Below are 72,089 nucleotides of genomic sequence, written 5' to 3'. Positions count from 1 at the left end.
CGGTACAGGTACGACTGAAACACCTGCTTCATGAGGTCCATGAATACTATCGGTGCATTTGTGAGTCCAAACGACATCACAAGAAATTCATAGTGCCCAAAACTGGTTCTGAATGCCATATTCTATATGTCTTCATCCCTGACGCGTAACTAATGGTATCCATACTGTAAGTCAATCTTCGAAAAATATTTTGCCCCTTTCAACTGGTCAAACAGATCATCTATCCTGGGCAAGGGATACTTATTCTTCACTGTCACTTGGTTCAACCTGCAATAATCAATACACAATCGCAACGATCAGTCCTTCTTAATAAACAAAACTAGTGCTCCCCAAGAAGATACGCTAGGCCATATGAAACCTGAATCCAACAAATCATCGATCTGTCTTCTCAATTCCTCCATTTCACATGGAGGCATGCGATACGTCGGTAGAGAAATGGGTGTCGCACTAGGCATAAGGTCGATAGTAAAGTCGATCTCGCACCGAGGAGGTAGTCCAGGGATCGTCTTAAACACTTTCTAGAAGTCTTGGACCACAGGTGTGTTTCTAAGTGTCAGACCATTATGATCTTTCAATAGGGAAGCATAACAAAGAACCCAGAAAGGGCAACTGACCTGAATGGGGAAAGTGAAGGTCGTGTTTTTTAGCCTGTGTGCCATCACCAGTCGGGTTTCACCGTCGATCTTGGCCTTCATTTCAGTAAACCAATCCATGCCGAGGATGACGTCGTAATGGTATATCGTCATGACGATCAGGTCAACAGACACCACCCTGCTTCCTAAGTTTATCAAGCAACCCTTACAAAGCTTAGTGGCATCTGTGAAGGTTCCTACAGCTGCAATGACTCTCACCCCAACCATAGAGATAGTATTCAACCCTAAATGCTTGATCATAGAGTATGATACCATCAAAATAGTGGACCCGGTGTCCACCAATAGAAAAACTGGTATACCTTGCATGTGGGTAGTGACTTCGAAGGCTAAAGGCACTGTAGCTGCTAACTTAGATGCTTCAGCTGCAAGTGCATGCACACGCACTTGTTGAGGATGATTCGGTTATGCTGCCATAGGTCTTGAGGTGGCCTACTTCGAGGTACATTCGATTTGTAAAAAGGTTGTGCTGGCAGTGCTGATCGTAGAGGTGGAGTTCAAATGGCTTGAGGTAACTGACGGTTAATCTTCTGAGGCGGTGTAAAGCCGTTATCCCTCATCTTGGTAAAGTAATAAGTATTAATATGGCCCATCCTCTTACAGTAGGTGCACCAAAAATCTAATCACCTCGGCTGGGTCGATGGAGCAGTAAGCCTAGGAGGCGAATCGGCACGTGGCCTCTTACCGAGGAACGGTCGGTTCGGCAAGTCTGGTCGAGGCCTCGGGCCTATGGGCATACACGTACGGGACAGTCTGTCCCCATACTATTCAGCTCATAGGGACATGTTCACTAACTCAGCATAATTGAGAATACTAGCGCAACACCTCTTGGTGCGGATTTCAGGCCACAGGCCCTCAGAAAATTGTCACATCTTCATCGGCTCATCTGCTAATATCAAAGGAGCATATCTGGCTAGCTCTGTGAATTTGTTCTCGTACTCTAACATAGACATTCCTCCCTGTCGGAGGCAAAGGAACTCACCCTCCTTTTCGTAACGATAAGTGAGGGGGAAGTATTTTTCATGGAAGCGGGTCTCAATGCGTCCCATGTCCATATGTATCCAGGGGCAACTGTTTGTAGGATGTTGTCCCACCAGAGACTAGCCTCCTTCTCGAACATATAAGCAACTTGCTCTACCTGCTCTGCCTTAGTGCAGTGCAACAGCTTCAACATCTTGGAGATACAGTCGACCCAGTATTCGGCTTCCTCGGGCCTGTGAGTGCCCGCGAAGGTAGGAGGTCGGAAATGCTGAAAGCGCTCAAATAAACTGCTGGCATTCATATTTCCAGCAGGATGCACAGGTGGTGCAGGCGGGACCATATTCATGTTTTGGGCAAGGGCCCCCGCAATTATGGTCCAAATTTGTTGCTGCTGCTGCATTAGGAGCATCATCTGCTCTAACCTATCAGGAGGAGGGATCGCCTGAGGCATGCGTGGCGTCGAGGTAAACACACGGTTCTGTTCTAGAACCGGTCGTGCACTAGGTGTTGGCCCATTGGTGGGGCCAGTGGTCAGTTGTGAATCCGACATGGTGTCACTATCAGGGCCCAAACTGGGGTCCGTGTGGCTATCGCTTAGGGGAGGTGCCCCGTCAAACAATCTGCCAAGTGCGAGACGTGCAGTGCTCCGAGTGCTCTTAGGTAGCATTCCCTATATACAACATAGGGTGCAACACGTGTAAGATTTTAAATGATAACATTCAATTTTTCTAAGCATTCTACACATTCTAAATCAAAAGAAGCTTCATGCATTTCATTTAACCAAAATTGTCACAATACATGAGATGTAGTCTTACCTGGATCATGACAGAAGATGCATGTGAGCTAACCTAACAAAAGCTTTAAAACTAACTACTAATATCCAACTAAGCCAACAAGGGTTATTACATAGAAAGCAAGGAACAAAATAACCCAAAAGACAACTACAACATATGACTAGTCATCCAACTCTGGTGAAAGCGGAGGAGCACCCTTGTCCTGCATACAGCATAGGAAAGCCTTCAAGGTGCAAGACATGTAAGACCCGTATCTTAGTCTGTACTGTTCCGTCGACTCCCGCGATCCTTCCTGGCAAATTTCAACAACCTGCGACGTATAATCAACATTTGCGCGTGACCCTAGGTCGTATCCTGTAGAATTGAGTCAGCTTAATTCGAGACTTGTACCATTGCGACCACACCGTCGCCACGGTTCTGATGTCATGTCTCACGCACTGACCCGATAACCTGGCTAAGAGATGTGAGCCGGCGTTTATTTTGAAAAAAATACCGCGCGTTTGCAATCCCAAGAGAATCTTTATGAAATGTCCCATCAATTAATTACTCAAATTAATCAATCAATCAATGCTTTCTTTCTCCTTAAGTCAAGCAACTCCAAAGTCAACTCTTTCTCACCCTCTCTCTTACACACGCATGCTAGTCAAGTACACCATCACCTCACATCTATCAACCATCACTTCTCTTACAACAACCCTCTCTCTCTCTCTCTTTCTCTTCACACATTTCCAAGCAACAAAGGAGAGAAAAATATGGATGTCCAAGCATCTCAAGTGTGAGAGAAAAGTGATTTTGTGTGGCCCACTTTCCCATCCCAAAATCCTTCACCTAGCCATCCATTTCTTATCCTCTTCATCAAAGTGAAGCATAAGGAGACCGGTGTTCCAACGGACCGAGAAGATCGAATGGTGGGTGCTTTATAGGCTAGATTTTCATGTTTTGATGATGGGTCAAGTGAGGCCTACCGATCGATGGTATGGATCTCATTTTGGACCCTAAGTGTGGTCGATGGCCCACTTTGATTCTCACGATCATTCCATGATGGGGCCATTCTCCATGGACCCCATCATAATGTTTATTTTCTTTGCATGGCTAGAGGTCATCTAGACCTTCCATTTTGGTGGAGAAGGAATCTCCACTGTTGATCTTTGATTTGATGGGCCCACTTGTTATGAGACCCACTTGATGTATGATTGGTTACAAAGGAGGGCCTATAGTGTCGGGGTCCCTCCATCACACGCGTGTCTCTCTCTCTTTCTCTCTCTCTCTCTCTCTCTCCTTTTTTTATGTGATGATATGGCTATGTAGCCCACTTAGATGGACCCCACCATGAAGCATGTATTTGCCCCAAGCCATTTGTAGGTGGGGCCCACTTGATATATGTGTATGATCCACACCACCCAACCATGTGGTGGCCCACCTAAGCAGGGCCCACCTTAAACATATTTGCATGCCCAAAATAGTCCAGCATCTGGACGTGAACTGGGAAAAACACAAAATATTAGCCTTGGTTCAAGGCTATTTGGGTGGGCCACTTGTGTAGGCCCCACCTTGATGTATGCACACAATCCACGCCGTCCATTTCATTCCCCAGCCCATTTTAGGCGTTAAGCTGAAATGTGAAGCCAATCTGATTCCCAGGTGGGCCATACCACAAATGCTAAGGGGTTGGGCTACCCACGTCATTTCTTACTTTTTGCATGAGAGGTTTAAAGTGAGTTTTCACTCATGGGACCTATATTGATGTATTTCTTAGATCCACACTATACGTCCATTTTTTGACACATTTTAGCCGTGGAGCCTAGAAATCTACTCGATCCAACCATCAGGTGGACCACACCATAATCGACGGTGGTAGTGGGAGCACGCCTCACGTCAACCATGCAGACGTGGGGTGGGGGCATCCCAACCATGGACCCCACCTTAATGTATTTGTTTAATCCATGCCATCCACCACCTTCCCCATGTAGTTTTAGGCTATGAGTTGAAAAATGAGACAAATCTTAGTTCTTAGTGGACCGCACCGAGGGAAACAAAGTCCCACTGTTGGAACCTTATAATACCTACTGTTGTGTGTATAAGTGGTGGACCTATCCATCATTAGACTCCTTTGGTCCATAGAGAGCTGGTCGATATAATAGACGGAATGGATTATCCACTAGTGGGCCCCATATGGTAGAATAAAATAAAAATAAAGGAAGAAAGAGAAGAAAAAAAAAGTAAGTCCCTGGACGTTTTTGTCCAGTGACGGTGAAGGTGGAAGCATTACTGGGCTGCCACCACACGTGGACCCCACCATGATGAAATTGTTTAATCCACACCATCCACCATCTTCTCCTTATAATTTTAGGCCATGTGCCAAATTTTGAGGCAAATATGAGTCTCGAATGGGCCGTACTAAGGGTATTAATGCTCATCTGTTGAAACACTCTAGGACCCTCTTTGGAGTCCCTTGTCACCCAAACCAGTCTTAGTCAGAGTCTATTTAACCTCATTCGAGGTGGCCAAGACGGTGAATGGATTAGATTATTCACTTGGGGCGTCCCACCATGGATTGTATTGCGAGGCCCAAGATGGTGTATGTGTTGTATATTCACGCTGCCTAGCCTCGTCAGACACCATGATATATATTTTACCCCTATTGCCCACCCTTCTGGCAGATGTGTGGGGACCCACCCCACACGTGTTGCACGTGTGGGATGGACCCACCTTGATGTATGTAATCTATATGCACACTGTCCATTTGCCCCTGGATGGTGGGGCCCCCTATTGTGTATGTGTTTTATACACGCCGTCCGTCAGCGTGTGGGGTGCACCATGATGAATGTGTTTCATCCACGCTGTCCATTCGTTTTCTGGGATGAGGCCCACTTTGATGTGTTTGTGGCCCATCCATGGGGCCCACCTTTGATGTGTTTATGGCCCATCCACGAGGCCCACCTTGATGTATTTTGTGGCCATCTGTGAGGCCCACCTTGATGTACTTTGTGGCCCATCTTGATTTATTTTTGTCTGTCCATTGAAGCCCACCTTGATATATATATGAGGCCCATGTGATTAGGCCCGTTATTGGGGCCCACCGTGATGTGTATGAGGACCATGTGATGAGGCCCATTTGATGTATTTGAGGCCCATGGTGATGTATTTTGAGTCCATGGGTTAAGGCCCATTGTGATGTATTAGGGCCCATGGGTTGGGCCCATTGTGATGTATTTGGGGCCCATGGGTTGAGACCCATTGTGATGTATTCAAGGCTCGTTATTGAGGCCCACCTTGATGTGTATGAGGCCAGTTATTAAGGCCCACCGTGATGTGTATGAGGCCCGTTGTCAAGGCCCACCTTGACATATATAAGGACCATATGATGAGGCTCATTTGATGTATTTGAGGCCCATGGGTCGAGGTCCATTGGGATGTATACAAGGTCTATTGCATTGTGTGATTCCACCATGGGTTATGTAATGACATTTATGGCAGGCCATGCCTTAGGAGCAATGTTGGTTTGATGTCCACATTGTAAGATTAATGTTGGTTAAATGTCTGCATTATAACTCTCCTTAGCGCCCATTGATAGGCCCATACTTGTTATGTGTTGGCCGTCTAGGCCCATTTGCATTGTAAGGATAGTTCATTACTTTACAACATGCTTAGTATAATTTCATGACTCATGCCATACGCATCATATGTATGCTTGATATGAGTAGTGACTGATCATTGCATACGCCATTAGGTAGACTATTTACATGACTCCTTATGAGACGGAGTGCCCACATTATCGCACCGTACGCGTAGGATTGCTGCATGACTGGATAGTGAGACTCATGCATCTCGCATATATGTGACTTGATCATTGTACGCCCTAGCGACATCAGTGTTGTGGCCTCCACAGACACATCGTGGTTGGCCAGATGAGACACCGAAAATATTTGGTTCTAGCACTATAGGATGTCCTTGGGTGAAAATCTCAGAACCTCCGAGGCCAGGAGTAGCCCCAACGTCTAGACCGAGTGGAACATGAGCGCCCGAGTGCCGAATACCAGTAGGCCGCGTCTCCCACTGTGTCGTGGTCGGTTAGGAGGGGGTGTGGCCTTATCCGCCCAAGTGAGGGGGCTACAAGCTAGGCTGAGTATGACTAGCTCGTAAATGAGTCCGATATCGACGAGCTGGGTAGGTATTGACAGACTACTGGTCAGGCAGATAGTGAGGTCTATTCCGCTCGCTGGGCTGTGCAGCTAGGGAGGAGGCAGTCGGTGTCGAGTGTAATAGACCCTGGTGATTTTTTCAGAGAGTAAACATACTGATATGTGGACTTATTAAGCAGGAATTGCATATCCATTCATTTATTCATTCACTATCCACTCGGGCTGGTGGTGCGTAACTATTTGTTACGTGTACCTTCGCATGGCTAGGATTTTGGTTAGGCGTGCGACTAACCTGAGATCAGGAGTTTACCACATTGAGTCAGACTATCCAAATTTAAGTATGGGACTAGTTTGGATAGAAGTCCCTTGTGGTGTACCCCGTAGCCTGCGATACTACGTACTATCATCCCGACTTCACATTCTAGCATGGTCATTTCATTTCGCACAGCATATTACATTGCATTCGCAGTACTTAGCATTTTGGGTTACTATATTTTTGTACTTATATGGCCTAGATAAGGTTGATGGTATTCGTGGCTCGTTAGGATTTGCATATTGTATTGGATCCTCATCATCTGTTATTGTCTTATTATGTTTTGCATCGCATAGCCTTGGTACGGCTAATAGCACTTATGGACTTACCAGTATATTTTCGCTTACTCGGATATCGTATGATTCATATCTTATCAGTATTTTCGCTTATTCTGATGATATATGATTTATGGGCTTTATGGTATACTTGACACTTATCTTATGCACACACTTTCACCACCCTCTAAGCTTTTGTAAGCTTATGCACGATAGATGCGTGTAGGTGGCATTAGGTTACAGTAGTGTTGAGCTTGGAGCGTGCAGCTATCCTCTGGAGCTTTGATTTCGATATATATTTATTTCTCTTTCTACATTGTATCCAAATGATTATATTAGTGGATATGTGATGATGATGATGTTGCCTTTATGATTTGGGTATACTTATGGTTATGCTTCTCATGAGACAAATGTATGTTGGAAAATCCTCCTTGTAGGATCCCAGGATCGGAACCTGGTGTATGTACACTGAGGGCCGAGAATGGGGTACTACGGAGGCTGTCGGCACCAGGTTCGGCGATCGGGATTCGTGTGAATCCGATTTCCGAGTTTGGGGTGTGACAAGACATCTTCTTAAAATTTTGTTTCATATAAGCCTGATTCTCTTCAAGCTTTTGCTTCAGTTCGGCCTGGGTCTCCTTGACCTCCTTTCTCAGGGCGGCCTGGTTCTCCTCAATCTAAACTATGCGGGCTTTTAAGGCGGCTTGATCATGGCGGTGCTCATGTGTAGCAGTAGGAGGTCCCCCATCAGAGCCTTAGGCCTCCTCCTCATCCTTACTGCTTTCCTCATCATTTCCCTCCTTAGAACCTTCCTCTTCACTACCGTCTTCCCCTTCACTCTCTTCTTCCTTTTCACTCTCTTCCTTTATCTCATCTCCACATTCATCAAGACGGGCTTGTCGTTGTTGCGGACCGATTCCCTTGTTGTTGAGTGTAGTGTCAATAATGAAATGGATCGGCGCAAGCTCATCCATGTTTAGTTTGTAGCCGAACTTTTAAGTAATCTTGCATATAAGTCGGCCAAATGGGAGTGAAACATCTCTCCTAATAGTGCGTGCGGTCTGGATTATCTGTAGTAGGGCGAACGTAGGCAGACACAACTTGTCTCCCTGCCCAGCTCTGTACAGGAAGTCCACCATCAAACGAGTGCATTCGGTACGGTTGCTCCACCTAGGATACACATTGTTCGTGAAGATGTGGTATAGGCAAAAGTCTACCATTAGCTTGGTTGATGGGAGGCAATTGCCTCGCTTCCAGTGAGCCAGTCGGCCACAAAGAAACCGCGTGTGGCGATCTCTTTCTCGCACACTCTTAAGACGAGATTCACTAGCATGTACCTCACCACATGCAATTTTCATGATTCGTGCCATCACATTTACATCGACTATGGCCTCCCGCCTTCCCACGGGAATAGTGAACTGTAGAGGCTTTAGTAGTGGATCCCGTATGTGGGTATAGAAGACTCGAACAATGCTTTTGCACGCATGAGACTTGCCTTCAAATATGGGACCCCACCTGGATTCCAACAGGAGGTCCATCACTGTATATAGCCCAAACAACCTTTCGTCAACTTGGCTTCAAACACAACTTTACAGCCACGAAACTTACCAGTCCAATATCTAGTGGTAGAAATCTTTCGAGTGGAATCTGGGGATCGAGATCCCGCTTCGTCCTTTGCTCTCGCCCGGCGCTTGTGCTTGCTTCAGCATTTGTTTTCTTCCTTGGACGGGTTGGGCGGCTAGGCCCGACTTCATCTGTGGATGCCCTTCTCTTTCCCATAAGGGAAAGGAGTGTGGAGAGAGAGAAGATTATACCAACTAGCTCAAAAAGAGCCATGGGGTTAAGAAAGCTTGAAGAATGGGATGGGTTGGTGGTTTTGGGTTTTATGAGACACAAAGATGGATTTGTATGCTTAAATGAGAGGAATAAGGGAGATGGAAGGTGGTAGGAGATGGGTTTTGAGGAAAATGGTGGAGGGTGTGTGTGTAATGAAGAAGAAGAAGAAGATTTGAGTATGGAATGAAGATTTAAGAGAGAAAATGAGATTTGGAGAGGTTTGGAGGGTTTAGAAGCTAGGTGGGGAAGGGGGTGAAATGAAGTAAAAGGGGAGAAATAGAGTGGTCCCACACGTTAGGGGGAACTATACGCATGTGCGGAGGGCGGCAGGCCACCGGACTCGTAGGCCCATTGCGGACCACTGGAGATAGGCGCGGTGGCACCACAATCCGCTGGACCATGGGCAATGGCTCTGCCCTGGGGGCGGTGGCCTCCCCCTCCTGGGTTGCCAGAAATATGCGGGGGACCCCCTAGGTCCCACCGTTTCTTGTGGTTTGGGCCTTCGTGTCCATTTGAGGTGGTTTTGGGTTCCAACAAGTGCGTATTCACGCTTTCTGGGTCATTTGAGTGTGGGATTTGCTGAATTATTGTCCAAACCCGTCAATTGATGGTTTAGAAAGGAATTGGGATCATTTCCCATGATCACAGATGCATATAGGTCACATTTCAATGGTCAGTTTCGCCTGTCGGTGAAACTCGGCATCCTATGATCATTTATACATTTTATCGCCCCACCTAAGTCAAAGTACGTCAGTGTGTGTCGTGTTACCATAACCCAGGTCTAGTTTAATCCAAATCATGCTCTGATACTAACTTGTAACGCCCTAAAAATTGGAGATCGAGCAAAGCTTAACTCTCAAGTTCTAACGCATCACTTATGCAACATAGATAATGATGATTAAATGTTGTTAATATTAGTGCATTAAACATGAGTGGGATTACACCAAAATAGCATACCATACTCCAGAGTTACTTAAATTGAGCGAGTAGAAGACTGATATGAATATATAGAGTATGTAAGTGTTTATCAATCCCCAAAGTATGAGTATGTTACCAAGCTAAATAAATACATGTATGGTTCCAAAATTTACAAAATATCAAGTGTAAAGGTTTAACTAATCCATAGTCCCGTAATCCCGGCGACACAACTCTAGGTCTACACAGACCCGCCTGAGAGTTGTATGTAGGAGAACTCCTCCTCCTCGTCGAAGAAGTCCGACTCTATCGCATGAGCCTCGCCATAATCTGCATCTAAAACAGAGTCTGGTTAGTGTTTTAAAACACTATCCCAAAGTGGGAGTGAGTGATCAACTTAATGGTACAATAAAACAAAGGTTAACATGTTATCAATTTAGTCAAGCAGTAATGATAAAGCAATACAACAATCATATCATAAGTACTCTTATTAATGCAGGAATGGTATGCTGTAATGATGCATGCCCTTGCCTGCACTCTCTCAGCGACTTCATCTCACGGTCGCACAAGGCAAATTCCCTAAACGTGTGCTTCCTTGCCAAAGCACATGCAATGTGGTGCATGATCGTGTTAGCCAAGTAATTTATTAGGCTTATTCATACAGCAGATTTGGGAAGCTAAGGTACCTCCCTTTAATCATTAACCCAAACAGGGATCCATCTAGGGTCGTCAATCCTAGTTAATCACATACGATAGGCAAGTTGTAGTGCATCACCCCTAATGAAAGCAGTGGCTAGGTAGGTTCACGAGTTTACACTCGAGGTCACTACGGAGAAGCTCATCACCTCAGCATAGACCTAGTTTATACTCGAGGTCACTGCGGGAGGCTTGTCACCTGAACGTAGGTCGACAGCTCGAATACAGTATCCCATACCACCGTATTCGGTTCACGAGTTTAGGTTGCTCACTGGTCACTACGGGGAGGCTCGTCACCCCAGCGTAGGTCGATAGCTCGACTACAGTGTCCCATACCATCATGCCCAGCTCATGAGTCTTAGCGGATCTTGGTACCATGGTTGAAACGGGCTTTACATTGGTAAGCGGTACCTTAGATTCAAACAGTAGCGTCCATATATGGTAAACACACAATAGGGTAATCGGGTTATTTGACAAGTATGATTGGTACGAGCGTACGTTGAATTAATCGACATGAAGTGCGTAAGCACTCTGTGTGGCCTAACTACTGTCGACAATCAGCGTACGGCTCGGATTCATCGAACGTATCTAATGTGACAAAGCTAGTTCGGCCACTCAATCAGGAGCCATTACTGATTGCCTGGACTACATGGTAGTCCCAAACATACTCAATTGCAATGGGTAGTCACATATGTTGAACATAGCAGCAATTAACAATCAAACCAAACATAATTCTCATTTGAGCATTTTAACAAACACATTGAACCGTTATTATACACATGCAATTCATCCGTAAATCTCATAGTAGCAATTTATATCACATGAAGGAAATTATAGATATGGATACGGTAGTTGAGAATCCTATCTCAACACCCTTATTAAAAGCAATTTAGCAAACAATTTCTCATTCAAACATTTTATCAAACACTCAAACTACACATTACTTACATAATGACATGAATTAGTTATAACATATGTTATGGCAAATCCTTTCACAAAGGAGTTTTCATACATACAACAAACATGTATTATAGGTTAATTGTCATGACCAGTACAAATCATAATTGCAAATTCATCCAAATATTTCAACAAACACATGAAATGCATTTTATATTGACATAGTTCACACACATGTATAATTTGCTGAATCCATCGTAACTAAGATTGTATGATAGTAATCAAGTCAGACATAAATCATTACTGACACTGAAAGCCTTGAAAACCATAACCTAAACGTTTATAGTCCACACCTTTCGTCGGTACGCCCGTTACGAACTCGGTTTGTACACTACGTCCTCGTCTACAGCACAACGACTACCTAAATCATGAAATAAGTTAGCTATTTCATCGATTCCTCTATTTGGATTCCTAAAACAAGATTAGGGTTAGGATTTCTTACCCAAGTCAAAGCTAGAATTGATGGTGTAGCAATGGTGTGGTGGAGATTCGGTACGTGGAGTAGTGGGAGTGAATCCCAGTAATGATCTCTCTATCTCACTCTCTTCTCCTCACTCTTTCCTCCTCTTTTCTCTCTCCTAGGGTTAGAGAAATTCGTACGGAAGACAGTGGTGGTAAATAGGCCCAGAACTACTTCAAATGGTGCAAGGGCCATGATATACTTAGGTTATAGCCAAAGGGTGTCTATTTCGAGCAAACGGGACTCATTTGGAGGCTCATTACTCACCTGCGTCATGGAGTAAGTTCCCTGACCATGGATTTAAGCCAGGTAATGATCTCGGTCCGATCGGATTTATGGATCGTCCGTGGAGGACCTGTATCAGTTCAACAGTCATCGTCACTTAATCAGGGCCACAAGTATACTGACATGTGCAGGAAAATTTTCCTGATCCAGGGGTAAAGTTTGGTCAGAAACTAACGGTCTAAAAGCTTCAGTTTCACCGGCAAGCGAATGGTCTAATTTACTTAAGTTTCAGTTCATTTTCTAAAGATATTCGCGTTTCTCACACACTTCGCTCCAGGCTCAAGTTGTGCGTTTTTGGATACCATTTGGGCTCGATTCTCGCGATGGTTGCCAAGCCCAATAAGGCGGTCATAACCTTATAGTTTCACGGTCATTGGACTTTCGATGCACAGTCCAGGTCCAATATGGAGTTTCAATGTGCTCCCGAGAGCAACTAGGTTTTGAGATTGCTCATAGGTTTTTAGGTAATGTTGAGTTAGCGATTCTAATGGTCTTGGGTCTTGCAGTTCGTATAGATAGTGGTCCAAGCTAATTCCACTGATTATTTAGTTTAGTACTTAATTAATTTTTGACTAATTTCTACAGAATTCGATCCTTAGTAATTTTTGCCTGAGGTGACACTCGGATCTATGTACAAATTTTTTTAAGACGTTACAGAGATCGTCATCATCTCCATTATCTTCTAAGGAAGAAGATGAGGATTTCGTCTCTTGTACATCTACTTCTACCGGTCGGACATCTTCTTCTTGCGGCTCAGGTGAAGAAGGTGAATCGGATGCTAGCACAGAAGGAGTTGAGGTTATAGAAGAAATGGAAGAAGGGGAAGTAGATATTGGCGAGGATGACAGAGTCAGATTGACTACTGGGATTAACGAGGAGCTTCCCCATGTAAGAATTCATCAGGTCATTATTGGAGATGCTAATGAGGGAGAAGAACCCCTGGACTACGGAGATTATGAGGATATAGCTGGAGCCGACTTAACTATATCTTTCAGCAATAATTATTCTCCCCTTCCACGTGTAGTGCCTTCCAATCCTCCGACTGATATTATGGCATCTCTAGAGATTCTTCCGGCTCCTATTGTAAGCCCCGTATCCTAGATCGTACCGTTCCGTAGGCTTCCGCGATCTTCCCAGTTGAATTTTGGCAACCTTCGACCTTTATCCAATGTTTACGCGCGATCCTAAACCGAGTCCTATCAATCCGAGTCAGCTCAATCCGAGACTTGTACCCTAGCGACCGCGCCATCGTCGCGGTTCCGATGCCGCGTCTCGCTCGCCCAGGCGATACCCAGGCCAAGAGATGTGGGCCGGCGAACAGTTCGAGAAAAAACGCCGCGCGTTGCAAATTCTGAGAAAAAGTCTCATCAATCACATCAAATGTCACATTAATCCATCAATCAAAGTCAAGTACAAACAACCCATACCTTAGCTTACCTTTCTCTTACACAAGTACCATAAAGTCAACAACTACCTTACCTCTCATGTCACTCCACCATCTCTCTCTCTCTCTCCCATCATTTGTCTCTCTTTCATTCTCTCTCTCATTTTTTTATCTCAAGCAACTCACGTCCAAGCTCCCCATGAGAGAATTAGTGTGGCCCACCTTCCTACCTCCCATCTCCACCATTCAAAGTCCATCTCAACCGTCGGAATCGTTTCCTTGGGGCTCTAGAGACTATAGGTGGAAGAAGGAAGAGAAGATCAAAGGTGGGTGCTTTTCTCTCTCTCTTTCTCATTTTTTTTATGTGATGTGTGGCCCACTTAGATGAACCCCACCTTGAGGTATGTTTTATCCAAACCTCCAACTCATGTGGACCCTACCTTATAGAGGTGGAAACACACAAATATCAGATTGATTTAAGTACGGTGGGCCACGTTCATGTGGGACCCACCCTGTTGACACATGGGCCACCTACACGTGGGACCCACCATGATGATTGTGTTATATCCATGTTGTCCAACGTCCATGGGACGCTGGACAGGGAGCGGCTAACGTAGAGTGCGTGTACTGACATGGTGGTGTACTAACAAGCTAAAAAAAAAAGAGGAAGAAGAATAGTGCTTTGGGGTGGGCCGCTCATGCAGGCCCCACCTTGATGTATGTATAAAATCCACGCCGTCCATTTCACTTCTCAGCCCATTTTAGACGTTGAGCCAAAAGATGAGGCTGATCTGACAATCAAGCGGGCCATACCATAGGAAATAGCGATTTCACCCTTGAAACCCACCTAGATCCTTCTATTCGCTAAAAACAAGCCATATATTAGACTCATCTAGTCGGTCTTGGACCGTGGAATCTAATGGCTGGAGTGGATCTGCCCAATGCGGGCCCCACCTATGAAAACCTATAGAAAATCAGTTTTTTTTTTTTAAAAGAAAGAAAAGGAAGAAGCAGCACTGACGCTGTTGTCAGAATGCCGCAGACAGCGCGCAGCCGCTAGCGGACGGGCGGTTTGGGCTGGCCCTGATGGCCCAGCCGTGGACCCCACCATGATATATGTCTATGATCTACACCGTCCATTTTGTGGGTCCCTTATGGCCGAGGACCATCCTCAAAAATCAACTTATAGGGCACTCAGGTGGGCCACACCATTTAAAATCATGTAAAGACATGCCAAAACATATAAAATCACTTGGTGGGCCCTACCTGAAATTTGGATGCCGCTGAAAATTGGTCAGAACCGTTAGTCCAGTGGGACACACATAATGGGTGGACTGGATTTGGGGACCACATTCCAATGGGCTCCCTATCCACGTGATTAAAGAAAAATAGTAATAATAATAAAAAAATAAAAACAAAAATATCACCGTGGGCCCCTGTCCGTTTGGATGGCAAACAAATATCACCATGGGCCCCTATCCATTTGGATGGCAAACAAATATCACTGTGGGCCCAGGGTCCACGTGACCCGTGAACAGCTTGGATGGTAAACAAACATCACTGTGGGCCCTACCCTCCTCTGGTTGACCTTATGAATAGATTAGATGATAAATAAATATTACAATGGGCCCTACCCAGGCACACGTGACCTTATAAACATGTTGTATGGCAAGTAAATATTGCAGTGGGTCCCATGATCGTGTGACCCTATCAATAGGTTGGGAGAAAAATAAATGTTGTAGTGGGCTCCAGGTCTATATGGCCTTATCAACAGGTTGGATGCAAATAAATATTACAGTGAGCCCTAGGCCCATGTGACCCTATGACTAGTTTGGATGGAAAATAAATATCATGTTGACCCCAGTTTGGATGGACAGTATGTTAGGCCCTAGGTTGGGAGGAAAATAAACATTTTGGTGGGTCTTACTTAAGACCCATTTATGTATGTGTTGTGTCCACAATTGTGGACCTCCATCACGGAATATGTGACTTATCTATACCTTCCATCCCTATGGGACCCACCATGATGCATGTGTTTCATCCAACCGTCCAACCATTTTTGGAAAATGATTTTTAGGTTTGGGACGAAAATAAGACAGATTTATTTATCAAGTGGACCATAGTGCACGGTGGGGATTGAACGGCTATCTTTGAAATCCTTGAGATCTTATGATTAGATTGGATGGGGAATAAATGTTATCGCGGGCCTTGGAAATTTTAGTAGTGGAAATCATTATCACCACTTATATTTGAGTGTGGCTCATTTGATATACACGTGGCCATGTGGTGTGGCCCACTTACCATATTTATGGCCCATTGTTAAGGCCCACCTTGTTATATATGAGGTCCCTGTGATGTGGCCCATTAGATGTATTTGGGGCCCATGGGTCGAGGCCCAATATGATGTATATAAGGCCCCTTTCAATGTGTGATTCTGCCATGATAAATGTATTGTATATCTGCACCATTTAGCCGCTGGATGGTGGGACCCCCCCCCCCCCCCCGATGTATGTATTTTATATCCGCACCGTCTACCCGTCTTGATGGCGCAGGGCCCGCCTACACTGTACAGGCCCACCATGCTGTGTACTTCACCCACACCGTCCACTTGTGCGGCCTGCTTAAATGTACGTATTTTGTATCCACATCATCCATAATGTTGGGACAATGCTGGGCAATGTTTGGTTGGCGCCGATTTACATGGATATGTTTGGACAGTGCTGATCATCATACGTGGGCCATGGGTGTAATAATACACATGTTATACCTACAACTATTGAAATGATTTTTGGTGCAGCCCATAAAATGAGGCCCACCTTGATGTATTAGTGTGGCCCATTGTGATGTATGTAGCCCATTATGATGTGTATGAGGCCCATTGATGTGGTTCACTTATTGTATTCGAGGCCAACGAGTTGCGGCCCATTATGATGTAATGGGGCTCATGAGTCATGGCCCATTGAGATGTATACTCGGCCCATATGTTGTGGCCCATTGTGATGTGTTTTCGACTCATTTAGTGAGACTATTGTGATATATTCCTGCTCATATGATGAGGAGCATTGAGATGTATTTCCGGCCCATGTGAGGCGGCCCATAACGATGTGCATTGGGCCCATGTGATGCGATCCGCTTGATTTATGAGATCATTGTGTGAGGCCATGGGCCCATTGTATGTTTGGCCTTATGTGGGTCACTCGTTGGGAACAATGTTGGTTAGATGTCCACATTGTTGGGCAATGACGGTTAGATGTCCACATTGTGACCTTCCCTTAGGCCTTGTTAGGCCCGTTCTCTTCGTGGGTTAACCCAAATAAGTGGGGCCCATTCGTCGTAGACGGATGGCTCCGTGCTCTCGGAGTTGATATAACCACGGCCGAGTACCGATCCTCATACTATGGTTGATCGGCTAATCGTTTATGGACCCCGCTTTGTTTATCTGTTGTCATTGTGGTGACCGATTTGCCAATTCCGATTATTGACCGATCCCAACTGTCGTGGTAGATTGCCGAATATCGATCGAGGGTGATTATCGATCGAGGCCAATTACCGATTCTGATTTGTCTTAGCCGATTACTGAATATCGATCGAGACTGATTATCGATCGAGGCCGATTACCGATTCTGATCTATCTTGGCCGATTGCCGAATATCGATCGAGGCTGATTATCAATCGAGGCCGATTACCAATTCCGATTGTCGAGCCCGATTTGATTGCCGAGGCCGATTGTCGAGACCTATATGATGATATGCGAACCATAGTTAAGGCCCATTGTGATGCATTGGAGGGTCAGGCGATGGAGTCCATTGTGATGTATGTTAGGCCCATGTGAAAGGTCCATCGTGGTGTGTATTACGCTATTGAGAGGGACACATGGTGTTGTATGTCTGGCCTTAGGGTAAGGCCATGGGTCCACCATTCCTTGGGGGACAATGTTGGTTAAATGCCCACATTATTGTGATTAATGGTCAATGCCGGTTATTGATACTGATTATGAGTATGTGACAGCATAACATCATGATACATGCCCATACGCATCATCTGCATGTTGGTTATGAGATGTGATTGATCATTGCATATGTCATCGAGCATGTTGTTATGAGACTCCCTGATAGGCGGAGGTTATCTCACTTGAGCACGCGGTATGCGCAGGATTGATGCATGACTGGATTGTATGACTCATGCATCTCACATTATGATTACTGTACGCCCTAGCAACATCAGGGCCATAGCCTCCGCAGGCATATCGTGGATGGCCAAATGGGACACCGAAAATGTTTGGTTCTAGCATACGGGCGCCATAGATGTCCCTGGGTGAAAATCCCTAAACCTCCGTGGCCAGGAGACGCCCCAACGTCGAGACCGAGTGGATATATGAGCGCATGAGGGCCGTATACCAGTAGGCCGCGTCTCCCACTGTGTCGTGGTCGGTTGGGAAGGGGTGTGACCTTACCCGCCTGAGTGAGGGGGCAATGTCTAGGTTGAGTTTGACCAGCTTGAGGAATGGATCTGCTATTGACGAGCCAGGCCCGATATTGACAGACGGATAGTGAGGTCTCTTCCACTTTCCCAGTTGTGCGCTCGGATAGGGGCGGCAAGTTGGTGTAGAGTGTAATAGACCCCGGTGATGATCCCAGAGATGAACTGTACTGATATGTGGATTTAGCGAGCAGGAGTTGCATACTCATTCATGCATTCATTCATTCACTATCCACTCGGGTTGGTGGTGCGTAACTATTTGTTACGTGTGCCTTCGCAATGGCCAGGATTTCGGTTAGGGCGCGCGACTAACCTGAGATCAAGAGTTTACCACATTGAGTTTGACTATCCAAATTAGGTATGGGACTAGTTTGGATAGGAGTCCATTGTGATAGACCCCCATAGCCTGCGATACTACGTACTACTATCCTGACTTCACACTCCAGCATGGTCATTTCATTCGCACTACACGTTGCATTACATCCGCGGCATATGGTATGACTGACGCTGTTTATTTTATTTATCAGGAATGTATATTGCATTGCATCCTCTGCATATGACATTTGGCTCTCTACGACTCTTCATTTGCATAACTGATTTGTATTGCGTATTTTAATATTGTGTGATTTATGACTTTGTCAGTATTTCTGCTTACTCTGATAATTCATGATCTTGTTCGTATATCTTTTTATTCTGATATTGTATGATTTATGGATCACCAGTATTTTCGGTATTGTATGATGATGGCATTGTATTGAATACTTAGCACATACCTTGTGTACACACTTACACCACCCTCTAAGCTTTCTATAAGCTTATGCACGATAGATGCGTGTAGGTGATGTTAGGTTACAGAAATGTTGAGCTTGGAGCGTGCGGCGATCGTCTGGAGCTTGATTTTTATTTATGTATTTCCTTATAGCATTGTACTCAACTGATTATATTAGTGGATATGTGATGATGATGTTGCCTTTGTGAATTGGGTAATCTTGTGGTTATGCTTATTGCGAGTTAAATAAAAAAATAATATTCCTCCTTGTAGGATCCCAGGATCGGAATCTGGCGTATGGACGCTGGGAGCTAAGAATGGGGTACTACGGAGGCTGTTGGCACCAGATTCGGTGATCGGGATTCCTGTGAATCCGATTTCCGGGTTTGGGGCGTGACACCTATGGATATGGTTCAAGTTACTCTTCTCACTTCTGGCTCCGATAAGCGTTCTGCTAAAAAGAAGAGAGAACCTCCCAAACTTCCCATCAAGACTAGCAGAGCAGTTCGTGGCATAACTTTCCAAACAAAGTCTGCTACTGTTATGACCCCAACTACTGTAGCATCCAGTACTAAACTTAGAGCTCCATCTTTTGCTAACATGGCTTCGAACTTACCCGAACCTCTCTTGGAGGAAAGGCCATCCATAGAAGCGGCGACTCTAGCTCCATGTACTTCAGTAATTGCTAGTATACTTCACTTTATTTCCCTGCTTCATATTAACTTCCTTGCAATACACATATATATCCTTTAACTTATGCATTTCACCTGTATTTCGCAGTTCATGCTGTCTCGAGTGGCTCTACAAGCTCAAATTCTATTGCCACTGTATCAAATACCATATCTTTGGAAAAGATTTCTCCCCCAACGTTATCTTTATTAAGAACCTCCATATTAGAAGCCATTTACATCTTTAAAGATCCATCTCAATGGTCTGACTTAGAGATAGTGCTATCTTCTCTGGAAAATGCCACACGAATTGCGAGGTTCAATATTTCTCCTTTGCCCGAGTCTTAGTCCCATTTTTGCAAGACTTTCCGTAACTCAGTGGATGTCTGCAATATGACTATTGCACCTGAAATTCTTGCTCAGCAATAGGAATTATTACAGCTAAAAGAAAAGGTTTCAAAAGCGGCAGCAACAGTTTCTATTTATGATAAGGAGTTTTATTCTTTGGAGGAGCAAGTAAAGGTTGTCAAGTATTCCTTGGTGATAATAACAGAAAAATTGCAAACCTCAAGCAACAAATCCTGGATTTGGAGACTTAACAATGCGAAATGAATTCAAAGACGAGTCAGCTTGAGGCTGATATTGAAATTAACAGGCGGATGCCGATTTGGAATAGTTGGAAGTTTCAAAGGAGGCGATAAATTCCTTGGAGTAGGAGCTGATTAATGCTCCAAACCAGGTCAGGCTTATCATTGAGGCTGAAGTTGAAAGTGTAACTGCCAAAGTTCAACTAAGAGACAATCTGCGTCATTACATGCTTGCTCTAGGAATTTCAGATGATATATGAACTTTCTTTTTAATATTTATCATAGTTTGTTTTCACATTTGCCATCTCTTTTTCTTTGACATCATAAACAAACTTTGATGAATCATGCATGCTTATCATAAAAAAAATATCATGTTTGAACATAATGGCTAAATATCATGCTAATTAGTCAATTTTCTTATGTTGCATTTTATTATTAATCACACAGTTTTGTCTATATGGTGTTATTTCATATGGGCGGCACTAAGTTTTGGTTCCAGTTAGTAGCACACACAGTTTAAGCTCATAAGTAGTTGGAGCTACAACAATTTAGACTCATAAGTAGTTGGAGTTGGTCTTATGCGAATGGCCGCTGTAACTCTCTAGAGTTCGTGGGGCTTATCGCGGCCGGGGAGTTCACAAACCGCGATCCATCAGAGGGGCACAATGAAGCTACCGGGGTCATGAACTCGATAGGATTTACGCACAAGGTTGGCCACAGTAACTCTCTAGAATTCGCGGGGCGCATAAGGCTACTGTGGGGTACCAGGTCCAAGGCCGCCAGTCCATCAGTGGAGGGTCTCCTGTTTCAGGACTTGCCCCTATGAGTTACTACTGAAATCCAACTAGGGATCTGGGGAGTCATCCTGCTTCGGAAACTCGCTTTTCCTTTGCCTGCAAGGTCAGACCCATTCACAAGGGGTGCTCTCTAGCCATCCTCGTGATGCTGCCTGAAGCTGTACAGATGGCATGGGTCTTACATGACTGCTTCGTCAATTGCCCACATGGGTGCACATGAAGCTCTCTACGGGCTTTTTAGGGCCACAGACTTCACTGCTACCCGAATAATATATATGTTGCCGATGATGGTAGGTCTTAAGCATAGTTGGTCGTATAGGGCTTGGCTAGGCTGCCTTAAATGATAAGTTGTCATCACTGTCGTCAACTTTATATGTGGTTGGCCATATAGTCTTATTCCACTGCCAAAGATGGTGAATCAAAATTAATATTTCTCCATTGCTGATAATGCTCCACCAGCATTCGTACTATTTCTAAAATAATATATATCAGTCTGGCGATGATAACAATTTTGATAAGATAGGTTTGCATAAGCGATTAATGATGACAGTGATAATCATCAGCGTAATCATTGGCGTAATCATTGGTGCAATCACTGACGTATGTAATCATTGGCGTGCGTAATCATTAGCGTAATATTGCATAATCGTTGGCATAATCATTGCATTCATTATTTTTCATTACCTACTCTGCCCCCCTTTTGGGTTTGAAAGGTATATCATCAATGCCTTTTGTAACCAAAATCATCGTCACTCTACAGGCTATCTTGTCATTGACAAATCGGACATGAGCGTCTTCGCAGAAAATGCTCCGCACCTTCCTCCTAGTTTCTCCCCTTTTTTACTGGGGTATTCAAGCTGCAATACTCCATCTTTCCATTATCAGGCATTTCAAACATAGATGCCCCCAGGCTTTCCCTCTAATTAATAAACTGCCTTATTGATTTGTTGCTTCGGCCACTGATAGAAAACAGTTTTCTAAATCAATCTTCCTAACCGACATCACCGACGATCTTCTCACAATAGTCAGATTTGTTGTCACCCTCTGTCGTCTTTCATTGTCCTTTCTCAAGACAATTTCCCCTCTCCTTATTATTCTTTGTAGTAACTTTTCAGTGTGAAGCAATCTTCTGTTTGATGTCTCAAATAGCGATGATAACGACAATAATTCCTTTCCTTTGTCATTGCAGCTTCTTCCAGGTATCTTGGTGAGGGCAATCTGATAGTTCCAATGGCCAATAATTGTTCCATCATCGGCAATATATCCTCTGTTTCGAACACATACTCTTCACGCAAATCATACGGCCATGGTCGTTTATCGTTCTTATAAACTCTACGCCGGTCTGCCCCTTGTTTTCCTTTTATTTCCTTCTTATCGCAGAATGTACTTTTCCTTTTCTCCTAATCGACATCATTTACCATCGCCTTATTCGGCCCTCTCTTTTCATTTCTAGCTTGAAATGCGGGTATCTTTTAGTCAACAACTCCAACGCATGTGCTTTGGTGGCCAAATCTCAAAATGTCTTTATATTGGCACTGGTAAGTCCAAACGTGATCCCCGCATCCATGGAACTCAAGCACATTTTTACATGTTCCCTCTCTTCAGGCAACTGACGACATGCTGCTCCTAAAGTCTTTCATCTGCCGATGAATTTCTCCACGGATTCATTTTCCCTTTGTCTTACGGATGCTAATTTTGCTATGCTAACATCGCAATCTGACGAGAAGAAATTTGATATAAACGCATCCTGCATTTATTCCCACGTTTGTATTGACTCCAGAGTTATACTTGAATACCAGCGAACTGCTTTGCCCGTCAAGGAAATTCCGAATAGACGCAGAAGGTATTGGGGAACAACAGAGAAATTTCCCATAGATGTGATGAAATGCATCAGATGTTCATCAGGTGATCCATCTCCATTGAATTTCTGAAACTCGGGGTGTTTAAAATTAGCTGGAAAGGGTACATCCTCTACTTCTTTTGGATATGGCGTTCGATACCGAAACCGTCCTGTGCTATCATGCTCTCTCACAGCTTCCGCAATCACTTGTTGCACTTCTTCTTGTGTTATAACTCTCGTCGCAGGAATGGACCCATGAGACCCCACTCGAGGCAGTTAGGAGCCTTTAAGTTGTTCTTCCCGTTCATTCGTAGTAGCCATCATCGGAAGTGATATTATTTAGACTACATCGTGTGCGAGAGTGGCTAGAGCTTCCCAAAGATTCTTACATTCATCCATCAATGCTTTTTGCGCTCGAGCCATTTCAACTAATTTATCCTCAGCAGTGGGTAGAGGATCTTCATTTGTCCCAGCCATACATACTATGGCTTCTCCATTTCCTAGTGAAACTGCTACCGGGGTAGAGCGAGAATAGGATGGTGTGAAAGGACTTATCAACAAAGACGTTCTACTTGACCCTGTTGTGCTTTTGTATAATCCAATTGACTGCGGCGAAAGACTTCGTTGTGATGCGCAGATTGGCGAATCCTCCATACATGATTTGCCCTTTTGTCTTCTAGTCTATTGAATTCTTGCTGCGGGTAGAGCCGGAAGTTCTTGGAGCGATGATGAAAATGAAGCTTTTTCTAGATATATTGCTGGAGGAGCAAGTTTAGGGTTTTTCTTTGCTGCATTTTGTGTAACGGGTCCTCCAGTTCTCGATATTGATGGGCTCATCCTGACTGCGACCCTTGATCTTCGACGCGTCACTACTACCCATTCATTCTCATTTTCCTGTGCTATTAGGGAGACTATTACGACTCCAACAGTGACTCCTAGTTTTTTTTTTATTTATTTTTTATTTTTTATATATTCTGCATAGGTTGCTTCTACTGAGTGTGATGTTGATCAGATGCATACTCAACTACAAATCCCGTTGGTGTGAAGTAGAAGGTTGTATTGCTTGTTGAGAGCATCATATCTCATAGTATTATGGAATTTGAATGTATATATATTCCTGTCAAATGTCATGTGCAATGTTAGCTAGTGTTTATCTATAAATGGATTCTATTTTAGAGATGAAACGAAAGATGTTTCCACAGAGAGTCACCATTTTGGCGTCTTATAAGACGCTAAACAATGATAAAATCCCATAAGTTATCCTTAAATAAACATTAAATAAGAGAAAGATCCCCAGTAGAGTCGCCATTTTGTTTCGACCATAAATGAAATGCTTTTGATTTGGGCGAATTTCTTATTTAACATTGATAAAGATAGAGCAAAGAGAATATTCATTAATTTCATTTATTCTGAGTTCTTTAACATCCTCTTAATCCTTTGATTCCAAGATAGAATCTCTTAATAAGGAGAAAGATACATGAATCAAATATAATCAAAATGTAAATTTTGACAGCATTCCGACGCATTTTTATCAAATCTCCAGGTGAGACGAGTTGTGCAGGTTTCTCATGCTAGGATCCCTTAGAAATATCCGAAATAGCTTGATCTATCAGAAATTTCAGCATTATGATTGCCCTCAAAGATAATCCATGCAACTCATACAAGAGTTGCGCGGCTGGTGAGTTGCGCGGACCCGTGCAACTTGCTATGAATTGCGCGGCCTTCCTTCTTCCTTTCTCTCTGCCCTCTGTACCTGTTAGAGGGACTGACCTCCTGAACATCTAATCTCTCAAATGAGAGGGTGAGGGGTTATTTATAGGCATTTGCACGTGTGAGCCCTCGATTCCTGTGCCATGGGCCTCACTTCGCATCAACAAGTCCTCTTTCTCTGATGGAACCTGTGCGCCCCAGCGCACCTTGGGCGAGTTGCGCGAACTCGCGCATCACAGGTCCCGTGCAACTCGGGTCCTGCGCAACTTAAGACTTGTGCAACTCAGGTCCTATGCAATTCAGGACTCGCGCAAATCAGGTCCGCGCAATTTTCTCTCTCCTTCCATGCCTTTCTCTACCTCTCTCCTTAGTCATTTTTGGTACCCCAACATTTTGCAAGAAACAATTTTTAATCCTTCAAATTGACCTGACGATCGGTCAAATATCAGATCAAGGGGGCATCTATTGGAGTATAAAAATTGATTGAAAGAAGTAAACACAAAAGAAAGAAGAAAGAAAACTAAAAGTCATAGAAGACCTGAGTTGCATAGGGCAACAAGTCACGTTCCCGAAGTTAATTTCATGATTCCATTCCTACAATTAATTATGACATTTGATGTTACTAGGAATGGCCGACCAAGGATGGCGGGAATTTAAATGCTCACATTAACAACGAGTGGAGTATCCAAAATAATAAAATATAATGGATAGTAGAATTTATCAACTTGGACAAGCACGTCCTCTATCATTCTTGTTCATTCTTGTTGGCATACGAACTGAACGATCAGCTAGTTGAAGTGTGGTCTTGGTGGGTTTTAATTCACCAAGGCCGATCTGCTTGTAAACCGAAAATAAAATTAGATTTACACTTGCTCCTAAGTCAAGTAGTGCATGCTCAATTCGATGATTCCCAATCACACAAGAGATGGTTGGGCCACCAAGATCTTTATATTTTTGTGGCACATCTTACTTGAGGATGGCACTCACTTTTTTCGTCAGAAAATTTTCTTTTGAATGTTTTGCTGTCGCTTAGCTTTATAAGGATCTTTCAGGAACTTGACATATGATGGTATTTGTTTTATGACATCCAACAAGGGAATATTAATCTTCACATGTTTAAGCACCTCCAAGATATCATGGTGAATTATGATGAGAATGAGTATTGCGCTTTTCACCAGGGCCAAGGTCACTTGACAAAAAGATGCTTCTCCCTAAATCATACAATCCAAGACCTCATCAATAGTCAAAAGATTTCCATTTTAGGTCCTGGAATTGCTCCAACGGCTCCTACAACATTCGCCAGAATCCCCTGCCACAACATCGATCAGACCCTAACTCATCAAGCGGTCCAGCCATCAATTACATCGAAAAGGCAAGCATTAATTGCTTCTTCTCTCTTATACAGTCTATCCACATCATCTTGGAAGATCATTCAAATGCAATGTTTGTCTTGCAAGGGGCATCCTTAACCCCTCTCCCAGTAGCCGAGCTAGTCACCCTTCAAGGAAGGGGCACTCCCTATTTCCCCTCACTGTCTCCTATAAACAATCATCCGTGAGAGATGATGGTATTGGAAGGTGCACCCTTCGACTTCAAACCAGTGTTTTGCAAGGGGAACCCTCGAGTCATGAAGTAGTCCTAGAGGGGGCTTTCTCCCTACATCCATCATCATTCCCATCGATTCAACAAGAGGGAGCTCGCAGAAGAATGCATCAGGAGCCAATAATCTTAGAAGGAGCGCCCTCAGCATATGTGTAACAACCCTATTTTTTTATTTTTTTATTAGTCGAATACCTTTATACAAACATACAACCTTGATGGAAATAGAAAATATAGTGAATCCTTATAAATACTACAAAATAGATAGTCCTCGCCCCATTCATGATAGAAGTGTTGAATTTCAGGGACGAAATTCTCTTTAAGGGGGTAGATTGTAACACCCTGTACTTCTCAGTACTCGGGTGATACCCGATAACCTAACTTATGGAACAACTCATCTTCATTCTAGCCTAAATCTGATGATTAGAAGTAATCTTCATCTATGGATCAAGCCATCCATCCGGTAATTTTCAAGCTGGACCATCAAATCATTAGGTCCATCGTTTATCGGGACTTAAAGCATCAAATCCATCGTCCTTCGAGTGCACGACCCTTGAGTTGTCAATCCACCACCTAATCATCACCATGAGACCACCCAATTATTAAATCCGCAGTTGTATTCCAATCCAGCAATTCTTAGAGACCTGAGAACCCATATGGGTTAGATGTGGAATGATCTGACACATGATTTCCCTAATTCGACTATCGAACAATAAAATCAACCATTGAGTTGCAATTACACAGTCCTAGAAACCATTAAAACTATCCAATGTAGACCTTTGGTAGGCCCTGATCTTAGGATATCTTAACAAGCATGGCTAAATCGCCAGATTCACTATTCATCATATCCATAACTCCAATCTACTAATCATCACTTAGTCATCATCATTGGGCCACCTAATCACTAAAAGTGTGACCGATTTTCATGTGAACAATCCCCAGAACATTTGGATAGTTAGGGTTCAGATTCGGAGTTAATATGACTGTTGGATCGATGGATATCGAAAAAATAAATTCAAAATTTATCTAATACGGCCCACTGAACTTTGGATCTTCCTAATTGTCGGTCAGGGATCCCAACTAAACCTGTAGCATTGAATGGTCGGCGTGGATTACATTGTACATCAATGGAGACCCCACCGTAACTGCGTGTGTACAAAATGTTCATGCACTCGCTGTGCACCGAATCTATCAACATGGTCAAACTATGCTGACCCGATTAAAACAGAAAAAGGAGATTTTTCTCCATATTTTCTGGCAAGGATTCCATTTAAACGGACACCATCCGTTTCAATTCACCGTGGCCCATCATCATGATAATCTCCGATGATCCGAACCATTCATCTTACAGAGCAGGAAAACTCGACCGTACCCCATTGGTAATGCATGGTTCCACATGTGTGCATACGCACAATGGCTGGCACAAAACAGATGGTGCATGTGATGGTTTCCGAAAATGGAAACTTTCCGTTGCTGACGTGATCCGTGGCCCACTTTCGTGATCGGCTCGCCCGATCTAAACCGTCCATCGTTTAGGACACTTAAATCCGACTGAACCCAGGTCGTTCCACATGAATTCGTCCACCCACACTCACACAATCTCAGATGCGGACCCACTCGTTGTAGACAAATTTTCTGAAAATGGGATTTTTCTGTTTTTAACCCAATGAGCTGGCATAATCCATCATATCCGTCCATCCAAAAGAATCCTAGCCCTTGAAGCTAGGTTGTTATAACAAGAAGGAGAGAAGCCACGGAAAGAATCTTTCCGTTTTCGTACGTGACTAATCCTAGCCAATCGTTGCCTTTTGGAAGCCTCGTCAGAAGTCATCTGGGGCGTTGATGTTAGGGCACATCTCTTCCCTGCTAGAGAGATGAAAACTCGCACGCGATCATGATATGCCATGAGAAATGCAAACTAGCACGAGAAAATGAATGATCTCAAGAAATGCTAATCACTGACGTCCAAAATGTGGACCCCACGTTGATCTCTGGTCGAATCCAAGCCGTCCATATGCCTCAGATCATGAGACCAGCCACCCAATGAGAACTTGCCATAAACGGCCACACTTTCTTCTCCAACCGACGGGAAAAACCCATCGTCCTTAAGTGGACCGCATCTCTTAATCAGAGTCGTACATTTAATGGGCCATGATGTCAGAAGTTCACCTATGACAATAAATCACCACCATGCAACACAAATTCGGATATACCACCCCAAATTCTCACAGTTTGGTGCCAAAAGAAAAACTCGTAACTAAGCCCCTGGATTAGTTGTATTTGAACCCTCTAGAACAGGATTAGTAGAGCCTATTAAAGTCTTCTTTTTAGGGCAACCCCCTTCTAAAAATAGAAAACCTAAAAGAGGGAGAGAGACGTCGCCGTTTCTAGTGCAGCATTAAGCTGATTCGACTCAGCTCGAGTTACTATGAGTTCGGACTGAGTCCAACTTCTCTCCTGATCTTCCCACCAGAAAATGAGAGAGAGAGAGAGAGAGAGAGAGAGAGAGAGAGAGAGAGAGAGAGCCAACCCGATTTTGGCCACACTGGGCTGACTCGTCCGAGTTACTAGGTGCGATCCTTTTCAAGTTTGGTTCGCAACAGAAACGTTGCTGGACGTTCAGGAAAGGAGAAACAAAAGGAAGAAAAGGGAAAGTAGAGAAGAGGCGTAGAAAAGATGGAGAAAAGAAAGAGAGGCAAAGAAGAAGGAAGTGGAGAGAGGGTGGTGTCTGTTCAGGTTCAATTCCGAGCCTCATTGACTCAGTTGCAACAAGTCCAACCGAGTTGGCTGGGTTCTGAGTTGAGCCAGGGTACGTCGGATGAACCGGGTCTGAGGCCAACCTCCATGTCGACCAACTCAGAAAGCAGAGAAGCAGAAGAAGGAAAGAAAGGAGAAGAAAGCGGAAGAGAGAGAGAGAGAGAGAGAGAGAGAGAGAGAGAGAGAGAGGAAAAAGGGGGTGGATCCCACCGAGTCAACTCGGTTGGAACCCACTGAATTGTTGAATCAACTTGGTCCAGTCGGGCCGAGCCTTCCAGTGGTTGATTGCCTAGTATGCTCAGAAATGTTGTTAGTTGGAGTAGCATAAGAAAGAAAGAGAAGGAAATGAGGAGAAATAGAAGAAGAAACGAGTGATCCAACTCAACTCAACGACTTGACTCACTAAGTCCCATGTCGAGTTTTCTTTTCCTCTCATTTTATTCAGTTGTTTCTTAGCGAGCTATAGGTGGTTCGGGGAATGTGAGAACTCTTATGAGTCATGGTATAGTTGAGTTAATCTAGCTCGAATCAAGTTGAGAATAGGCGAAGCATGTCAAACTTCAAATATGAAAATTATAGCAACTTTAGATTGGAAACCACATCCTAAGGTGAGGATTACCTTTAAGCTTTTCTATATCATGATAGTTATTTTAATTCATTTATTTTATTAATTGCCTAATTTAATATTCAGTGAAAATTAAAGATAAATGTCAACTTTTATTTGGGTGATCCTTCGTAAATGATTACTGGTTGGATTTAAATTCATGTATCTGAATATACTATGGATTACAAACATCTCTATTATAGTTTAAGATAAATACCTTAAATGTGTAATTGCTATTGATGTTGTTCGTGACTTATTTTTCCACTTGAGGTTACCTAATGGTATTTTAGAAGTCCTCAAACTAGTGGCAAATTATGTAATGGACTAATAATTGAGATTATGTTGTGGACTTACCATCTTGTGGATCGCTTGTGCCTTTGTGGCTTTTTGGAGACAATCCCTTCTATCGCATCCTTAAATGGACTATTTGTCTTATATGGCTTTAATTTACTATTTGCCCTTTTACGGCTTTTATGGATTATTTTCGTTTAACCCTGTGATGGTAAATTCCACTTGTCAAACTATGATTGGCCACTAGTTGAAGAGGTTACCTTTAAACATCTTATTTGTTAGTCTCATAAGCTCTGAGTTGTCGGCCTATGCTGGGTGACAAACCTCCCATAGTGACCTTTGAACTTTCTAAAAATGGTTGTTTGAAATTAGAATAATAATGGTTGGACTAATCATACATTTTCATGGCATATGGACTTTACCAGATGGTCAATGTAAGACATGAAGGTTTCTTGGGTCACTATGGGTTGTACCATAAAGTATTTTACCAGGTGATCCTAAGTTATTATTGCATGCATTCGAACCACTATAAGTTATCCTTATTGCATGGACTTTTCCGGGTGCCTAGTCCTCCTTATGGCGTATCTTTGAGTACTTTTCTGGGAGACTAATTCACCTTGGGTGTTCTCGTTGTATGGTCTTTTCCAGGTGGCTAGTTCTCCTTAGGGTGTACCTTTGAGTACTTTTCTGGGTGGCTAGTTTTCATTGGGTGACCTTTTTGCCAGATGGATGTGCATCCCCAAGTCTGTGAGTGTGTACATGCATTCATGCATTTAAACAAGAATTTCTTTGTGAAATTTATTCAATATATGTGTGTCTGATAAACTATCTTATTACTATGATGGTCATTATGAAATATTCATTATAAACTGTTCTTGATAAACTATGCTTAATTATCTTGATGTTTCGATAAATGTTGGGGGTTATACTTCACTTGGATAGTCATTAACGCTATCAAACCGTATTCAGTGTACAGGAGACGCAGATGATGCGCATGCTGTGTTCATGTGGAATAGGAGCCAGATGATGTTGCGACTCTCTATTCTTGATTTCATTTGTATTTAATTTGTACTGTCGTGTTTTGTAAAAACTTAAAATATTGGTTTGTATAAGTTTTTGGGCAACCACTCGAATATTTAGTTATGTATATTTGGACTCCTTATACTTGATTTATTTCTATTCCACTAGATTGCTCACTCTGATTTTTTTAAAAATGTACGTGAAATTTGGCCGATTTTTAAAGGTTTAACACTTGGGTTTTTGGAAAACGAATAGTGTGCTCGGGTTTTGGGAACTGGGGTGTTATAATACGAGCCAATTATCTTACAAGGGGATAAGGGGCAGCCTGAGTAATCACATACAAATCACTTGGGGCACCCTTCTACAAGGCACATCAACTAGTTCATGATAGGAGGCCTCCTCACCAACCACCGATAATGGAGAAAAGACCATTCTTCATCCCATGCCAGGCTTCAACCACAAGAGCAATCAAGCCAAAGCCTAGGCCTCATATCATCTATGAGGATGAACCTCACCATATCCCATCTAGTGTAGGCAACAAAGTGGTCCTACTAGCAAGAGCTCCATACAAAGAGAGATAGTGATCATCCTGATAGCACTAATATAACCGCTAACTTCTAAAGAACCAGTGCCACTCGAGGAAAAAGAGCCTCCATGCTACAAGTTGGTCCCTTAGCATTATCCTAAATGCGATGAAGGTGGGAACATGAACCTTAACGATTGTCGTGCTTAAAGAGACAATGAGAACAAAGGAGACCTCAAAGGCACTCTGTTCGGGCTAGGAAGAGAAACAACATATGATGTGCCTACACAGCTCATGACAATCTGTCACGCCCTCAACTCGATGAATGGGCTCATAGAATTTTCAAGCTCCAAATCTGGCGATAACGACCTTCATAGTATCCTAGCTCCCATACATCAGGTTTTGATCTTAAGATCCCACAAAGAGGATTTTTAGGGTGATTTTTTTTATACATGAGCATAACCACAAGTGTATCAAAACTAAAAACATCACCACATTTTCGCTATGATATCAGTTCGAATACAATGCTGGAAGGAAAACACATGATATAACAAAAGTCCAAAAGATCGGGCACATGCTCCTGCCTTAATGCTGTTACGATCTAGCATAACCTGCATGTAAATAACATGCGTAAGCTCACTATGAAGCTTAGAGAGTGTGTGCATGTGTGCGCAATGCATGTGCCAAGTAGAGTTGTACACGAGTCGAACCGAGTCGAGATTGACACGGCTTGACTCGACTATGGTTTAACATAACATGCACGTAAACAATGTGTGTAAGCTCACTATGAAGCTTAGAGAGTGCATATGTGTGTGCGCAATGCATGTGCCAAGTACTATACATGAGTCGAACTGAGTCGAGCTTGGCATAGCTCGACTCGGCTGCAGTCTAGCATAACTTGCACGTAAATAATGTAAGTAAGCTCACTATAAAGCTTAGAGTGTGTGTGCGCACAATGCATGTGTGCCAAGTAGAGTTATACACGAGTCGAGCTTGGCACAACTCGACTCGGCTCGGCCACTAGCTGACCCCAGCTTAAACTCGGCTCGGCTCAGTCCTCAAGCATGATTGGCCAGCTCAGTTCAGTTCGGTCAGCAGCTCGAGCTAGTTCGAGCCGAGTTCGAGCTGGTGTGACATTTTCTCAAACACATGGAGTGCACCTTCAATTTCTCACAGTATGCAAAATAGTAGTAGTAGTTTATAGGTATTTCATCAAACACTCAGTAGGCAGTATCAAAATCAAGATACGAGGGTAGTTTTATCATGTAATGTTTTTTTTTTTTTTTTTTTGTAATGATTTTTTCGTATCCATACCTTACTCGCCACCAGCTGATCTCACGGAGAATGTATGCACCGGAAACAACACTTCGTTGAGTCATTTCATCAAACACTTGGTGAGCAACGTCACTATCAAAATAACCGAGTCACTGAACTGGTTCAATTCGAGTTCGATTCGATTTGAGGTTCGATCTGAGTCAATTTGAGCTCGGACAAGCTCGAACTAGGCTTGAAATTTTTTCGAGCTAAAAAAATTAGCTCGACTCGGCTCAAACTCAATTTCGAACTGAGTTGAATTGAGCTTTTTCGAGTCAAGTCGAGCAAGTTAATCGAGCTAACTCGGTTCGTGTATAGCTCTAGTGCCAAGCATGTAAATATCAGAGTAAGCAGAAATGGAGGGTTAAAGTGTCAAGTCCATAAATGCTATCGGCCATTCCCAAGCTATGTGATGCAAGAGCCTACATGGTGAAATATCATATACTAATTATTCAATGTAACGTGTCAATCCTCCATTAGTCACACATATCAGAATAGTTCTCAATTGGATCATCACCGAGGTATAATACAATTCCGACACTAGTTGCCACCCATCGTGTGCAAGACTAAGCGAGTGTAAAAGACGTCACTATCCGCCTTATCAGTGATACATAAAAAACCACCTGACCCATCGATAGCGTGCTCATTTCACGAGATGGTCAGACTCAACCTAACATATAGCCCTAAGGTCAGCCCCCCTTCCAACCAACCCTGACATAATGGAAGGCGCGACCTACTGGTATCCAACCATCGTGTGTTCATGAATCCACTTGGTTTAGACATTGAAGTTATTGGTACCACATGCTTTAGTGACATTCACCCAAGGATGCTTGTGATGCCCTATAACCTCAATAATTTTCGATGTCCATAAAATCATCCGCCAGCTACAGCAAGACTGTGGGACTACCTCCTTGGTGTGTAACACCCCGAACTTTTCAATACCCGAGTATTGAAAGTTCTCGAGTGTTACCATGCAATTTAACTTAATCTGTACATGTGTAAGATACCAATCTAGCTATCCTGACCTTACATCTATTCTCCAACATGAATCTGACCGTTGAAAATAATCTTTATCCATAGATCAAGTCATCCCATCGTTGATTTTAAGACAAGATCATCATATGTTCAAGTAAACCCACTTGCGATCATCTATTTATAAAAAAAATGACCATACACTCACCTACATACATGACTAGATTACTAACCATCAAGTTTTCCTATTTTAAACATGTCATCTGACCATCCATTGTGTGATTTGATATATGTACATTCCCTAATTAATTTGGTAAATAACTCTTTGTTCATAATGATTAAAAAGAAAGAAAAGAAGAGATGATAATGTTTGGATCCAGTCTTGAAAAAGAAGAGACAGCATGATACTCGTATAGAACTATGCATCTCTACATATGCCCAAATAAAATAATCAAACCGTAGAGATGGTATTAGCATCTTAGAGATATCAAGAAAAGAATAAGAAAACCTATAGTTGGGTTGCAAAACCATAGATGAGAGTTCCAAAATTGCCCCTGTTGACTTATTGCTTCAATGAAATCCCTACCACATATTCTTACTAAAAACATCAACAACAGATGATGTGGATCTAGTCTTGAAAAAGAAACACATTTTCTAGAAGACCCAGTTTAGTGCAAGTAAAAATGGCATTTATGACTATATATATATATATAGAAAGAATTTACATCCGAGAATCGGGCAGACCCAAATACAAAAAGGGGAGGGTCCGCCTATCGTAAGAAGAAAAGGTAGAAAAAATCTAAACAAAAACTAGAGCTCCATCAGGTTGCCCAAACCCACCCTATCGAGGAAAATGAGACTTTGGTAATCTGCGGCAACTCTCTAGCTAAATTGATGAGGGTCTGGGACTGAGATGCACTGCCCCTTCTGGCTAAAAGGCATATATAACTTGGCATGAAATATAAAAAATAAACATAAATATTAAAAACTATTTCGCTTTTGAGGAAAGTGACACCAACCTTCTCAATTTAAAGCTCCAACTTAACTTTGCAAGTCTATATCAAACAATCCAAGATGAACAAATTGATGCGAGGGATATTTTCAAAATAAAGGAAATTAAAAGTCAAACATTACATTGAACTATGAAAGAAAAACCTAACACGATTACAATGGCCTACTCCACCCGATTCCATGAAAGAACCAAAGCTAGTAATTGCTCGAGCAGACAATTTTGAATACCATCAAGAAATCAAATCTAAATAATGAAAGATTTAGAAAGACCAACTCTATCAAGAGGTCCCTTAGGGCCTGTTTGGATGCCTGTAAGTTCTTTTAAGTTGTAAGTGACTTACCTGTAAGTCACTTACAGGTGAAAGTTACTTACAGGTAACTTGTTTAGATGTAAGTTGTAAGTCACTTACAGGTAAGTTAGTTTTTCTGTTTGGATAGCCTGTAAGTTACTTACAGGTAGAAAGCTGTATATTCACATCGAGCAGAGCTTAGATTGGGGAATCATTCTAAAATATTATAATCATATATAAAAAAAAAAACATAGGATCAAATATGTTATTTTGTTAAGCCCATCAAGATGAATATTTGAGATAATTATTAAGCTAAACCAATCATCAAGTGGGCTATAAAAGTGGGCCCACGAATTCAAAATATCTATAATATGGAGTAATAACTCAATTTAAGCATTGAGAATAAACTTAAAAATATTAATAGAAAATCTAATAATTAAATTACATTACCAATGTCTTCTTTAACTATAGAAATTACATTTAAATTTTTTTTACTAGGGAATCATCCTCTCCAACCATTCATTCCTTTGAATAAGACTTACATGATCTAGGAATGTAGAAGCAAAATGCAGTCTTTCCGCAAGGAATGTGTAGGCCCTATACATCATGTCAAAATCAATGGTTGTCATATTCTCCAACTTATCCCATAGTCTTCCTGCTGTTTTAGTTTTGAATGAAACATATTCACCCATTGTTTCCTGCATGCGTTCAAACTTTTCAATAACAATTGATGCAATAGAGGCATTCTTCTTCTTTAATAGCCTTGGAGCAGAGTTTCTCACATCCCTTTGACCGCTTCCTTCGCCATATTGATATTGACCTTGTGTTTCATCGGAATATACATCATCGGGTGGTACAAATGGTATATATGATCCAGAGGGGTATGAAGACAATGTGATGTCATCCATGTAATGAGATGAATGGAGGACTTCTTCCTCAAGATCAGATGTAGTTCGTGCTGCGTTCCCGGTAGCAGAATCATCCCCACATATAATATCAAACTGAGCTAGCAGTGGGAATGACTTGTTTCTGATATGAATAGCTTCAGGTTTTGCCTATAAAACAAATGAAATTTAGTTAGTTTTCACTGTATATGAATGACTTCAAGTTTTGAATGAACTTCACCTTGATGAATTCATCTCAAACGTCTGGTTCAGCGGTAACACATTTTCTTTCTTCATCCCAACTGAAGCCACTTTTACTAAGTGCAAGCTTTGCCAAGTTATAGTTCTTTTTAAGCGTTCGTAACCGATTCCTGCACTTTTCTCCATCCACTTGCACAGAAAATGTCTCCATCACAATTTTTGTTACTTTATTCATACTAGCTTCTCGAAAAGTGTTGTCAGATTTTTTTCCCAGCGATACTTCCTTAACTAAGGCGTTTGCCATACATTCATCCATGTATGATGTCCAATTAATTTGTGCCTTTCGGCCACTGCTGCTTGCCTTTGCATTTTGTGACATACTTTAAAACATTATACATTTAAACATTACAAACATGTAAAGCCACATAAGATATAGAAATATAATATAAATTGCAAATAGATGTAGAAATATTATAAATTGCAATAATCTTTCTATCAGCATCCACATTCTAACTATATATATATATATATATATATATATATAACTAATTGATGTTTTATTCTGACTTATATGATTCCCACATAGCCGACGCAAGTCCAAGTCGAAATTCCCTCCATCTTTGTTTTTCCCTCCTAGCAGCCGCAAATTCATTTCGGAAGTCTCTTTCATTTTCCTCTTCACTACTCTCATTACCTTCATCTTTATGCATCTCACTTTCATCTTCACCATTACCGATATCATTGTTATTTTCAAAATCAAGCTCTTGATCACGTTTTTCATTGATAATATGATTATGTAGGATACAACATGCAGCGACTATATTGACTTGTGTATTTAAAGGATAGCCTGAAGCAATCTTCAATATGAGAAATCGTGCCTTCAATACTCCAAAAGCGCGTTCTATAGCATTTCGCAATGAGGAATGACGAAGATTAAACAACTCTTCCTTTGTCCTAGGTTGACAACCTTGCCTAAATTCTTTTAGATGATACCGAACGCCACGGAATGGTGATAAAAAGCCCGGCGCATTTGCAAAACCAGTATCTACTAAGTAATATTTGCCTTTAAAAAAAAACACACTTTAAAAGTCATGTACATGTAATCTGTTTATTAATAAATAAATATATATTTATATGTCTACTTAGATCAATACCTGCTGGGACAATTAATTTGTGTTGTCGGTTAAGAGCATCTGCCAGTATTCGTGAATCTGATGCCGATCCCTCCCACCCCGCTAGTACATATTGAAATGTTAAATCAAAAGAGCAGCTTGCTAACACATTTTGAAAAATAAATCTCTTTCGATTACGCCACTTGGCTTGCTCTTTTATACTGATCATCGCTGGAATATGTGAGCAGTCTATGGCTCCAACACAATCCTTAAAGTACGAGAAAAACCTCGTACTATTAATTATTTCGGGTGGTACACTATTTCTAGGTGGTTTTATAATATCGCGTTGTAAAAGTACAACTGCATTAAGCATTCTATTAAAGTGACGACTAATTATTTCCCCAGAATGGTTAAAATGATGTTGCATGACACGGTTCTTAATATTATGCCTAATTATATGAAGAAAAATTACTAATTCTTCTTCCAGTAATACGCCAAATGTGCCTCGCAGGTTACTCTTTTCTTGTATCATATCACGAAGGCTAAAGAAAGCGTCTTTGTGCATACGGATGTAGTTAAAGCATATTGGCCTCGGTCCATTAATAATCGCATTCGCAACCTGTACGCTTGTCTAATTTCGTTGATGTTCTTGTGATTCTTCTAACATATTGTTTTTATCAAGCCAAATAGTCATTAATGCACAAGCCGTAGTCATTATAGACATCATATGAAAATCCATCTCAGAATCCGAATCCATTTCGCAAATAGATCTAAAAATCAAAGAATAAATATATAGTAAGATAAGTTAAAGATTGAAACAAATGATTGGCAAGGTCATAAAGAACCATACAAAGAGACCACAGTTGGGTTTAGATTGGTTCCATGTGGTGGACCCTGTTAAGTTTTTTCTTGTATCACCTTGTTAAGTTCAGGTCACAAAGAACCATACAAAGAGACCACAGTTGGGTTCAGGTTGGTTCCATGTGGTGGACCCTGTTAAGTTTTTTCTTGTATCACCCTGTTAAGTTCAGGTCACAAAGAACCATACAAAGAGACTCACTTAAATCACCCTTACTCAAATTCCACCACCAGAACCTTCTTGACTTTTTTTTTTTTTTTGAACAAGAGGCTAGAACAAATAAATAGTAAAAGCAATGAGTTAAGAACAAGAGGCTAGAAGAAGTACATAACAAAAATAATGAGTTAAGAACAAGAGGCTAGAACAAATAAACAGCTCTTTTTGTTGTTCGTCCAGCCATAACACAGGCAGGTGACTTTTCTGCATCCAGTCCATCCACTCGATGGGACCTATCATGAATAAGCCATGCCCCAAAATCTCCCCCATTAGAAAATACTAACCATTTCATTCTCACAGAATATGGGTCTTTAGCTAAACTGTCCATCTGCAGATAATAATTATTAGATCAAACAATTAAAGATCGCCTGAAGGACAGTGGATGAGACATTCAGGCATGTTCCATCCATAATGGGTCCGCCAGATGAATGGCCTGAATTGCCAAAAGGTTACCTCCACCTATGTAGTCACCAGGCTGAACAACCTGTGTTGGAATTCATTTCGGAATGATCATGGTTCAATTCACTGGCATCCAAATAGGCCCTAAAAAGAAAATAGATTACGGTTCACATTCATGGACAAAGTCCACTAATCAGATGTTTGAACTATCTAGTCAATGTGGACATTAATGCAGGTACATGTTAGGAGGTCTGTCAAGGGAGGGGAACTAGAAGCATCTCTTTCAACTGAGAATGGAAATGGCTCACACTTGATCAAACCTCTCAGGCCACCCATGTTAGGAAAAGCAAGCTAGTTTTGGTAGATCTTGCGGGTTCCAAGCGCATTGATAAGTCATGTATCCAAGAAAAATCTTCACGTGTCAAGTGATTTGTTTTCAAGTAGTTGAATGGTTGTTATTTATTTACTTTGAAAGATAATGAGATTTATTTATAAAACAAGGCCAAGGAGGCCAGCAATACACAATAATGTATGGCAACTATTCACAATGAAGTAAAAGAAGAAAAACACAATGTACGACCTACAACCGAGGCCTCAAACCTTTACAAGAAGAAATAGAAATTATAGATCATTCCGAGATGAACAAGCAAGAAGAAACATTTACATTCTAATATACTAGTTCTCCTTTTCAACTTCTTTAATCACGTGGTGATTAAACGGGGAAGCCGGAACCGCCCCATGGTGAAAACCTGTGTTGGAATTCATTTCCATTTCCTCCTCACTTCCTAATTCATCGTAATTCACCCAAATTCCCCATAAGAAATGCTTGAAATTACCAAAACTGCCATTGCCACTGTCCTCACTTAAATCACCCTTACTCAAATTCCACCACCAAAACCCTCCACACACATCAAGGGCTCAAGTCCTCCAGTTTTTTTTCTCTCAGTTTTTTCTAACAGACTCGGCATTTCAGATTGGTTCTACCTCAGTCACAGACTCACAGATGATATGATCTGATAAAGTAATTTAGTTTCTAACTTTCTATTTTTCATGATTTCCTTGTCAGGTGAATGTAGAGTTATTGTTCTATAGTATATGTTTTTCTATAAAAAAAATTGCTATACACAAGTTGTTTTATATTATGAATTCTGAAGTTGGACTTGAAGGGAATGCAATTAAATTATCTTCAAGTTAGACTTGAAAGGAATGCAACTGCATTTTGAGGCTACTTCTTCGATGTGAATGCTAGGCAACAATAACACCATTAGTATTTGCTATTTCCTCTTGACTAAAGAGAATGGTCATGGTTCAATTCACTTGTGCATCCAAAAGCAACCTTCTTTTTTTTTTTTGTGAAATGTTGCTCTTGATGCTCAAGCTCACTTACCCTTTCCTAATATTTATCTTTTCACTTTTTTTTTTTTTCCAGCTCTATACTGCAAGAAAATCTGGATTCACATGTTAAAAGATGCCCATTGCTGAAACAAGTATAAGCCTTGCAAATGCAACATTTCTACCAGAAGGGCGTCAATGGTGGCAAAGATGAGGATTGTTCTACATCATATGCTGGTACAGAGACAAGTAATTCCAAAGAAGTCAAAGATCCCATATCTTCAAAGTCCTTCCAAGCAAAGATTTCAAGCATCAAACCATATTTAGAATCTTTGGACATCAGTTCAGACATGAAGAGGGGCGCAATATATAAAATGAGTATACTAGAATTTTAAAGGGTATGACCTTGCTGGATGGTCAGTTCAGACATGAAGAGGGGAGCATTTTAAAGGGTATGACCTTGCTGAATGGTCCAGACTGGACGGTTACATGACAACTTCTAGACATGCTTCTTGATTTCATGAACACCACATATTAAGTGGAGAATGCAATAGGCAGCCTCACATTAAGAAACTAATGCTAATACGTAATGGAAACAAGAAACTATATGTTTGATTGTGTTGAATTCATACAATTTCCAATCATAGAAAAAGTTAAAAGTTTGCATTTCAAGCAAGGTTCCCAAATCAACGAGCAATATGTCAATTAATGTATAATTTGGATGCATCCCTAGTAAAAAAATTAATCCAACATCAATGCTGATCTGGATAGACATTGAAATAGGTTTTTTTAAGGGCACTTTAGAAGGCCATCCGAAAAAAAAATAAAAAAAATAAAAAAAAATGAAAGTCAAATTGGTGACCCAAAATCAACATCCTGGATGAAGATTTAGAGGAGTCCATCCCACCTGCCACTTGGAACACCTAAACAGGCCCTAAATTTGTAAGCAAATGCATTTACTGCTTACAAATACAAATACTGCAGTTGTCAGACCAAAACAAAAAACAAAAAGAAAAAAAGAAAAAGAAAAAGATGAGAAAAGAAAAAAAGAAAAAGAAAAGAAAAGGCTCCAAAATTAAGAAATAGCCTGTTAGTACCATTAATGAAATTATGAAACAAATTATGAAATTCCCAGTATGTAACAATCGACTATGAAACCAAATTAGGATTGGTTTCATGAGATGTAAGCAAAAATATTCAAGATGCACCATTGATGTTTAGGACCACTTTCAATGCAATCCCAAATTAGGACTGGTTTATCCAATCCGTCCATCTATTTCTTCGTCTAAAATTAAGTATTAAAATGGATGGACAATGTGGATCAAATACATATATCATGGTGGATCCACAAAGTTTACGCATTACTCAGCACATGATTCCTTCCTGCATAATACTCAGCCGTGCACCATTTGGCAAGAGTTCTTTTGGGAACTTTTTGAGAACTCATAATACGTGATTTGAGTCCAAAATCCGAACGGTCCACGTTATGCAGAACCCCATGAAACCCCCATTAGCAAACTTATACTTTGATCTAAAATATTGATGGGCCACGAAAAAAGAAAACATTTTCCTACCTTGATTTGCATCTCTCTTTTCTATGGCCCACCAGAGTTTTAAATCAGGGCGCAAATTGGTCCCTAAAAGTTTTCATGGGATGCTGCATCACATGGTCCGTTCGGATTAGAGGCCCATAACAGGTGTGAAAAAATGCGCACGTGCGCAGGTGTGCCAACGTTATATATTAACGTCAAACCACTCCCGTTTTCAAAGGAGAAAAAACAGGGTGTATGAAACCCTACCGTTTCGAGAGGAGAAAAGACGGAAGGCACTACATAGCGAGAGATTGTAGAGACGGATAGAGATTGCAGAGAGGGAGAGAGATTGTAGAGAGGGAGGGGGAGAGAGAGAGAGAGAGAGAGAGAGAGAGAGAGAGAGAGCTTGGGATGGAGAGACGAAACCTGCAATCCCCTTTTTATAGAAGCTTATCAATGGTGGTTGTTGGTGTGGTAAATGGCAGTTGTTGGTGCGGTAATAATGAAGCTTTGCTGCGGTAATAGTGTTGTAGGATGTGGATTGGCTGAACTGCTGCAAGGCTTGCTGGAGTTCCTTCAATGGCTGCTGCTTCCTCTTCATTGGCTGGAGCTTCATGGCTATAATGGTGGTTGGTGGGTTGGTGCGTTTCTCCCTCTTCCCCTCTTTTTAAAAATATGACCGTTGAGCCTATAAGTGACTTATAGGGAAGTGACTTCCCACCCCCTTCGCCCTGCAGTTTTTTGGTAGATTTGCCTGTAAGTGACTTATAGGTTGTAAGTTACTTACAGACGATTTTTCTCCCCCAAATGCCACCTGTAAGTGACTTCCCTGTAAGTGACTTCCCACTTACCCAACTTACAGGCATCCAAACATGCCCTTAGAAACTAACCCTTACATAGTAAGAAGTTTTCAAGGGTTGGGATAAAGCTTTTACAATCGGCAATAGTCCACAACCACCTTGAAAACCAAAGACATGAAGATAACCACGACACAAAAATATGGTGATATTAAACACCAACAAAATTAAAGGATACAAACATGTGCTCATTGATGGATGTAGCCAAGGTATTGTAGCAAATTGTGTCGGCCGATGCATCGGCCAATTGGGTAACTATTGGATAATACGGTATGCTATCAACTGCCTATCATGGCAGTTTTAATAAACAAATTATTAATGAAAATCTAAAAAATAAAATGGATGATACCAAATATCTATTTCTTTTTGTTATGGATGTTTTATTTGATGGTATAACAGGACATTTGCTGTAATCATTAGAAAAAGGCAGTTCATTGGAAAAAAAATTGTCTGTGCAGCAACATCAACTTGACATGTTGAAAGTACCAAAAAAGGCCTAATCAAACACACATCAAGAATAAATTGGTGGATTGAAGACTATTAGGTATAAAATTACTCAGACAATTTCTGAACGGAATTCAATGAATTGAAGCAGAGTTTGGAAAATATCGAAAGAAGTTGTAAATTATCACTTTCCAATTTTTTGTCTTTCTGTTGTAATTACATGCAACGGGCCCTAAGCCATCAGATAAAACTCACCAAGAAAACTCAATAGAAGCATAACACAAGCATACACAAGTCAGATTTGTAGGGAATACCTTTAAGACTGTATAACACATTGCTGCCAACAAACAAAGACACCCAATATACATGCAGATGGTACAACAAATAGACAAGCCTAGGCCGGAGAATAAGGAAGTTCCAACATCTCTCTTTTTGCCATTTTTCGAACGGTTCTGCCATGAATGTAGAATGTAGCACCGGCCCAATAGTCACTGCTGAAACCAATATTCATGTTTCGTGCTCGAGCTTTTCGGGAGGATGAGAGGAGGCGTGACAGGGATCTCGACCAATCTGCCCCTCGTTCAGTTGCTCTGCAACAATTATGATCAAGGTCGAATCTCTCGTAACCAAGAATTATAAATGAACCCATTAAAAGTCTCATCTTTCCTCTTTCAATGAAAATCCATATGAGCTCAAAACAAATAAAGCAAGAGAAGGGAAAAAGAAACCCCCCCTCCTATAAGGAACTCCCAAAATCTTCAAAACATTAAAAAAAAAAAAAAATCAAGAAAGAAATAAAGAAATGATTTGGCTAGATGCCTCCGAAACTAAAGAAGTAAAAGATACACAAAAAAGATGAGGAGAATCATACTTCAAGAGCCAACCCCAGATTTCTCAATTCCAGACTCTTAAAAATCCAGCAAGTCTATATCAGCAAGAGACCCAAATAAATATCCTTCTAATCACAATAATTGCAGCAAATGGAAGGAGAATGAAAGTTGAGAATCTATACAAAGAATCCACCAATCTAACATTTGATTGATTATGACCACCGAACCTTAGAAAATAAAAAACTAAAAAAAAAGAAAAAAAGAGTAGATCTTGACCATCTATTTTTCTGCGACCAAGAACGGAAAACAAAGTAGACATGCATGGTACTGTATTTTTCTTAAACCATAATACTTTGTTGGATGATCAACAAAGAGCAGCTCCAGCACAGGGATACCCTCATACATGAATATGAGAATGATACTTCAAGAGCCAACACTGGATTTCTCAATTCCAAACTCCTAAGAATTCAACATGTTTGTATCAGCAAGAGACGCAAATAAATATCTAGCAAATCACAATAATTATGGCAAATGGAAGGAGAATAAAAGTTGAGAATCTATATGAACAATCTGGTAATCTAGCATTTGATTGATTATGACCACTTACTTCTCAGGAACCTTAGAAGAAAAAAAGAGAGAGTTAATCTTCTCTGAAACTAAGAAAGAAACAAAGTAGACATGCATGGCACCGTACTTTTCTTAAACTATAATACTTTGTTGAATGATCCACAAAGAGCAACTCCAGCACAGGGATACCCTAAGACATGGATATGAGAATGATACTTCAAGAGCCGACACTGGGTTTTTCTCAATTCCAAACTCCTAAAAATTCAGCATGTCTGTATTAGCAGGAGACCCAAATAAACATTCAACTAATCACAATAATTGTAGAAAATGAAAGGAGAATGAAAGTTGAAAATCTAGACGAACAATCCGCCAATCTAGCATTTGATAGAGTGTGGCCACCTACTTCTCTGGAACCTTAGGAAAAAAAATATAAACAAAAAGAGTAGAACTTGACAATCAATATCTCTGAAACCAAGAAAGAAACAAAGTAGACATGCATGACACTGAAATTTTTGTAATCCATAATACTTTTTTGAATGATCTGCGAAGAGTAACTCCAGCACAGGGATACCCAAATACATAAATATCAAGAAATCATCATGTCCCACATGTTGTTAGCTCCATGAACTTCCCTAAAGCATGTCAATCCCTACTTATTTGGAAGGATTTTCTTAGATAAGGCCTATACGGAAAAGTTATGCCTTGGAACTGAAGAACTTAAAATATAGAGAAAGACAGAGAAAGAAAGATGACACTTCAGGAGCATACACTGATCTTTTCACTTATTAACTCTAAACTCTTAAAACTCAGCAAATCTACATCAGCCAAAGACCAAATAAACATCCAGCTATTCACAACAACAACAATTGCAGCAAATGGGTGAAAGTAAAATTTGAGAATCTAGACCAATTACCCGCCAAGTAGCATGGACAGATCATGGCCGTCTAATTCTCTGAAAACATCAAGGATCAAAATCAACCTACTTCTAGAAGCTTAGAAAACCAAAATAAAGAAATAAATAAAGCAATATATAAATAAAATACATAGCTATTTGGAAGTTAGCATATTCCACTTGGATAAAGCTCTTGTAGTGTAATACCATTTGCAACCTGAAAATCCAAAGGCATGTGTAGAGATTAACCAAAATTAGATGCGATATGAATCACCAAAAGAATATTAACCCTTGAGGTGAACCATACTTCCAGTCAATTGCTCATTATGCATCTTTTAAGCATCATTGAATACCTCAAGTGAAACCTACATTAAGGAGAAACCCCTAACCACAAAAAAAATCGGTTTAGATAGGGGTTGAGTTGAGGGGCACCTCATACCCGACCCAATCTATATGCTAAGATTTTGATGCAAACCTAGAGGTTTGAATAACTATGATGACATTTTGAATGAGAAAAATTAAACACACAATGAAAACTATAAAACTTCAAATGATGATCAATCTCATGAAATCATGTAGCTTGCAAAATGATAAAGATAATTCAATAATGAAGTTAATGGGAAAGTATGTCTAGTGATAGAGAAGTCTTTATGGCTTAGTGAAGCTTCAATACATTCAAGTGTAGAGAAGGAAACGATTGTTTGAAAAAGTTATAAAAGTGCAAACAGTTGGCAAGCGGAAGTTGGAGCAGGAGTTTGAAGTATGATTTGAAGCAGGTGTTCTTTTAACTCTTTTTTGCCTTTTGGATTTGATATTTGATTCTATTCACAATGTGATTCACTGGTACCATGATTCTTCATATTAAAACTATAAGTTTTTGTCTTTTATTTGCAATTGGTACACATGCGTTGAATGAATGAAATAAAAATTTCATGAATCAGACTTCAAAGTACATGAGAAAATTAGAGAGAAAAATGTGGACCTCAATATATTGAATGTAGCATCGTGTGTTGTTTCACTGATAAGTAAAGCTCTTTCTTTTTTAGTGATGTATTATTGTATAGTCCTGGGCTAAAAGTTTGTAATATGCACTCCGGTTTTCAGATTGCACGAGTGGGGTGATGCAGCAATTAAGCAATTGAAACCCCAAAAGTTGAATATGTCCCTCCAAATCAAGAATGCGAAGAACACTTTAAACAACCTTCTAGTAAAGAAATACTGGTAACGAACACATTCAAATCACATAGCCAATAATAATTATTCATATCCTCTGTCCATCCTCAACAACGCCCAAAAAACCAATGGTCTAGATTGACGAACCATAAGTTTCACTTGTTGAGACTCAAATGGCTGGGTTAGGTCAAGTCTAGGGGTGCCCTGTACACTACCAATTTAAGAATCCAATGTAAGACTCCTATGAGGTAGGCCACACATGATCATCATATCTAACCGTTGGATTATTCAGATTGAGTGATTTAGTGGGCCCCATTATAGTTGTGATCATTGTATATAGGTTTAGGGTGCGACACTTGAACTGATGTCCCTATACTCGGTTATTAAGCCAGATATGGAAACCTACGGTGTGGAGACCCTAGAGGGAGAAGTGTGATGGGTAAGCTTCTAGCCCTTTTTCTTATAAATAGATGTTTTGGTCCCCTCACCACCACGTGTGAGAAAACCCTAGTCCCATTAAAGGTTCTCCTAAAGGTGTAAGGTGCGAAAGATCAAGATTCTTGTCGGCTACAACAAGGAATCAGGAATTTCTTCCCAATCAGGTACGCTTTCAGTTTATAGTTTTGAATCTCCATTGTTGATGCATAGACGATCCGTCCATTCCGCAATACAGATACATTATTTGGTATCAAAGCATACCTATGCATCAATCTTGAGGATTCCATGGATTTAGATCTACCCCAACCTAAGCACATTCAGATCCGCCAGCCTTTGTTCACATCAAGATCGATGTGCTGCCTCAATCGGATTTACTCGTGACTATAAGGGATTTCAAAATCGTTGCCAGTTTTAATCCTCATCCCTAACATGGACCATTGGTCTTAATCAGCGATGAATCATGATCCTGAGGGCAGCAAGCATTGCACCCATGGTGACTTCCCGGATTTGGTAGCGGCATTTAAGGTCTACCATCCCGTACTATCAGATCTGTAATGTCGTTAACAGGGTTTTACAAATCCATCATCTGCCATCAATGGCTGCCGCACCTAGAGACACCCATCTCTGGTTTTTCCGGCAGCCATGGCCTCGCCATCTTCTTTGGAGAAGAAGGCAACTCAGGCCATCTCTGTCAGCAATTATCTGAGGCAGTAACAGTGTTGGCGGTATACCAACCAGATTCATCAATAGCAGGTAGTAGCCACGACTAGGGCCAGTAGCCATGGCAGCCCTTTGCAACCTGATGGGTTTTCCGCCATCGTCAACCTGATGAAAGACGCTGAACCCATCTCCGATCGCCATTAATGGCTACCGCACCTCTATACCCACCGTCCTCCTCTTCCACGACAGCGACGTAAACATGGGTGAAAACCCTCTGATTTTTTCTTCATCCCCGCCAGTAATGGCAGTCGACCGTGGTTATGAGCGTTGATCATGGGGTAACAGCGGCGACTGCTCCGTTGGTGATGGAGATGACTAGCGGTGGGATTTTAGGCTGGGATTTTGAACAGGGATTAGATTTTGGGGCTGAGAACGGCATTTTCCCTTTGGAAAGGGTTTGCCTTTTTTGGAACAGTCCATTGGGTCCAGTGTTTGGGCCTGTGGAATGGGTCGTTGGGCCTCCTTTCAGCAGATCCCAGGCCGAATGTCGGGGCTTGTTACTGTGCTCTATATGGGCTAAGGTTTTGGGTTTGGTTCCAATGATTTGGGCTCGTTTTCAGTACATCTCAAGCCCATTTCAGTTGAGCCTTGACCCATTTCAGTTTGAACTATAACCCAATTTTAAGCCCAACCAATTGGCTTTACGTATTACTCTTGTTTAGACATTTTGGGCCCATTTTGGATATTTGGGCTCATTGTCTAAAGGTGATGATTTTAACCTTGCATAATTGTACTTGGCCATTTTTCAGCGCAAGTAAAACTCATATGGTTTGATTGATGGTTGGTCTGTTTTATTTGATAAATGGCTCATGTAATTAAGTATATATGGTTAAATTTGTTATTTAGTTTAGATCTGACCCAAATAGGGCCATTACCCATATGTTTGAGGCTAATATTAAATAGTTGATCATTAAGAATTCAATCCAACCATCACTTTAGAATATGTTTAAGCCTACGGGCGGTCAACATCAGTCGTATTTTGGCCCAAATCAGAACCATTTCAGAATGGTCCATTATGGGCAGGACCATGTAGCAATCCTTGGGTCTGAGAGTGGGAATTGGAGCTGGTTGTGTTAGCCACCAAAGTGACCTCAATCGGCGAAATTTTTTTACCTTCAGATTTCAGTTTATGGAATTCAGTGACTATCCATATTAGGATTGCATTTAATTGCGTTCGTTTCCATAGCGGGTGGTGGTCAGAACAAAGAAGTATCATCACTTGGCAGTATATGAGCGGGGTGAAGTGATTGGTGATGGTTATATAAGTTTGAGAGATTCATTTTGCCTAAAGGTGATGGACGTCTTAAATTTATTTCACTAGCACTGGTGAGCTTCATGTTCAGCAGAGCCTCCTATATGTCGTAATTTCGCCCAAAGGAGGAATCACGATGATATGCCGGACTCTTGCCAGAATTTGATGATTATAGCCCATCATCATTCTGGGTCATTTGATTGAAGGTCCAAATCAATCGAATGTTTATACATGCATAATGTTTGTGGTTTACATTCATGTATTATTTTGTGGGACTTGTTCATTCTATTAATGTGAGTGTTATACTTTATTTATCCAGCCATGATTGTTTCCAATGTTCCAAACCAGTTTAATTTCATACCATTGCTTACTGGGTCCAACTTTAAGAAAATGAAGCACTATTTAGGAAACCATTCTTTGGGTCCTGCAGAGGATTGCACACAATTTAAAGAATGTGTTATTTCTACGAGAAAAAATAAATAAATCAAGTTTTAGTTTGTTTTGAATATAATTTAGTTGATATGTCCACAGACTCCTGGTGGATAGACTCTAGCGCAACTATTCACATATGTAATTCCACGCAGGATATGCTCTAAAGCCAGACACCAACCGATACAGAAAGGTTGGTTTATATGGGGAGAGACATTAAAGCAGATGTGGAAGCTATTAGAGTCTGTAGGCTTAGGTTATCGTTAGAAAACTTTCTTGATCTAGTAGATACTGTATATGTGTCTTCTATAAGACACAATTTGGTTTCCATTTCTCATTTAGACAAATTTGGTTATGAGTTTAAATTTGGAAATGGAAAATTAAGTATTTCCTATAATTTAATTATGATTGGTTCTGACACTTTAGTCAATAACCTTTATCAGTTAGATTTAGATGTTTCACATGTCTATGATATTAACTCATCAAATGGAAACACTAAAGGCATTATGCGAAGGTTAGATTGTGAAAATTTATCCATTCTTTGGCACAAGTAATTAGGTCATATCTCTCGTGAGAGATTGGAAAGGCTTGTGCGTGAAAAAATTCTTCACTCTCTGGACTTCTCAGACTTTGGGGTCTGTATAGATTGCATTAAAGGTAAACAGACTAGAACCAGGAAAAAGGGTGTCACTAGGAGTGTAGGACTCTTGGAAGTGATTCATAAAGACATCTGCAGACTGTTCCCTTCAGCATCTTGGAATGAACAGAAGTATTTTATCACTTTCATAGATGACTATTCTCGTTATGGGTACTTATACCTTATTAACGACAAATCAGATGCCCTGGATACATTTAAGATATATAAAGCTGAAGTCGAGAATCAACTTCAATTAAAAAAAATAATTAAAGTCATTAGATCTGACCGTTCGCGAGTACTACGGTAGGTATGACGAATTTGGGCGTAATCCAGGGTCATTCGCTAGATACCTACAAGATTTTGGCATCGTCGCCAAGTATACCATGCCTGATACTCCAGAGCAAAATGGTGTAGCGGAAAGGCGTAATCGCATCCTAAAGTACATGGTGCGGTCTATGGTTAGTAATTCAACGTTGCTAGAATCTTTGTGGGGTGATGCGTTGAAAATAACTATGCATATCCTTAATAAAGTCCCTAATAAGGCTATAATGAAAGGTCCATATGAATTGTGGACAGGGCGAGAGCCTAGTTTACGATACTTTCATATATGGGGTTGTCCTGCAAAAGCCAAATCGTATAACCCTCAAAAAAGAAAGCTTGACCCTAGAACGATTAGTTGCTTCTTTATTGGATACCCAAAAAGATCCAAACGATTCAGATTCTATTGTCTATCATGTTCCATGAGAGTCATTGAGATCGTGAATGCTAGGTTTATTAAGAATATTGAAGATAGTGGGAGCACAAACTTAAGAAATATTGTGTTTGAGGAAGAACAGATTGTGATTCCCACCACAATTATTCAGACCAGTGTGGTCGTCCATCTAGCAGCGGACCCTGAGATCCCTATGGATGACCATGTAGAGCCTCAAATACAATCCATTGATGAGGAAACAGAAAACCCAATTCAAAATAATGAGCCTTTAAGACGATCACATAGAGAGAGAAGATCTATGATTCCAGACGATTACATCGTCTATCTACAGGAGCATGACTTTGACATTGGGGCTAAAAAGGATCTTGTATCCTTTTTGCAAGTCAAACAAAGTGTCGATTCTTCTCAATGGTTCGATGCCATGAAGGATGAATTAAAATCCATGAAGGACAATAAAATCTGGGACCTTGTTGAATTGCTTAAAGGGATTAGGCCGATTGGTTATAAGTGGGTATTTAAAACCAAATGGGACTCTAAGGGCAATATTGAAAGGTATAAAGCCAGACTAGTTGCAAAGGGTTTTAGTCAGTGTGAGGGCATTGACTTTAAGGAGACTTTCTCACCTGTGCCAATAAAGACTCCTTTAGGATCATTATGGCTCTTGTGGCTCTATGGATTTAGAGCTACATCAAATGGACATAAAAACAGCGTTTCTTAATGGGGACCTAAGTGAGAACATATATATGTTGCAACCAGAAGGTTTCAAAGCGGCTCAGAACATCTAGTCTGCAAATTTAAGAATTCCATTTATGAGTTGAAACAGGCATCATGACAGTGGTACCTAAAGTTTCATGAAGTTATTTCTTCAAAAAGTTTCATTAAAAATACTGCGGATGAGTGTATATACGTGAAAGTCAGTGGGTTTAAGCTTATTATTTTAGTCTTATATGTTGACAACATTTTATTGGTCAGTAGTGATATTGGATTGTTGCGTGAGACTAAGAAATTTTTATCTCAAAACTTTGAGATGAAGGATCTTGGTGATGCATCATTTGTTATCAGCATTCAGATGAGCCGGGATAGATCATGTGGATTGCTTGGCTTGTCACATAGGGCCTATATTGATAGGGTTCTCGAAAGGTTTAACATGCAAGGTTGTGCTCCTAGCCAAGCACCTATTGTAAAAGGTGACAGGTTTGGCCAATTTCAGTGTCCTATGAACGACCTAGAAAAGGACAAGATGAAAGATATTCCATATGCGTCAGTAATAGGGAGTATCATGTATGCTCAGGTCTGTATGCGTTCGGATACTGCTTTTGTGGTTGGAATATTTGGCAGGTACCTTAGCAATCCAGGGATGAACCATTGGATAGCTGTTAAGAAAGTATTATGCTACCTGCAAAGGACAAAAGACTTCGCACTCACGTACAGGGGATCCGACCATTTAGAGTTGGTTGGATATACAGATGCAGATTTTTCGAGCTATGTTGATAGCAAGAAGTCCACCTCGGGCTATGTATTCATGATGGCTGGTGGAACCGTATCATGAAAGAGCGTAAAACAGTTGATTACGACATCTTCTACCATGGAAGCAGAATATGTAGCTTGTCATGAAGCCACGAATCAGGCGATCTGGCTTCAAGGTTTTTTCTCTGGTTTACGGGTTGTGCAGATGATCCTAAAACTATTGAAAATCTATTGTGATAGTTCAACTGCAGTTAACTTCTCCAACAACAATAAGCATTCATCGAGGTCAAAACATATTGACATTAAGTATCTTGTTGTGAGAGAGAGAGTTCAGAATCGTCAGGTGTCTGTAGACCTCATCAGCACAAGGCAGATGATAGTGAATCCTCTCACTAAAGGTCTTCTTATTACGCTCTTTAAGGAACATGTGATGTCTATGGGAGTTGTAGATCCCAATGATGTATTTCAGTAATGAGAGTTTTCAGTTTTGATCCAATTATATATAGATATTTCAGAGATCTCTTTTATATGCATTAATGATTCTGTTATTCAGTTTATATCTTACTTCTCCTTAAGTGTGCACTTTCATTTTGAGTAAGCAAGAATTTGGTTTGTGTCTTGGTGACATGTTCGGATGGACCACTTGAAGATAGGCACGTGTGATCACATTAGATGTGTAATTTTCATACCACACCCTATATCTTTGATCCATGTCATTGAGGCTATTGGTATTAGTGACCGTGATTCGTCGCACTTCGAAATATATAAATGTTGTATTGACTACCACGATTCAATATCTATAGTCTTGATGGACCAGATCTGACAAGCGTTGCTTATAATTATCCAACAGTATTGTTTTGAAATTCAATAGGGCGCCCATTAGGAACTTTCAAAAGCAAATGCATTTTTCAAAATTATTTTCACAATTAAATAAAATATTTTATTTTCTTTCAGAGATCAGTGTAGCCCAAGTGGGAGAATGTAAGACTCCTATCAGGTGGGCCACACATGATCATCAGATTTGACCGTTGGGTTATTTAGATTGAGCGATTCAGTGGGCTCCATTACAGTTGTGATCATTTTATATAGGTTTGGGGTGGGATGCTTGAACCGATGTCCCTAAACTCGGTTATTAAGCCAGATATGGAAACATACGGTGTGGAGACCCTAGAGGGAGAAGTGTGATGGGTAAGCTTCTAGCCTCTTTTCTTATAAATAAATGTCTTGGTCCCCTCACCAACATGTGTGATAAAACCTTAGTCTCATTAAAGGTTCTCCTAAAGGTATAAGGTGCGGAAGATCAAAATTCTTGTCGACTACAATAAGGAATCAGGAATGTCTTCCCAATCAGGTAGGCTTTTAGTTTATAGTTTTGAATCTCCATTGTTGATGCATAGATGATCCGTCAATTCCACAATACAGATACATTATCCAATTGTTGTTTTGAACCTAGACCCAACCCATGAAAAATTGAGTTTGGCCTAGGTCATGTTGAAATCAAAATCACCTGACATATCAATTTAATGGTTCAATACTGGCCCCCTACCCAAATTTGACCCATTTATCACATAGGTCGCGTTAGGGCCAGTGGGGCTGTCAATGGGTTCCCGAAGCTAGGGCTACCTGATAGATCCCATCCATGAATTCGACCTGTTTTAACGAGTATTGGTCAAATAAATTGGACCCGTTCAAAAATTAGGTTGGGTTAGCAGGCAACAAGACAATTGAAGTACAAGAATAACATCCCAAACAAGTTGCTTGAAATACATGATACTACTAGATAAAATCATAAATGGACCGTGGACAGCTAAACAATGCAAAAGATAAGTTGTTTGAAATACGTGATACTACCAGATAAACTCACAAATGGACCATGGATAGCTAATCAATGCAAAAGATCATAATTGATACACATTTGGAAGTTGACTCAGGGGTCATTCGAGAGAGAGAGAGAGAGAGAGAGAGAGAGAGAGAGAAGCTAATTCCCTAGTCTTTTTCCCAAGAGGAGTTCAGATTCATATCGTCATTCTTCCTGTGCAACATCCACAAACAACAAGAAAATTGTAAATGGGCAAGCAAGTTTCAATTCAAAAAGAGGCTTGATCATAGGCATGGTCTTTCATGGTTTGCAGCTCAACTAGACTATTAAAGCATACCCATTCAGCTCTACTGTAAATGATGTCAGCACTCTTTCCCTCATAGAACTGCTCAACACCATTCAAGGCATCTAAACACATACTTGACCACTTGAACGCAAGATTCCGTAAAATTATAATATTGGACAACCATGTAAGACTTCTTATTCAAATAGACACCATTCATTAGTATTGCGTTTTCATAAATATGCTCTGACTACTATATAAATTGCAATTTTTTGTGCAAGTGTGCTCACCTAATGAAAGCTGAGGAGTTTTTTTCACTATGTTCGAGCACCATGTGGGGTCTAACTTGCATGAGTTCTACCCCATCCCTTTGGTAAGTTGCCTCATGTTTACCAAGGAACCCAAAAATCACAATGGTTCACTATTAAACTTACTTGACTAGACCGACCAGAATTCAAGTAAGTCTATTAATATGACCCAACACTAACTTAGGTAACCAAACCTAATTTCTTGACACTAACTTAGGTACCGGAACCTAATTTCTTAATAGGTCCAACAAATGGGACCTAAACCTTTAAATTTGAGTCGAGTCCAATGGGTACTTAGACCCGTTGGTCCAGGTACTCACTCATAGTAACTATTTTTTTTTTTTTTTTTTAATTGTTGGCATTCCATGCTATTTTTGTGAGGCAATTAGCCTATTATTATTCACAAAGCAAGTGAAAAAGTCCTCAAAACATTACTCAGTAATAAATCTCGGAACAAGGTAATGCTAGACTATATTGCGAGGAAATTCTACCAACCAACACGAACCTGAATGATGCAATAAATAATTAGGCCTAGATACCTCATATAGTTTCACTGTAAACAGAGCACGAGCTTTCTTTTAAACATGTGCATCGGCAAGTTACAGGATGGTTGTCAATGTGCAACAAAAAGAGCAATTTTTTAACCATGTGCCTTGGCCAATTAGAGGATGGTTGTCAATGTTCATACATACATTTATGTAAAGAAACACTTTTCAAGTATGCAAAGGTAAAGAAACAATTTTCAAATATGCAAAGGTAGGTCAACATGTGTTTTGAAGGTGTGGGCATGCACATGCAAGGATTTGCCAACAAAGATTTTGCACATTTACATGGGTCTATGAAGGTGTGGGCATGCACATATAAGGATTTGCCAACAAAGTTTTTGTACATTTTGCACACACCTATACATATTTGATACCAACCTTTGCATCCATCCATTCACTTTCATGAATGCACCATCAAATGCTGAATACAAATAAGTATAGCTTGCAAGCAGTCGCCCGAAAGAAGCATCTAGAAATGCAAATAAATTATGAAGTTACATGAGGATAAAAGCCGCACTATATATACCAACTGATCTGAACCAACTTCTGCATTCTGGGAACAAATGCAGAAACATAGAGAACAGAGCTGTTTGCAACTATTTGTTCAACAAGTTTTCTAGCCAACTCCCTGACAGATTGAAGAACAATATCTGGATATGTTATTTAATCCATGCATCACAGCTGTAGCAACAGTTGGTGTAGTTGATGGAAATAACAAGGAGGTAGCTGTCAATTTGAAACTTGATATTAATATAATAGCATTTGGACCCTGGTCCCTAAATCAATGAATATGGGTACTGTTTTGGTCATTTTAAAATTTTCAATTTTCACTATATTGAATTGGGAAGCGTTGTTTTTGCATCGCAAAATTTAGTCTATCATAGGAAAAAGGCATGTTTACCCTTTTTTGGGTGTGGGGTATTCATTACATGGAAAGAAAACCAATCCCCCGATGCATGGACGTGCAACACCCTCCCTAAAGCAGAGACATCTTCGCTTGCCATCTGAAATAGAAAATAGTTGCCCCTCCAATTCTGTAGTCTAGGAAATTCTGGAGAATCAACAAAAGCACTAGAGAGCCAACAAAAGCAACCAGAAACAACAATATCAGATGCAACATGGTTAAACAAAATGGCAACCTCTAGGCAAAAGGCATGTTAGTAGATCTTTTGCCACTTTTTGGGGGTTGGGCATTCATTGCATGGAAGGGAAACCAATCCCCCCGATGCATGCATGGACATGCAAGAAAGACCTAAGCTTTTAAAAAAGGTTGGTTCAATCCTAAAAACAGTTTGGTTAGAGAAAATGGGATAAAAGAGTAGCTCAATTGGATTACTTCATATGGCTCAAGCTTTTCAAAAGGTTAGTCCAAATCCTATAAATGGTATGGTGAGGAAAATGGGACAAATCATACAAAAAATTATATTACTCAAAACAAGCTGAGTGATCAACGATTTGGATCACTCCGAAGGGATCAAATCATGTGAACTATTTGTACCACTAAAACTGTAATTTGTGAGATATTAATGATTTGGATCATTGAAAATTGCCAATTATGGATGAATGATGCACTAAATTATCAGCTGATCAAATTTGCGGTTTGATGCGCTAAACATTGTCCAACTTCTCAAAAGGTTAGTCCAATGATGCATGGAACATTTCCTTGTAAAGAAAGGTAAACAAATCAGGGGTTTGCGTAGATGTCCTACTTCAAATTCACAATCCAAATATTTAAAAAGATACATGATATGGTAAAAATGCTTCAAGTTAGCATATATAAACTATGGCATGAATGCTAAATCAAGTATGACTCTACATACATATATAGTCATAGTAATTCTCATACACTGGGATTGGTTTGTGATGAAATTCAACCAACCAACACAAACCTGAACGATGTAGTCAACAATTGGGCAAGTAAGAATAAAACTTATTGATCACAGTAAATGAACATAGTATGGAACAATCATGGACCAAGTGTTTCGACAAGAAAACAAATGTGTTTGATTTGAGGGAATTATTCAATGATAATAAAGAATTCGATGAGAGAACAATGATCACATTTATTCTGAGTTCATTTAAATCCTCGGATTCCCTTGATTCTGAAAACAAAGTACAATTAACGTAATGCAATGAATGAAAGAGAAGATAGTCAGTCCGATAGAAATTTCGGCAGCATTTTGACAGTGGCTTCAGTCATCTCCTAGGACTTGGGAGGAATGTTGAATTGATCAATCAATCTTCAAGGAGATGGGGTTTGTGCGGGCTTGAAGCCCTTGATCTGATCGTTGAGATCAGTTTTGAGCATTCTTCCGGTCATTCTTCCTTCTAATATGGAGCAGTCCCTTGAAATGTGGCACAGAGAGAACTAGGGGACTGAGACCAATGAATTTACACGCCCAGGATCTGAGAAAATTAGGTCACTCACATTAAACGATCCAAAACAATCACCCAGAACGCAAGATCACAGGGTTTCCATCGTCCGTTCAGCTTGAAACTTTGTATATAGCCTTGGGACCACAAATTATCCATACATGTCAAATTTTAGCTCCTAGATCCATGTGGAAATGGCCAAAATGACAGATCAGTCCCCTAAAATTTGGGCCCGCCAAACATCTGGATATACTTCAAATTCGGTCTCAACCCCTTAAATACAGTGGCAAAGTGGATGGATGGAGAAGATTTCTCATGAGCATCACTATGGACCCACATGTACAGTGCATGTACATGAAATACACATGCGTTCGACGTGCACCGTACGGAGCTCCATGGTCAAACGTTGGCTGACCCGACCTTCTTCCTCATTTGAAACAGCGGGCGGACGCTGTTTCGCCATTTTTGAGTGGTGAGGCCCACTCTCCACTCCGTTGAATGATCTGATCCGTCCATTAACTCCATTTGGTGGGTATTACTCCCATATATGTGTCCTTTTGTCACTATGCAGGTTGTTTCAAGATCTTAACCATTAAATAGAGGATGAATGACGGAGTAGATAACCTCATGGGACACACTTATTTCACTCCAAAAGGGGTCTTTACTCGATGTATTTTTGTCCTAAATCCAATTAACGGAGTGGATTTTACACTTAAACTTCAATAAGTGGGCCATCACACTTCACAGAGTCGACGTGCGTCGACTCTATTCGTAACAAAGGCAGTTCATTGGAAAAAAAATTGTCTGTGCAGCAACATCAACTTGACATGTTGAAAGTACCAAAAAAGGCCTAATCAAACACACATCAAGAATAAATTGGTGGATTGAAGACTATTAGGTATAAAATTACTCAGACAATTTCTGAACGGAATTCAATGAATTGAAGCAGAGTTTGGAAAATATCGAAAGAAGTTGTAAATTATCACTTTCCAATTTTTTGTCTTTCTGTTGTAATTACATGCAACGGGCCCTAAGCCATCAGATAAAACTCACCAAGAAAACTCAATAGAAGCATAACACAAGCATACACAAGTCAGATTTGTAGGGAATACCTTTAAGACTGTATAACACATTGCTGCCAACAAACAAAGACACCCAATATACATGCAGATGGTACAACAAATAGACAAGCCTAGGCCGGAGAATAAGGAAGTTCCAACATCTCTCTTTTTGCCATTTTTCGAACGGTTCCGCCATGAATGTAGAATGTAGCACCGGCCCAATAGTCACTGCTGAAACCAATATTCATGTTTCGTGCTCGAGCTTTTCGGGAGGATGAGAGGAGGCGTGACAGGGATCTCGACCAATCTGCCCCTCGTTCAGTTGCTCTGCAACAATTATGATCAAGGTCGAATCTCTCGTAACCAAGAATTATAAATGAACCCATTAAAAGTCTCATCTTTCCTCTTTCAATGAAAATCCATATGAGCTCAAAACAAATAAAGCAAGAGAAGGGAAAAAGAAACCCCCTCCTATAAGGAACTCCCAAAATCTTCAAAACATTAAAAAAAAAAAAAAATCAAGAAAGAAATAAAGAAATGATTTGGCTAGATGCCTCCGAAACTAAAGAAGTAAAAGATACACAAAAAAGATGAGGAGAATCATACTTCAAGAGCCAACCCCAGATTTCTCAATTCCAGACTCTTAAAAATCCAGCAAGTCTATATCAGCAAGAGACCCAAATAAATATCCTTCTAATCACAATAATTGCAGCAAATGGAAGGAGAATGAAAGTTGAGAATCTATACAAAGAATCCACCAATCTAACATTTGATTGATTATGACCACCGAACCTTAGAAAATAAAAAACTAAAAAAAAAGAAAAAAAGAGTAGATCTTGACCATCTATTTTTCTGCGACCAAGAACGGAAAACAAAGTAGACATGCATGGTACTGTATTTTTCTTAAACCATAATACTTTGTTGGATGATCAACAAAGAGCAGCTCCAGCACAGGGATACCCTCATACATGAATATGAGAATGATACTTCAAGAGCCAACACTGGATTTCTCAATTCCAAACTCCTAAGAATTCAACATGTTTGTATCAGCAAGAGACGCAAATAAATATCTAGCAAATCACAATAATTATGGCAAATGGAAGGAGAATAAAAGTTGAGAATCTATATGAACAATCTGGTAATCTAGCATTTGATTGATTATGACCACTTACTTCTCAGGAACCTTAGAAGAAAAAAAGAGAGAGTTATTCTTCTCTGAAACTAAGAAAGAAACAAAGTAGACATGCATGGCACCGTACTTTTCTTAAACTATAATACTTTGTTGAATGATCCACAAAGAGCAACTCCAGCACAGGGATACCCTAAGACATGGATATGAGAATGATACTTCAAGAGCCGACACTGGGTTTTTCTCAATTCCAAACTCCTAAAAATTCAGCATGTCTGTATTAGCAGGAGACCCAAATAAACATTCAACTAATCACAATAATTGTAGAAAATGAAAGGAGAATGAAAGTTGAAAATCTAGACGAACAATCCGCCAATCTAGCATTTGATAGAGTGTGGCCACCTACTTCTCTGGAACCTTAGGAAAAAAAATATAAACAAAAAGAGTAGAACTTGACAATCAATATCTCTGAAACCAAGAAAGAAACAAAGTAGACATGCATGACACTGAAATTTTTGTAATCCATAATACTTTTTTGAATGATCGGCGAAGAGTAACTCCAGCACAGGGATACCCAAATACATAAATATCAAGAAATCATCATGTCCCACATGTTGTTAGCTCCATGAACTTCCCTAAAGCATGTCAATCCCTACTTATTTGGAAGGATTTTCTTAGATAAGGCCTATACGGAAAAGTTATGCCTTGGAACTGAAGAACTTAAAATATAGAGAAAGACAGAGAAAGAAAGATGACACTTCAGGAGCATACACTGATCTTCTCACTTATTAACTCTAAACTCTTAAAACTCAGCAAATCTACATCAGCCAAAGACCAAATAAACATCCAGCTATTCACAACAACAACAATTGCAGCAAATGGGTGAAAGTAAAATTTGAGAATCTAGACCAATTACCCGCCAAGTAGCATGGACAGATCATGGCCATCTAATTCTCTGAAAACATCAAGGATCAAAATCAACCTACTTCTAGAAGCTTAGAAAACCAAAATAAAGAAATAAATAAAGCAATATATAAATAAAATACATAGCTATTTGGAAGTTAGCATATTCCACTTGGATAAAGCTCTTGTAGTGTAATACCATTTGCAACCTGAAAATCCAAAGGCATGTGTAGAGATTAACCAAAATTAGATGCGATATGAATCACCAAAAGAATATTAACCCTTGAGGTGAACCATACTTCCAGTCAATTGCTCATTATGCATCTTTTAAGCATCATTGAATACCTCAAGTGAAACCTACATTAAGGAGAAACCCCTAACCACAAAAAAAATCGGTTTAGATAGGGGTTGAGTTGAGGGGCACCTCATACCCGACCCAATCTATATGCTAAGATTTTGATGCAAACCTAGAGGTTTGAATAACTATGATGACATTTTGAATGAGAAAAATTAAACACACAATGAAAACTATAAAACTTCAAATGATGATCAATCTCATGAAATCATGTAGCTTGCAAAATGATAAAGATAATTCAATAATGAAGTTAATGGGAAAGTATGTCTAGTGATAGAGAAGTCTTTATGGCTTAGTGAAGCTTCAATACATTCAAGTGTAGAGAAGGAAGCGATTGTTTGAAAAAGTTATAAAAGTGCAAACAGTTGGCAAGCGGAAGTTGGAGCAGGAGTTTGAAGTATGATTTGAAGCAGGTGTTCTTTTAACTCTTTTTTGCCTTTTGGATTTGATATTTGATTCTATTCACAATGTGATTCACTGGTACCATGATTCTTCATATTAAAACTATAAGTTTTTGTCTTTTATTTGCAATTGGTACACATGCGTTGAATGAATGAAATAAAAATTTCATGAATCAGACTTCAAAGTACATGAGAAAATTAGAGAGAAAAATGTGGACCTCAATATATTGAATGTAGCATCGTGTGTTGTTTCACTGATAAGTAAAGCTCTTTCTCTTTTAGTGATGTATTATTGTATAGTCCTGGGCTAAAAGTTTGTAATATGCACTCCGGTTTTCAGATTGCACGAGTGGGGTGATGCAGCAATTAAGCAATTGAAACCCCAAAAGTTGAATATGTCCCTCCAAATCAAGAATGCGAAGAACACTTTAAACAACCTTCTAGTAAAGAAATACTGGTAACGAACACATTCAAATCACATAGCCAATAATAATTATTCATATCCTCTGTCCATCCTCAACAACGCCCAAAAAACCAATGGTCTAGATTGACGAACCATAAGTTTCACTTGTTGAGACTCAAATGGCTGGGTTAGGTCAAGTCTAGGGGTGCCCTGTACACTACCAATTTAAGAATCCAATGTAAGACTCCTATCAGGTAGGCCACACATGATCATCATATCTAACCGTTGGATTATTCAGATTGAGTGATTTAGTGGGCCCCATTATAGTTGTGATCATTGTATATAGGTTTAGGGTGCGACACTTGAACTGATGTCCCTATACTCGGTTATTAAGCCAGATATGGAAACCTACGGTATGGAGACCCTAGAGGGAGAAGTGTGATGGGTAAGCTTCTAGCCCTTTTTCTTATAAATAGATGTTTTGGTCCCCTCACCACCACGTGTGAGAAAACCCTAGTCCCATTAAAGGTTCTCCTAAAGGTGTAAGGTGCGAAAGATCAAGATTCTTGTCGGCTACAACAAGGAATCAGGAATTTCTTCCCAATCAGGTACGCTTTCAGTTTATAGTTTTGAATCTCCATTGTTGATGCATAGACGATCCGTCCATTCCGCAATACAGATACATTATTTGGTATCAAAGCATACCTATGCATCAATCTTGAGGATTCCATGGATTTAGATCTACCCCAACCTAAGCACATTCAGATCCGCCAGCCTTTGTTCACATCAAGATCGATGTGCTGCCTCAATCGGATTTACTCGTGACTATAAGGGATTTCAAAATCGTTGCCAGTTTTAATCCTCATCCCTAACATGGACCATTGGTCTTAATCAGCGATGAATCATGATCCTGAGGGCAGCAAGCATTGCACCCATGGTGACTTCCCGGATTTGGTAGCGGCATTTAAGGTCTACCATCCCGTACTATCAGATCTGTAATGTCGTTAACAGGGTTTTACAAATCCATCATCTGCCATCAATGGCTGCCGCACCTAGAGACACCCATCTCTGGTTTTTCCGGCAGCCATGGCCTCGCCATCTTCTTTGGAGAAGAAGGCAACTCAGGCCATCTCTGTCAGCAATTATCTGAGGCAGTAACAGTGTTGGCGGTATACCAACCAGATTCATCAATAGCAGGTAGTAGCCACGACTAGGGCCAGTAGCCATGGCAGCCCTTTGCAACCTGATGGGTTTTCCGCCATCGTCAACCTGATGAAAGACGCTGAACCCATCTCCGATCGCCATTAATGGCTACCGCACCTCTATACCCACCGTCCTCCTCTTCCACGACAGCGACGTAAACATGGGTGAAAACCCTCTGATTTTTTCTTCATCCCCGCCAGTAATGGCAGTCGACCGTGGTTATGAGCGTTGATCATGGGGTAACAGCGGCAACTGCTCCGTTGGTGATGGAGATGACTAGCGGTGGGATTTTAGGCTGGGATTTTGAACAGGGATTAGATTTTGGGGCTGAGAACGGCATTTTCCCTTTGGAAAGGGTTTGCCTTTTTTGGAACAGTCCATTGGGTCCAGTGTTTGGGCCTGTGGAATGGGTCGTTGGGCCTCCTTTCAGCAGATCCCAGGCCGAATGTCGGGGCTTGTTACTGTGCTCTATATGGGCTAAGGTATTAGGCTTGGTTCCAATGATTTGGGCTCGTTTTCAGTAGATCTCAGGACCATTTCAGTTGAGCGATGGCCCATTTCAGTTTGAACTATGACCCAATTTTAGGCCCAACCAATTGAGTTTATGTATTACTTCTTTTTAGACATTTTGGGCCCATTTTGGATATTTGGGCTCCTTATCTGAAGGTGATGATTTTAACCATGCATAATTACTTGGCCCATTTTTCGGCACAAATAAAACTCATATGGTTTAATTGATGGTTGGTGTGTTTTATTTGATAGATGGTTCATGTAACTAAGTATATATGGTTAAAATTGTTATTTAGTTTTGATCTGTCCCAAATAAGGCCATTACCCATATGTTTGAGGCTGATATTGAATAGTTGATCGTTAAGAATTCAATTCAACCATCACTTTAGAATATGTTTAGCCTATGAGCGGTCAACATCAGCTGTATTTTCGGCCAAATCAGAACCATTTTAGAATGGTCTATTATGGGCAGGACCATGTAGCAATCCTTGGGTCTGGGAGTGGGGATTGGAGCCGGTTATGTTAGCCACTAAAGTGACCTCAATCGGCGAAAATTTTACCTTCAGATTTCAGTTTATGGAATTTAGTGACCATCCATATTAGGATTGCATTTAGTTGCATTCGTTTCCATAGTGGGTGGTGGTCAGAACAAAGAGGTATCATCACTTGGCAGGATATGAGCGTGGTGAAGTGATTAGTGATGGTTATATAAGTTTAAGAAACTCATTTTACCTAAAGGTGATGGACATCTTAAATTTATTTCACTAGCTCTAGTCAACTTCACGTTTAGTAGAGCCTCCTTTATGTCGTAATTTCGCCTAAAGGAGGAGTCACGATGATACGTCGGGCTCTTGATAGAATTTGATGACTATGGCCCATCATCATTCTAGGTCATTTGATTAAAGGCCCAACTCAATCAAATGTTTATACATGCATAATGTTTGTGGTTTACATTCATATATTATTTTGTGGGACTTGTCCATTTTATTAATGTGAGTGTTATGCTTTATTTATCCAGCTATGATTGTTTTCAATATTCTAAACCAGTTTAATTCCATACCTTTGCTTGCTGGGTCCAACTTTAAGAAAAGGAAGCACTATTTAGGAAACCATTCTTTGGGTCCTGCAGAGGATTGCACACAATTTAAAGAATGTGTTATTTCTACGGGAAAAAATAAATAAATCAAGTTTTAGTTTGTTTTGAATATAATTTAGTTGATATGTCCACAGACTCCTGGTGGATAGACTCTAGCGCAACTATTCACATATGTAATTCCACGCAGGATATGCTCTAAAGCCAGACACCAACCGATACAGAAAGGTTGGTTTATATGGGGAGAGACATTAAAGCAGATGTGGAAGCTATTAGAGTCTGTAGGCTTAGGTTATCGTTAGAAAACTTTCTTGATCTAGTAGATACTGTATGTGTGTCTTCTATAAGACACAATTTGGTTTCCATTTCTCATTTAGACAAATTTGGTTATGAGTTTAAATTTGGAAATGGAAAATTAAGTATTTCCTATAATTTGATTATGATTGGTTCTGACACTTTAGTCAATAACCTTTATCAGTTAGATTTAGATGTTTCACATGTCTATGATATTAACTCATCAAATGGAAACACTAAAGGCATTAAGCGAAGGTTAGATTGTGAAAATTTATCCATTCTTTGGCACAAGTAATTAGGTCATATCTCTCGTGAGAGATTGGAAAGGCTTGTGCGTGAAAAAATTCTTCACTCTCTAGACTTCTCAGACTTTAGGGTTTGTATAGATTGCATTAAAGGTAAACAGACTAGAACCAGGAAAAATGGTGTCACTAGGAGTGTAGGACTCTTGGAAGTGATTCATAAAGACATCTGCAGACTGTTCCCTTCGGCATCTTGGAATGAACAGAAGTATTTTATCACTTTCATAGATGACTACTCTCGTTATGGGTACTTATACCTTATTAACGACAAATCAGATACCCTGGATACATTTAAGATATATAAAGCTGAAGTCGAGAATCAACTTCAATTAAAAAAAATAATTAAAGTCATTAGATCTGACCGTTCGCGAGTACTACGGTAGGTATGACGAATTTGGGCGTAATCCAGGGTCATTCGCTAGATACCTACAAGATTTTGGCATCGTCGCCAAGTATACCATGCCTGATACTCTAGAGCAAAATGGTGTAGCGGAAAGGCGTAATCGCATCCTAAAGTACATGGTGTGGTCTATGGTTAGTAATCCAACGTTGCTAGAATCTTTGTGGGGTGATGCGTTGAAAATAGCTATGCATATCCTTAATAAAGTCCCTAATAAGGCTATAATGAAAAGTTCATATGAATTGTGGACAGGGCGAGAGCCTAATTTACGATACTTTCATATATGGGGTTGTCCTGCAAAAGTCAAATCGTATAACCCTCAAAAAAGAAAGCTTGACCCTAGAACGATTAGTTGCTTCTTTATTGGATAGCCAAAAAGATCCAAAGGATTCAGATTCTATTGTCCATCATGTTCCATGAGAGTCATTGAGATCGTGAATGCTAGGTTTATTAAGAATATTGAAGATAGTGGGAGCATAAACTTAAGAAATATTGTGTTTGAGGAAGAACAGATTGTGATTCCCACCACAATTATTCAGACCAGTGTGGTCGTCCATCTAGCAGCGGACCCTGAGATCCCTATGGATGACCATGTAGAGCCTCAAATACAATCCCTTGATGAGGAAACAGAAAACCCAATTCAAAATAATGAGCCTTTAAGACGATCACATAGAGAGAGAAGATCTATGATTCCAGACGATTACATTGTCTATCTACAGGAGCATGACTTTGACATTGGGGTTAAAAAGGATCTTGTATCCTTTTTGCAAGTCAAACAAAGTGTCGATTCTTCTCAATGGTTCGATGCCATGAAGAATGAATTAAAATCCATGAAGGACAATAAAATCTGGGACCTTGTTGAATTGCCTAAAGGGATTAGGCGGATTGGTTATAAGTGGGTATTTAAAACCAAATGGGACTCTAAGGGCAATATTGAAAGGTATAAAGCCAGACTAGTTGCAAAGGGTTTTAGTCAGTGTGAGGGCATTGACTTTAAGGAGACTTTCTCACCTGTGCCAATAAAGACTCCTTTAGGATCATTATGGCTCTTGTGGCTCTATGGATTTAGAGCTACATCAAATGGACATGAAAACAGCGTTTCTTAATGGGGACCTAAGTGAGAACATATATATGTTGCAACCAGAAGGTTTCAAAGCGGCTCAGAACATCTAGTCTGCAAATTTAAGAATTCCATTTATGAGTTGAAATAGGCATCATGACAGTGGTACCTAAAGTTTCATGAAGTTGTTTCTTCAAAAAGTTTCATTAAATATACTGCGGATGAGTGTATATACGTGAAAATAAGTGGGAGTAAGTTATTATTCTAGTTTTGTATGTTGACGACATTTTGTTAGCCAGTAGTGATATTGGATTGTTGCGTGAGACTAAGAAATTTCTGTCTCAAAACTTTGAGATGAAAGATCTTGGTGATGCATCATTTGTCATCAGCATTTAGATTAGTCGGGAGAGATCACGTGGACTGCTTGGCTTGTCGCAGAGGGCCTATATTGATAGGGTTCTCGAAAGGTTTAACATGCAAGGTTGTTCTCCTGGTCAAGCACCTATTGTAAAAGGTGACAGGTTTGGCTAATTTCAGTGTTCTAAGAACAACCTAGAGAAGGACAAGATGAAAGATATTCCATATGCGTCAGCAATAGGGAGTATCATGTATGCTCAGGTCTGTACGCGTTCGGATACTGCTTTTGTGGTTGGAATGTTTGGCAAGTACCTTAGCAATCCAGGGATGAACCATTGGATAGCTGTTAAGAAAGTATTATGCTACCTGCAAAGGACAAAAGACTTCGCACTCACGTACAGGGGATCCGACCATTTAGAGTTGGTTAGATATACAGATGCAGATTTTTCGGGCTATGTTGATAGCAAGAAGTCCACCTCGGGCTATGTATTCATGATGGCTGGTGGAACCGTATCATGGAAGAGCGTAAAACAGTTGATTACGACATCTTCTACCATGGAAGCAGAATATGTAGCTTGTCATGAAGCCACGAATCAGGCGATCTGGCTTCAAAGTTTTTTCTCTGGTTTACGGGTTGTGCAGATGATCCTAAAACTATTGAAAATCTATTGTGATAGTTCAACTGCAGTTAACTTCTCCAACAACAATAAGCATTCATCGAGGTCAAAACATATTGACATTAAGTATCTTGTTGTGAGAGAGAGAGTTCAGAATCGTCAGGTGTCTGTAGACCTCATCGGCACAAGGCAGATGATAGTGAATCCTCTCACTAAAGGTCTTCTTATTACGCTCTTTAAGGAACATGTGATGTCTATGGGAGTTGTAGATCCCAATGATGTATTTCAGTAATGAGAGTTTTCAGTTTTGATCCAATTATATATAGATATTTCAGAGATCTCTTTTATATGCATTAATGATTCTGTTATTCAGTTTATATCTTACTTCTCCTTAAGTGTGCACTTTCAGTTTTGAGTAAGCAAGAATTTGGTTTGTGTCTTGGTGACATGTTCGGATGGACCACTTGAAGATAGGCACGTGTGATCACATTAGATGTGTAATTTTCATACCACACCCTATATCTTTGATCCATGTCGTTGAGGCTATTGGTATTAGTGACCGTGATTCGTCGCACTTCGAAATATATAAATGTTGTATTGACTACGACGATTCAATATCTATAGTCTTGATGGACCAGATCTGACAAGCGTTGCTTATAATTATCCAACAGTATTGTTTTGAAATTCAATAGGGCGCCCATTAGGAACTTTCAAAAGCAAATGCATTTTTCAAAATTATTTTCACAATTAAATAAAATATTTTATTTTCTTTCAGAGATCAGTGTAGCCCAAGTGGGAGAATGTAAGACTCCTATCAGGTGGGCCACACATGATCATCAGATTTGACCGTTGGATTATTTAGATTGAGCGATTCAGTGGGCTCCATTACAGTTGTGATCATTTTATATAGGTTTGGGGTGGGATGCTTGAACCGATGTCCCTATACTCGGTTATTAAGCCAGATATGGAAACATACGGTGTGGAGACCCTAGAGGGAGAAGTGTGATGGGTAAGCTTCTAGCCTCTTTTCTTATAAATAAATGTCTTGGTCCCCTCACCAACATGTGTGATAAAACCTTAGTCTCATTAAAGGTTCTCCTAAAGGTATAAGGTGCGGAAGATCAAAATTCTTGTCGACTACAATAAGGAATCAGGAATGTCTTCCCAATCAGGTAGGCTTTTAGTTTATAGTTTTGAATCTCCATTGTTGATGCATAGATGATCCGTCAATTCCACAATACAGATACATTATCCAATTGTTGTTTTGAACCTAGACCCAACCCATGAAAAATTGAGTTTGGCCTAGGTCATGTTGAAATCAAAATCACCTGACATATCAATTTAATGGTTCAATACTGGCCCCCTACCCAAATTTGACCCATTTATCACATAGGTCGCGTTAGGGCCAGTAGGGCTGTCAATGGGTTCCCGAAGCTAGGGCTACCTGATAGATCCCATCCATGAATTCGACCTGTTTTAACGAGTATAGGTCAAATAAATTGGACCCGTTCAAAAATTAGGTTGGGTTAGCAGGCAACAAGACAATTGAAGTACAAGAATAACATCCCAAACAAGTTGCTTGAAATACATGATACTACTAGATAAAATCATAAATGGACCGTGGACAGCTAAACAATGCAAAAGATAAGTTGCTTGAAATACGTGATACTACCAGATAAACTCACAAATGGACCATGGATAGCTAATCAATGCAAAAGATCATAATTGATACACATTTGGAAGTTGACTCAGGGGTCATTCGAGAGATAGAGATAGAGAGAGAGAGAGAGAGAGAGAGAGAGAGAGAGAGAGAGAGAGAGAGAGAGAGAGAAGCTAATTCCCTAGTTTTTTTCCCAAGAGGAGTTCAAATTCATATCGTCATTCTTCCTGTGCAACATCCACAAACAACAAGAAAATTGTAAATGAGCAAGCAAGTTTCAATTTAAAAAGAGGCTTGATCATAGGCATGGTCTTTCATGGTTTGCAGCTCAACTAGACTATTAAAGCATACCCATTCAGCTCTACTGTAAATGATCTCAGCACTCTTTCCCTCATAGAACTGCTCAACACCATTCAAGGCATCTAAACACATACTTGACCACTTGAACGCAAGATTCCGTAAAATTATAATATTGGACAACCATGTAAAACTTCTTATTCAAATAGACACCATTCATTAGTATTGCGTTTTCATAAATATGCTCTGACTACTATATAAATTGCAATTTTTTGTGCAAGTGTGCTCACCTAATGAAAGCTGAGGAGTTTTTTTCACTATGTTCGAGCACCATGTGGGGTCTAACTTGCATGAGTTCTACCCCATCCCTTTGGTAAGTTGCCTCATGTTTACCAAGGAACCCAAAAATCACAATGGTTCACTATTAAACTTACTTGACTAGACCGACCAGAATTCAAGTAAGTCTATTAATATGACCCAACACTAACTTAGGTAACCAAACCTAATTTCTTGACACTAACTTAGGTACCGGAACCTAATTTCTTAATAGGTCCAACAAATGGGACCTAAACCTTTAAATTTGAGTCGAGTCCAATGGGTACTTAGACCCGTTGGTCCAGGTACTCACTCATAGTAACTATTTTTTTTTTTTTTTTTAATTGTTGGCATTCCATGCTATTTTTGTGAGGCAATTAGCCTATTATTATTCACAAAGCAAGTGAAAAAGTCCTCAAAACATTACTCAGTAATAAATCTCGGAACAAGGTAATGCTAGACTATATTGCGAGGAAATTCTACCAACCAACACGAACCTGAATGATGCAATAAATAATTAGGCCTAGATACCTCATATAGTTTCACTGTAAACAGAGCACGAGCTTTCTTTTAAACATGTGCATCGGCAAGTTACAGGATGGTTGTCAATGTGCAACAAAAAGAGCAATTTTTTAACCATGTGCCTTGGCCAATTAGAGGATGGTTGTCAATGTTCATACATACATTTATGTAAAGAAACACTTTTCAAGTATGCAAAGGTAAAGAAACAATTTTCAAATATGCAAAGGTAGGTCAACATGTGTTTTGAAGGTGTGGGCATGCACATGCAAGGATTTGCCAACAAAGATTTTGCACATTTACATGGGTCTATGAAGGTGTGGGCATGCACATATAAGGATTTGCCAACAAAGTTTTTGTACATTTTGCACACACCTATACATATTTGATACCAACCTTTGCATCCATCCATTCACTTTCATGAATGCACCATCAAATGCTGAATACAAATAAGTATAGCTTGCAAGCAGTCGCCCGAAAGAAGCATCTAGAAATGCAAATAAATTATGAAGTTACATGAGGATAAAAGCCGCACTATATATACCAACTGATCTGAACCAACTTCTGCATTCTGGGAACAAATGCAGAAACATAGAGAACAGAGCTGTTTGCAACTAATTGTTCAACAAGTTTTCTAGCCAACTCCCTGACAGATTGAAGAACAATATCTGGATATGTTATTTAATCCATGCATCACAGCTGTAGCAACAGTTGGTGTAGTTGATGGAAATAACAAGGAGGTAGCTGTCAATTTGAAACTTGATATTAATATAATAGCATTTGGACCCTGGTCCCTAAATCAATGAATATGGGTACTGTTTTGGTCATTTTAAAATTTTCAATTTTCACTATATTGAATTGGGAAGCGTTGTTTTTGCATCGCAAATTTTAGTCTATCATAGGAAAAAGGCATGTTTACCCTTTTTTGGGTGTGGGGTATTCATTACATGGAAAGAAAACCAATCCCCCGATGCATGGACGTGCAACACCCTCCCTAAAGCAGAGACATCTTCGCTTGCCATCTGAAATAGAAAATAGTTGCCCCTCCAATTCTGTAGTCTAGGAAATTCTGGAGAATCAACAAAAGCACTAGAGAGCCAACAAAAGCAACCAGAAACAACAATATCAGATGCAACATGGTTAAACAAAATGGCAACCTCTAGGCAAAAGGCATGTTAGTAGATCTTTTGCCACTTTTTGGGGGTTGGGCATTCATTGCATGGAAGGGAAACCAATCCCCCCGATGCATGCATGGACATGCAAGAAAGACCTAAGCTTTTAAAAAAGGTTGGTTCAATCCTAAAAACAGTTTGGTTAGAGAAAATGGGATAAAAGAGTAGCTCAATTGGATTACTTCATATGGCTCAAGCTTTTCAAAAGGTTAGTCCAAATCCTATAAATGGTATGGTGAGGAAAATGGGACAAATCATACAAAAAATTATATTACTCAAAACAAGCTGAGTGATCAACGATTTGGATCACTCCGAAGGGATCAAATCATGTGAACTATTTGTACCACTAAAACTGTAATTTGTGAGATATTAATGATTTGGATCATTGAAAATTGCCAATTATGGATGAATGATGCACTAAATTATCAGCTGATCAAATTTGCGGTTTGATGCGCTAAACATTGTCCAACTTCTCAAAAGGTTAGTCCAATGATGCATGGAACATTTCCTTGTAAAGAAAGGTAAACAAATCAGGGGTTTGCGTAGATGTCCTACTTCAAATTCACAATCCAAATATTTAAAAAGATACATGATATGGTAAAAATGCTTCAAGTTAGCATATATAAACTATGGCATGAATGCTAAATCAAGCATGACTCTACATACATATATAGTCATAGTAATTCTCATACACTGGGATTGGTTTGTGATGAAATTCAACCAACCAACACAAACCTGAACGATGTAGTCAACAATTGGGCAAGTAAGAATAAAACTTATTGATCACAGTAAATGAACATAGTATGGAACAATCATGAACCAAGTGTTTCGACAAGAA

This window comes from Magnolia sinica, chromosome 16 (genome assembly GCF_029962835.1).
Source record: "Magnolia sinica isolate HGM2019 chromosome 16, MsV1, whole genome shotgun sequence".
Taxonomy (NCBI): Eukaryota; Viridiplantae; Streptophyta; class Magnoliopsida; order Magnoliales; family Magnoliaceae; genus Magnolia; species Magnolia sinica.
The sequence above is the reverse complement of the archived record's forward strand: the minus strand, read 5'-3'. Positions refer to the sequence as shown.